The following is a 72,089-nucleotide window of genomic DNA, read 5'->3' as shown; positions in this document are numbered from 1 at the left end:
CAGAACCAGTCAGGACCAGGACCAGTCAGGACCAGGATCAGTCAGGACCAGGATCAGTCAGGACCAGAACCAGTCAGGACCAGGATCAGTCAGGACCAGGATCAGTCAGGACCAGAACCAGTCAGGACCAGGACCAGTCAGGACCTGGACTAGGTCAGACATCTTGGTTCTGCTTTAAAAGCAAAACAAACTTTTCCTTTCTTGTTCTCCAACTTTTTGCAGCACAGAAAATCCTTCGTCCAATCATCAGTCAACCCCCCCCCCCCCCCCCCCCCCCCCCCCCCCCCCCCTCCACACACACACACGCACACACACCGTGCACGCGAACCCCCCCCCCCCCCCCCCCGTTTACACACCTCAGACTGAAATATTTCCCTTCCGGATCTGCAAACCTGTTTACATTTCCACTGGAGGGAAAATAAACAGAGGAGTCCGGAGGCCACGGACACGGACAGGACACGCGGCTGGGGGGGTCGTGGAGGGGGGGTCACGTCGCAGCAGACCAAACATCACAGTGTTTTCTAAAACAGAAATATAAATAAATAAAAACGTTCATCTGGTTGGAAATGTGCAGAAATACAGCAGAGAGGCGCAAACACACTTTCCTGCGTGGAAAGTTCCCTTTCTGCGTGTGTGTGTCAACCCCCCCTCCATCCGTCCAGCATCACTTCCATTCCTCTGATAACAACATTATGAACACATCTGCAGCTGTTTGTTTATTTGCAGCTTTTCCAGCAGAAATCCCGCAGTCAGTTTGCGCTGCGGATGCTGCGCGCGCGGCTCTTTCTGCGGCCTCAAGTTGCTCTTAAAAACTCCACCGACTCAGAAAGAAGCCCACGGGTCCCCACGCAGCGCCGCCGGGGACACTTCCACTGCGGCCTCTGCTCACGCAGGTTTGCGGGTTGCGGCTCAAGTTGCGCCAAGTGGGAAGAACTGCATAAAAATAATGTTTGTTAAAAGTCATCAAAATGTTCATATTTTACTGAACTGATGTTTTTATTTTTACATGGAAATATGTTGTTCTTAAAACATACAAACTGCTACAATGATGATAATAATAATAATAATAATAATAATAATAATAATAATAATAATGACACTTATTATTAATATTATTATTATTATTATTATTATTATTATTATTATTATTATTATTATTATTATTATTATCTGTGAGTAAGGCAGCAGATGATTTTCCACTCTGTAAGAACATTACTAGAAGAAGGCTTGGAGACTGATCGAAGCGTGCACGCGCACGCTGATTGATTCCACACGTTGTGTTTTGAGGAGAAAGTTTTTATTTTTTATATTAATCTGGACAGAAGAGATATTTTCATCTGATGCGAAACAAACCGTTTTTAATTTCTCTGTTACACAAAATGAGGAATTTTTGAACAAAAATTAATTCATAAAATTGACTCATAGAAGAACCACTTGTTTTTTTACTTTGTATGTAATAAAAACTTGAAAGGTTTATAATTTATTTTCAGCGAGATGCACACTGAGGATTTATTTCTTTACCTTCTGAAAACCAGAATCCTCTTGTCATCAGACTGGAACTAAAATCCCGAGAAGCTGCAGCCGCAACGACGCGGCGCGAACATGTTGAGCCGCGCAGGAATGACATGTTGCTACTAATACTACTATTAATATTACTACTACTACTAATAATAATAATAATAATAATGATGATGATAATAATAATAATAATAATAATAATAATAATAATAATAATAATAATGAAATGAAATAATTTTTAAATGATAAAAATAATTTCAAAACATTTTACATTATAATATATACAGTATCTATCTATATATAATATATATAATCTATAATCTATATATATATATATATATATATATATATATATATATATATATATATATATATATATATATATATATATATATATATATATATATATATATATATATATAGTATATAATATATTATGATGTAAAATGATTTGAAATTATGTTTCTTGTGTGACATCTGCCTGTAAATCACATGTACCTTCTCTGTTCTGTGCAGCGGAAATTTTTCGCTTCTCCTTCAGTTTGATCGCCTGTTTTTACTTATTATGGTCTGTTTTCAGACTGTGTGTCCTCGCGCAAACTAAACGTAGGGCTGGTTGGCTTGTTTATTATTGTTGCGGTTTTGCGCACGGAAGACGGAGAAGTGTGTGCGGGACGCAGACTTCGGAGCCGCAAATGCCCGCTGTGTTGCAGGAAACTCCTGCTTGTCGGTCGGACTGCGACAACATCCACACAGAGCTGAGGAGGCGGAGGGTGGAGGAGGGGCTGCAGAGAGGAAGAGAAAAACCTCTTCAAAGAATAAAGAGTTTAATTACAACCTATGCATGTTATCTTGATTTATTCCTGATCAGAGAAAAGTTCACACACACACCCGGTTGCTGCACGAGGAAGGCCGTGAGCTTACCTGGTCAGGTAGCCTAGACTCAGTTCAACTCAAGCGTTTATTCAATGTTTTTCTACACATGATGGGAAAACAGAAGTAATTAAAACTAAGTAAACAGCCCCGGAACAGTGACATTTACAGGAAGGAGTGTGTATCACCTGAAACACCACAACAAAACATTGATTCCTCTCATTTCCAGCCTCATGTGAAATATGATTTATTAAATATGTTTATTCTGAACACTATGTATTCTTTCTTTGCAAGCAGATGTAAAGTTTTTATTCATGCAGAAAACATTTGAAGCGTTAACCCATAAAAAGCCAACCCATGAAGAAATGACAGGAAAAGTCTTTTTTACGTGAAGATTTGTTTTGTCCCCTTTACTAACTTATAGATAAAAGAAAGAAGCAACATTTTTAGGGTTATCAACCATTTATTACCATATGATTTGTTAACATTTGATAGTGTTCCCTGCTTTCTGGTGTCCATGAAGCAGCAGAAGACAAACATCAGATTTCATTTTCAGCAGTTTGTACCTAAAGCGATGCTGAATGTCTCACAAACTGCATAGATCACAGACGTTCCCCTGGGTTCTCGTGGGTTAAATCAGACTCCATGTGTTTTTCCCATTCCCCAGAAACTCTCGTCCTTCTGTGCGCAGGTGATGTCCTGGTAGATCTTTGTCTTGGCAAAACAATATAATCTGTTAAATTGTTTTAACCTTTTAACCCCCGCAGCTCGGCCCATATAAAGTCATACCCAGAATAAATCCATTTCCACAATACTCAGGTTTATCTTCATGTTCTTAGTGAACCGCAGAGAACGTCTCCCCGCTGTCAGAAATGTTGCGTCTGTTACTCTGCCTGAATAAATTACAATAAAATAGATGTTTCTATCCTCACCTGCATTTCTCCCCTGATAGAGGAAAATGCCATGCTAACACCATGCTTACACCATACTACACCATGATAACACCATACTACACCATGCTAACACAATGCTAACACCATGGTTACACCATGCTAACACTATGCTAATACCATACTACACCATGCTTACACCATGGTTACACCATGCTAACACTATGCTAATACCATACTACACCATGCTAACACCATGCTTACACCATACTTACATCATGCTAATATCATACTAACATGATGTTAGCATGAAGTATGTCATGCTAACACCATACTTACACCATACTTACATCATGCTAACACCATACTTACACCATGCTAACATCATACTAACACCATACTTACATCATGCTAACACCATGAAAACACCAAACTTACAACATACTTACACCATGCTAACACCATACTTAACATACTTACATCATAGTTCATGTTAATAACATATTTACACCATATTACACCACACTAACACCACGCAAACAACATACTTACACCATGATAACAACATGTTTACACCATGCTAACACAATACATATAATGTGCAATCAACATGTTACCATGCTTACACCACACTAAGACCATACTAACAACATACATACACCATGCTAAAACCATGTTTACAACATGCCAGTAATATATTTACAACATGCCAAGAACATGCTTACACTACGGTAATAGCAAACTAACATCATGCGAACTACATACTTCACCATGCTTACACCAAACTAACACTACACTAACAACAAAATTTACACCATGCTAAGACCATGCTCACAACATGGTAACAAAATGATGACAACATGCTTACACCACACTAACAACATACCAACACCACACTAACAAGATACTTACACCATGCCGACAACATGGTTACACTATGCTAACACCATAGTTTTACTATGCTTAAAAGATGCTAATCAACATACTTACATCATGCTAACAATGTGCTTACACCCCACTAATGACATATCTACATCATGCTAAAACCATGCTTACAACATGCTAAAAACATCTTTACACTATGCCAACAACATACTTAAACCATGTTAACAACATACCTTCATCATGCTAATAACATGCTTACATCATGCTTACAACATGGTAACAATATGCTTACAATGTACTTACACCATACTTACACCACTCCAACACCACACTAACAACATACTTACACCAAATTAACACTATACTTCCACCAGGCTAACACCCTGCTAACAACATGCTTACACCATGCTAACAACAGGCTTACACCATACCAACACCACACTAACAACATATTTACTAGGGCTGTGATGATGTGCTTTAGTCCCAATTCCAATTTTTTTGGGTGCTGACTCTCACAACTCCTCTATATTGCTTAATTTTGTAGATTCAAACCAAAAAACAAAATGTACAAAACTAGTTTTTGCTTGTCTCTTTTTTTAAAAAAAAATTTCAATTAGGAGAATACAACACAGGAGCCAGACCATCATTCAGCTACTATATTGCCCAAGAAGACAAGTAAAAAGATAAATAAAACAATATAATTGACAAAAACTTTATGATGGATTTTTTTAAATTAATTTGTTTAACAAAAAAAAAAATCCATTTTAAAATCCTGATATTCAAATATTTGATTGGATTTTCATACCCCTAATATTTACACCATGCTAACAATATGCTCACCCCAAGCTAACACAATGTTAAATCATAGTTACACCGAAACAACAACATATTTACACCCTGCTCACACCGTGCTAATTAACATATTTACATCATGCTAACAACATACTTATATCGTGCTAATTAACATATTTACATCATGCCAAAAATAGGCTTACACATCACAAACACAACACTAACAACATACTTACATTGCGCTAATCGACATAATTACATCATGCTAACAACATGCTTACATGCTAATGACATATTTACACTATACTAACAACATACTTACATCATGCTAACAACATGCTTATATGCTAATGACATATTTACACCATGCTGACAACACACTTACATCATGCTAACATGCTTACATGCAAATGACATATTTACACTATGCTAACAACATACTTACATCATGCTAACAACATGTTTCCATCTTAATGACATATTTACACCATGCTAACAACATACTTACGTCATGCTAACAACATGCTTACATCTTAATGACATATTTACACCAGGCTAACAACATACTTACATGCTAACAACATACTTACACCACATTACCAGCTCGTTTCCTGTTCCAGTGTCAGAAAAAAACAGCTAAGTTTAGTGTTACTTTTAATAAAATGTATGGAGTGGATGAAACTTAATTTTAATATAGTTGTTGGTAAATACACACCTGAACATGAACGGTGGAGTGGAAACGTTTAAATAAATATACAGATGCTTGAGAAATGTTGGTGTCATGTTACCTTTCCCTTCTTCCTGCTCATCCCTGTGTTTAAAACTAGTTACCCAGCAGCTGCTACTTTTACCTGAAACCAGTCCCTGAAATGCCTTCAGTAACACCAGCTTCCTGATGCCTTCAGGAACATCAGTTCATCCCACGTCCACACCGGCTTCCTGATGCCTTCAGGGACACCAGCTTCCTGATGCCTTCAGGGACATTGGCTTCCTGATGCCTTCAGGGACACCAGCTTCCTGATGCCTCCAGGGACAGATGTAGCCTATCAAATTTCCGAGGAACTTAAGAAGTTTCACATCTTCCCAAACTTCCAGAAGTCAGATTTTTCAGCTTCATTTAACTTCTCATCCAGTTTAATAAACTTGTCATTGAAACTTCATATTTCAGAAGCAACCAGGTTTTAGTGACGACGCTTTGTTGGATGTAAAAATACCAGATGTAGGAGCTGCAGAGTGAAAATACTCATATCAAGTCACGCAGTGTCTCTAAGCTTTTCCTAGAACTAAAAGCAGATCTGAGAAGTGGAGGATCAGACACTTTACTTCTGTTAAGGGCATGAAACGTGAAGCTTCAGCCAATCAGGGCAGCAGTGTGGTGTCAGGTGGTTCCTTCACGTAGCAGGAACAGAGCAGTTGCAGAACACCATAACATCTAGATACAAAGTGACGTTTTCATGCATCGCTGAAAACCAGCAGACTTTGTGCGTTATATGGAGTCAGTCATGCACAGGACCAGTGCAGCAGATGCCTCAAGGATGCATTTAGCATCGACTGTTTCCAGTAAAAAACATATTTAATACCAGAAAAACAACCGGCGAGCACAAACCTCCGCCGAGGGCCACAGTTCTAAAAACATCCTGGATCCAAACGGTGATCCGGAGCGCCACCCAGTTCTTCCTCTTCACATTTCCAACAACTGCTGAAGATTTCATGACAACCCGTCCAGAACTTTTGGAGTTATCTCGAACACAAACAAACAGACAAATAAACAAACGGAGGAGTAAAAACAGGGAGTAAAACAGACTCGTGTAAAACTTGCCGTCTCAGACTTGCTGACTGTGTGTGTGTTTGTGTTTGTGTGTGTGTGTGTGTGTTTGTTCCTGTCAGTCACTGAACATGGAAACTTGTGACGTTAGGAAGTTAAAAATGAAGCCAATCTCCCGCCGACCCTGCGGGTAAATGGCATGACCCCCATTTCCCTTGGTCTGCGGAGAACCACGAAGCCTCAGAATGACACGGCCAAAGTACGTCGGTGAAATAGAGATGAGTCCAGCTTGAATCTCCAACGCTGAGGCCTGTTAAGCACCGTAAACAAGATGCGTCTCAGAGGACCAGTTGGGGATTGGACCTCAGCCGGTTCTCTCGAGAGACATCTGACAGGTTTGAGACATTTGGAGGAAGGTGCTCTTGGATGGACCTATGTTGCTTTATTTGGGTTCTTAACAAGGACAAAGTTCTGGATGGTTTATTTTAGGGTGACTAGGAAAAAACAAACTGTGCAGATACCTGGCGGCTGTCCTGGATGGCTGAATGCGCCGGACGTAATGGGACACAAGGACCAACTTTTGAAGGAAGTCTGACACTTCTTCCAAACAGAAGGTCTTTCCCACCAAACGCAGATCTTACATGAGGGATCCTCAATCCTGGTGGACCGCTGTCCTGCAGGTTTTCCCTGCTGCAACACACCGGATTCAAATCAATGTGCATTTAGCAGACATGAGCAGAGCTTGTCTGGGTCTGTGTTGGGTATTTTCCAACAGGAACAAATGGAAAACCAGCAGGAGACCAGCCGTCAAGGACCAGGACTGAGGTCTTACATGGTCCTGGTTCTAACATCATCACTCGACTGGATGGACGTGATTGGTAGTTCTCAGTCATTGGCGTGGGACGTGCTGCTGTCCCCGCAGATACGGGAATACTCCTGATGCAGTCTGAGAGTACGCCAGTCTGCCGGCAGGCCGCAAACCCGCAGAATTACGGCACGTTTCCAGGTAACATGATGTCACCGTGTGACGAGAAAAACTTTTTCCTGTAGACCTGAAAGAGATGAGTTCACACGCAGAAAAACTAAACTATCACTTTTATTTACCAGTATACTCAAAGGCCTCGCCAGACAGCCAGTTGCTATGGACACCTAACGCTACGTGGGGGTGGGGGGAACCGGAATACTCACTTCCCTACAGCGCTGAATCATTACTTATGCACAAGCACATATTCCATTTAACACTATTAGCTACAGTTGTCTTCTGTCAAAAGGTTTAAAATCCAGTTTCACGTCAACAAAACTTTCATTAGAAATGTTTTTGTGTTTTCTCTCATTGATTACTGAATTGGTAATATATGCATGTGTGCTTATTTTACAACCTGTAAGCTAACCCTGACACTAAATCCAGCATTTCAGGTCTCCTTTAAGCTTATATGAATGTCCTACGATGTCAATGACATTATCATTTTTAAAATGACTTGTTTGGAATAAAACTCCCCCAAAAAATCAATTAAAAGACAAAAAGTTAAAATTTTCTTTAACCTCGATCTCGCAAGTTCTCTCTGAAACTAAACCTCTGGAAGTCAATGCAAGAAATAAAAGCTCTTTGACTGAATCAAAAACCTGGCTGGAAAGGTCTCCATCTGGAGAAAAATGTCTGCATGAAGTCTCCACATCACTGGTTCCCACCCAGTTTTCCCAGTAGCCTCAAGTTGCTTTAATGCTTTCTTCAGCTGCTTCTCTCCGTAAACGGAGCTTTCTGACTCCTTTCCTCTCAGAAAACCAAAGTTAAGCCAATCCCAACATCTAACTTTGCTTTTTATCATAATGAGATCAATCACAAGTTTCATTCGTCACATGCTGCAAAATTCCCAAAGTTCCCAAAACTCTGAAGCGACTCCACCTCAACTCAACTTCCTTCAGATTTCCAGGGGAACCCCTCCAGGTTGGGAACCACAGCTCTACGTCTAATTTCCTTTTCAAACCTTGATCTCGATGCATATTTGAAGGTTTAATATTCATAACAAAATGGGGGAAGACGTGAAACAGCGTCCTAGTGAGCGCTGGACCTGAGCCGTCATGTAAAACTAACTCATGTCAGAAAGGGATAAGATACATCTAAACACACCTAATAATTAGATTATTAACATCTTTAAAGTTCATCGTCCCGTGACCTCAAATAACCTCAGCAGAAGTGGATAAACACTGATAATGTCCCTTTCATGGAGCATCATCTTCCGGTTGGGTGTCTGCGGCGCCTCAGTGTGACTCCTGGACGCTGGAGGAGGCTGACGCTGGGCTGAGTAACCTTCCCTTTGGGTGACTCCATCAGGTCGTAATCCCAGGTCTGGGGGATCCTTTAAGGCTTTGGGGGATTGTCCCCGGATTAATTAAAGCACCTCTGAAAACAGCTGTGTGTTTAGTTCCTGTTTAAACAGACAGAAAGGAGCTCGTTCCCGCCAGCAGCCATCCTCCTCCAAAACCAAACTTCACGGTCATTTTATGATTAATTCTAACTTAAAAAAGAAAACTTTCCGACAGCCACGTGTGAGCTCCATCCTTCCCAACCACACATCCTAGACTTGCATGTTTCCCTTCCAGAAGGAAATGTCACGTCCCTGTTGGTGAAGCTGCTTTCTGCTCATGTGGATAAATGTACCTGTTCCACCTGCAGGTTCTGCTCATCCTGTAAAACTTGGTCTCATTTATCTGAAGACCGTGTTTCTGTTACTCTTCAAGTTATCCAGATAAAAATTAGACTTGAAATGATCTCAACCCAAATAAAAACACCTTTTTTAAAATAGGTTTTTCTTTACAGGTGTTGCTTCAGACCTTTTTTCATCTCTTCAGTCCAACAAACAGCTTTTCTACATGCCGACGATTTTTAGCTTGGCTTCATTTTTAAATGAAAACCAATAACAAAAACAGCATCATCATAAAGATCCATTGATATTTTTCAAAAAAACAGAATTTAACATTTTTCTCTGTCAAAATCAGTCACAAACTCAGACTTTAAACAAATTAAAAATCCATAAATCCAAATAAAAAACATTTGTTGGTTTAACAAACAAAACCTGCATTTTCCATAGAAACATTGGTTTTGTTTCACAAACCCACAACATCACCTGGACGGCACCTGTTTATTATTCATCATGATCAATAACAATAACGTCTTGATGCCTTTCGATCAACTATTGATTAATGCTTTTATTAGATTGTCTTCCCCGGTTTTAAAAATGATTTTCTTTCTCCATTTTAATCTAAAACGCAATGTTTTGTCTCCATTTCTTCTTCGGCTTTGAAATGAAACATGCAGTTCTGTTTTTATCACAACATTTGATTCTTTCCCATAAATTGGGTTTGGTTTTTAACAACACGGATGATCCAGATGTGTGGCAAACTGAGCGACCTGTGGAGGATCACAGGACCTTTATTTATTCATTTTTTGTTGTTTTAAAACCTGAATAGATGCAGCCTGCGGAGCCGCCAAGTCGCCTCCTCTGCAGGGAAATCGATGTCAGCAGAAGAAGAGCGAGAAGGAGGACGAGGAGAAATACCTGCTGGCTGAAACAAGTCGGGAAATCATTAGTATTGTTGGCGCTGCAGGCTTAATGCTTCAATCAATGTCAAGCACTGAAAATAAACTTCTGGATCGGACAATCTGCCGGCGGGAAGCCGCAGAGGCGCGAGACGAGCAGTGGGCTGACGCGTGGAGCAACAGCGACACCGTGAGGCCAGGTGGTGAAACTACAGGACATGGTCCAGGATTCACGCAGATTTCCAGTTTTTCCCAACATGCAGCTCAGTTTGTCCAAACCCCACGCAGACAGAGTGGAAAGCTCCTGAATCTGTTCTGAAGTTGAGGCCAGAACTTCTGTTTCCCCAGCAGACTCCTTCCTGTCTGGCAGCATCAGAGCTTCATGCAGCTCTGGAACTTTCTTTTCTTTTCAGGATGGGGGGCAGACTTGGTCCCAGAAGACAGTTTCAATGAGACATTGTTGGCAAAAGAGGAACAAAAAGGTAATTTCATGAAAAAGTATAAAAGAAGTTTCATGAAAGTAAAGAGCTGAAGATGTTTTCAGTGATTTTTTTATTAACTCCTGTCTTTCACTGCTCATATATTTATAACTATCACATAAAACAGGGCTTGATGTTGGCAGCAAGAGGGAATTAAAGACATTTCAATATTCAGACTATGACCAACAGGATAATCAATATGAAAATGATCCAGATTATTTAAACTGACATTAACTGCTATTATTACATGTTGTTATGTGGGAGACATCCAGACGAGGAGGAGGACGGTTGCACGTGACTGGCGTGTGCATGCATGGAAGTGTAGAGTTAGGGTGGGGTAGTCACCATCATTTCGTTGGCCACTACTCATTCTTCATGTTTTGTCTGTTTATCTCGCTGCTTTCATCGATCCATTTATCCATCCTTGTTGTGCAGTTAAAGCTAGAGTGTGTAATAAATGTTTCGAAATTCATTCCTGGATCTCAGCGTATCACAGAACGTCCTTCCTGCAAACCCGAGGACCCATTCTGGACCCAATGTGGTTTCGGAAGACGTAATTCTTCCAATTTCTGGTACATCCAGCGGTATTTTGCACGGTTTTCATTTCCTGATTATTTATTTTATTGATAATAGGAAAGAAAAAAAAAAACAACATACGATAATAATAATAATTAGGTTTTTTAACGTTGGACCAAAGCTGGCAGGACAAATCAATGAAAGTGGTGAGTCTGAACGTAACGATAAAGAAACAATAGCAAGATATCTGCTCAATACTTTTACATAAAGCTGAAAATGAGAATAATATTATAAACAAATGCGAAAATAAGAAATTGAAATGAATTTACTCAAAAAACTTATTCAGGGAATTTCTAAACCTCGAACACAAATCTGCCACTTATCATTTCAAACACAATTCCAGGTAAAATGGCAAAAGTTATACCGCTGTTTAAAACAGGAGACCAGATTAAAGGTCAGTTTCGTGTTGCATTTCCAGTCCAGTTTGTTGTCCAGCTGAACTCCAAGATACTGGTATTCCTCCACCACCTCCACCTCCTCTCCCAGGATGGAAACAGTGCTTTGTTTATTCTTGTTCCTCCTGAAGTCAACAATCATCTCTTTTGTTTTGCTGGTATTTAATATAAGAAGATTGTCACCGCACCATTTAACAAACTGACTGACCAGTTCTCTGTACTCTGCTTCTTGTCCATCCCTGATACACCCCACAACTGCAGAGTCATCAGAGTATTTCTGCAGATGACAGGACTCAGAGTTGTACTGGAAGTCTGAGGTGTACAGTGTGAAGAGGAATGGCCAGAGTACAGTTCCTTGTGGTGCACCAGTGCTGCTGACCTCCATCTCAGACACACAACCTTTCAGTCTCACAAACTGGGGTCTGTTTGTGAGGTAGTCATTGATCCAGGTGGTTGTGGAGGTATCCACCTGGAATTTATGGAGCTTCTCACATAACAAAGCAGCTGAATGGTATTAAAAGCACTTGAGAAATCAAAGAACATGACCCTCAGAGTGCTGCCTGAATGGTCCAGATGAGAGTGTGCTCTCTGGAGCAGGTATATGATGGCATCTTCAAGCCCCAGTCCATTACGATATGCAAACTGTAATGGGTCCTGAAAGGTGTTTACTTGCTTGTTGAGGTGAGCCAGTAAGAGTCTCTCCAGGACTTTCATGATGTGAGATATCAGGGCAACTGGTCTGTAGTCACTTGGTTCAGCTGGTTGTGTTTTTTAGGCACTGGAACAAGGCAGGAGGTTTTCCACAGCACTGGGACTCTATTTTGTCTCAGACTGGTGTTGAAAAGGTGCTGGAGAATCGGACATAGTTGTTCTGAGCAGGTCTTGACAACACTGGGACTGACACCATCTGGACCTGCAGCCTTGTTCTGGTTCAGTTTCTCAAGTTGCTTCTTAACCTGATTGCAGGAGACAAACAAGGTGGAGGTCTCAGGATGTCCTGATGTGGAGGGAGATGAAGCTGTGTTCTGGTCCATGACTGAGCTGCAGGGTGACAGATTGGAGGTGTAACAGGAAAGCAGTGGGCTTATGGAGGGTGTGTGGTCTGTTGGGCTGGAGGTGATGACTGGTTGCTGCTGAACGATGGGCCTGTAGGTGGAGGTGAGAAGAACCAGATTATGGTCAGATCTTCCTAAAGGAGGCAGGGCAGAACAACTGTATCCATTATTCATATTTGCATAAAATAAGTCCAACATCTTATTTTCTCTGGTGGAGCAGCTGACAAACTGCTGGAATGTTGGTAGAGTTGCAGAGAGGGAGACGTTGTTGAAGTCTCCAGAGATCGCCATGAATGAGTTTGGATGCTGTGTTTGTAGCCGAGCAACGACAGAGCTGATGACCTCACAGGCTGTGTCTGGTGTGGTACCAGGTATTATATAAACCGCTACCAGAATAACACAGGTAAACTCTCTGGGTAAATAATATGGACGGAAGCTCACAGCTAACAGTTCCATGTCCCTTGTGCATATCTTCTCCTTGACTAGATTATTTATCAGTTAGTTCTGTGACTGCTCACAAGTATAAAAGCATAACTGCTCCTTCATTTCTCCTTCATTTATCTTGGGATTGAGGAGACATGCACCTCTGGTGCAAGTTCCTGGAGGACCATAAGAAGTTCACTGCATCCAGTCCTGACTCCTCCAATGTCCACTACACCAGTCCCAAAGAGGAGCTTGAACACTTTGGGGTCACCTCATTAATTTTTATCTCTTATTTTTTTAAGCACCCTTTACTGCGGCTTGGAGGCAAGAACTAATTTGCACAAATTGCAGGTTGCACAAAATAGACCGGCACCAATGGTTTTGGGTTGTCCAGGAATAATTTAAATAAGTAGCAATAGAATATTAATAACTCCTGAAATTATTTACCACAAATTGACTGTTTTGCTGATCAACATAACTGCTTTACAAGACAAACCAGAGGAACAAGGTGTGTTCTAAGCGAGCAGTTTTCTATCAAGCCATGGCTTCATGGAATGAACTGCCAGAATTTCTGTTACTGGAAAACAATAAAAAATGTTATTCATAAGAAACAAACTTATAATTAACAGATGTGATAATGAGAGAGGATAGATCATATGGGTCATTTTGCACGAGAGATTTAATTCTGCTTTCATTCAGAATGAAAGTTCAATCCGCTGTAAAGAGATTAAAAACTACCATGTAAACACCTAATTTTGGATGAAAATGACTATTCTGAATGTAGAATGAGTTGACAGTTTCCATGATCACGGTCACAGCGGGATGACATTGCGGCTGTTACGTGACATTCAGTTCGGAGAGTGTTCATGGCAAATAAAAGCTAACGGGTGTTGTACCCTCACGACTTGTTATCTCCTTCCTTTATACACATTTACATGTGTCAGCAGTGGGATAGGTTTAACCTAAGATGGCACAAGGACTTGGCCAGATCGACGCACTCGTCTTTAATGAGGATATCGCTCACAACTCGAAGTTTAAGCGAGAATGGCACATCTATAGATACGCTGGGCTATCAACAGCTAGTAAGAAAGTGCAAGCTTATACATTCCTCAAACTCGCTGGTCTGGAGGTGCTGGACAAATTCAACACGTTTGATTTTGCTGATGCCGAAGATCATGAGGACCCCACCGTCCTAATAAATAAAGTTGATTACCTATGCTTGCCAGTAAAGAACATGATCATGGATAGACATGAATTCCACACAACTAACCAGAAGCAACACAAGTCAGTCCAGTCTTACATGTCCATGCTGAAAGTCTTGGCCAAGAATTGTGAGTTTGGCGGGCTGTATGAACAGTTTAGAGACCTTTTGGTCTGTGGCATCCATAGCGACACTGTCCGTGCACAGCTCTTAAAAGAAAAGAAGCAGACGCTAACCTTCAAAAGCCTTCAGCTGATCCAGGATTCTGCAGCCAGAGTCCTGACCGGAACCAGCAGGAGAGATCATATTTCTCCAGTTTTAGCCTCTCTTCATTGGCTGCCTGTTGAATCTAGAATAGAATTTAAAATCCTTCTCCTTACATATAAAGCCCTCCACAACCAGGCACCACTATATATCAAAGACCTCATAGTTCCTTATATACCAAGCAGAGTACTTCATTCGCAGACTGCAGGCTTACTTGTGGTTCCTAGAGTGTCAAAGAGCTGAGCAGGAGGCAGAGCCTTTGGTTATCAGGCCCCTCTCTTATGGAATAAGCTCCCAGTTAGTGTTAGAGAAGCAGACACCCTCCCCACCTTTAAGACTAGGCTGAAGACTTATCTTTTTGATAAGTCCTATAGCTAGGGATGGTTAGCATCCCTTAGTTATGCTGCTATAGGTTTAGACTGCTGAGGGACATTTTCTGATACACTGAGCTTCTTTCTTTTTCTCTTTATCTCTCTCTTTTATCCCCCCCCCATAACAGTGTTGCATCATTAACATGTATGTCTCCTGTCTCAGCAGGTCTCCCTGGCCGGGAGTAGCAGTTCCTGTTGTCTGTTGTCTTTCTGTCCTCTTCCCCCAACACAGCAGAGGCAGATGGCTGCCTGTCTTGAGCCGGGTTCTGCCGGAGGTTTCCTTCCTGTTAAAAGGGAGTTTTTTCCTTCCCACTGTCGCCAGTGTGCTTGCTCAGGATGGGAGATTGAGTTGGACTCAACTAAATCTGTTGGTTTCCTTATATAGGCTATTATGAATTGGCCTTCATTATGTTTTCCCCTCTGTCTGTAAAGCGTCTTGAGATGGCATTGCCGTGACTTGACGCTATATAAATAAAGTTGAATTGAATTAACCTCTGCCATTAAGATTTGTTTGCTACTTGAACAGTCTGAGAAGGGCAACAGATAAGATAAGATAAGATAAGATAAGATAAGCTTGGTTTGATCAAGTATTACCCCTAGATTTCTCAACTTAAAGTGGAACTATTCTGTGCATTTCAGGCTAATTTATTTTTATTTCTGAGCCCAGAAGGGCTGGGATTGATCGAGTTATTGTCACAAATCGCTTTATTTACCTCAGGCCGACCCTCTCCGTAGGCTGTCAGATCAGCCTGCGGGCAAAACAAGTGGATTGAGACTCTTCCGCATTAAGCCCCGCCTCCCGCCACCTCGCTACATCGGGAGCGCGCACCACACCTGCTTTCACCGTCATTGTAACATCTTATAAACAGAAGGATTAGGCTAATATGAACTCAATAAAAAAAACAAAATACAATGTCAACACATAGCATACAGCCCTACATGTTGGAACCTGAATCAGACCCTGAAAACGAAGTGGAAAACAGCAACCCACAGCAACGAATGCAGCAGGATGTCTCTCTTTGGTAAACTCACCAGCCATCGTTGGAAATAACTTTATCCCACGTTTTCCACCCGCCTGATGTATTTGTACATGCCCTTGTTAACAAGTAGAAGGTAACCAATCACCGAACCTTATCCCCCGGGACGTCACAAGGATTTCCAAGTAGAAAAAACTCTCTAAAACGATGCGTTTTTCGTCGCCATGGAAACCGAACAGAGAGCGTGCTGGAACTCAAACTCAAACTCAAACTCAAACATGCGTTTAGGTGATAAAAAACATTGCCGTTCACTTGTCTGATGAGGATTCAACACTGTAACACTGTAGAAAGCTCAGAAAACTCGAAATACCATCATAGCACCCCTTGGCTGAGGAGCTCAGGTTGCCTAAATGTTGATTTGTTGGGGATTTCACTGTCTGGGGCAATAATGAGTGTCTGAGTCTTATCAGAGTTAAGTTGGAGACTTGTTATCACTTAACCACTGCATTACTGTTATAGAGCTCAATTTGTGAGTTTCAGATGCTTTAAATGAACAGTACAATTGGAGATCATCAGCAAATAAGTGATCGGAAACATCCTTACACTGCTGGATAATCTTACCAAGAGGAAGGATGAACAATAAGAAATGGAGCGGTCCCAACACAGAGGGTCTCAGAGACAAAGTCCCTTTTAGACTGGAGGTGTATGCTGTTGTCTGGCAGGAGGCACCAGAGCTAACATAGTAAAAAAAACCTCTTTGACACTAGCACCATTGGCAAGTTGCCAGTGGTGTACCACACACGCCTGGATGACAATGTGCTGCTCACTGTGTGTGCTCCAACACAAGTGCCACAGGGCATGAAGGACAGAATTGTAGAAGAACTGCAAAGAGTGACTGAGCTGGGAGTCATCACAGGGGCCTACTGAATGGGCCACGAGCAAAAAATATTCATCGACCCCGTCAATATCAACAAAGCCCTCCTCAGACCCCGCTACCCACTTAAATCTATGGAGGAGGTTATTGCTGACATGCCAGATGCCGAGAGGTTCATCATCCTGGATGCCAAGTGTGACTTATGGCAGGTGCCGCTCAGCAAAAAGTCCTCAAAACTCACCAGCTTCATGACTCCTGTGGACTTCCTGCAAATGCCCTATGCATCGCTACAGGAAGTGAAGTTTTCCAGAGATGTATGGAGTGGCTTTTTGAGGATCTGTGGTCATGATTGATGACATCATGGTATGGGGCCTCAAGAGAGAGGAACATCACCTGCATCTCCATCAGGTCATGGAAAAGATACAAGCTGTCAATCTCAAACTGAACCCTATAAAGTGCTGTTTTAGAGTTGCAAAGGTTTCTTATGTTGGTCATCTGCTCACCCACCAGAGTGTCAAACCTGATCGTGCCAAAACTACTGGTGTGCATGAAATTCCATCACTACATACTGCATATGGCTATGCGTTGTAGGGGATTCCTTTGCCTGAAAGTTTATGACAGTATTCCCAATGTGTTTCTTCACTAAGGGAGACGTGTAAGCTTATGAGGGGGGATGTAGACTGTGTTGACTGTTCTCCATGATGTTCAATTTGGAGAGTGTTCGGGGTGAATAAAAACTAAGGAGTGTAGCACTATCATGGCTTGTTATCTCCTTCCTTCATACACATTTACAGAATTAAACTTGATTCCTAATTAAGTGGCTGGTTTTTTCCCATCAAAACCCATACCAATTAACCCCTCTACCACAGCGCTGGGCAACTTCAGTCCTTGAGGGTCGCATTCCTGCAAGTGTTTGGAGTTTCACTGCTCCAATCCACCTGACAAACACAGATTTAATTAGCAGACTTATGCAGAGCTTCACATCAAATTTTGCTAAATCAATCAATCAAAGATACTTTATTCACTACCGAGGGGAAATTCAAGGTTCAAGCCAGCTCATCCAAGGTTAGACATACACACATTCAACATTTATGACAAGTTTACAGAACCGAACTGAAGCTTAGGCCCCACAGCCAGTTTTACTGGCGCCGCCTCATAACAGATAAGAACAGAGAAACATTAGGATCATAGGGGGTCGAGGGTAAAAAACATGTAACTCCAGACCGAACCTCTAGGTGGCGCAGCCTGGAGCGACAGGAAGAAAATCTCATACACTTAAGCAAAAACTCAGACAAGACACACACACAGTCCAGGGAGGCGGTGAGTCAGGTGGGAAGGGGCGGCGGATGGTTGAGGAGGGGACAGTGCATCGATGAACATCTCTTCTTCTGTTCTCAAGGGGGTTGCACCGGCCCAAGGCTGCTGGAAAGCCAAATCCAGATATGATTGTTGTTTGGGTCTAGGTGAGGAAAACAATTTGCCATAGACCTTGAGTCCATAGCCGGTCTCAGACAACCTCCACATCCTCAGAGGACAAAACCGCCAGACACATCGGTCTCCACCTGGCCCATGAGTCCTGAACATATCCAGCCGGAAGCGTCCCCTCAGGACATGCGGGCTCCCCTGTACCGATCTCCGGGTTGAGAAAATTTGATCGATTGCATAGAGAGACCAGCCGATCAGATCCATGATGTAAAAATTTGAGGTAAGAGATGTAAAAAAAGGCTCTGAGTCAGACAGGAAAACTCTAATGAGAGTTAGCGAGTTACCCATCGGAGTAGCTCTACTGAGAGTGCTACCTTCTTCAGTTGTGGCTGTCTTTGGTCAGTCAGGACAGAATCTTCTCTTTTGTACACGGCAGTCATAGCAACTTCAAGCTACTGCAGCAGAGATGGCAGAATAAAAGCCTGGCCCTTCACTGAGGGAGTGTTTGTGAAAAAGTACATGATGGAAGTTTCTAAGCTTGTTTACCCAAAGAACACACAAGCATTTTCAAATAAGAGCAGAACATGATTTTTGCCAGCAATCTATGAGGTTCACTGTGAACAAATATCAATTTTGGCAAGGGAGTTTGTCCAAATTTAAATTTAGCCATTTGAGTTTGACACTCCTGATCTAGAATGTGGACCTGTAAGATCACTATCTGGTTTGAACTAACTTGCACTCTCCTTTTACTCGTCCATCAACCTGTGTCGGGAAAATTCCAGTATACAGCTGCTGAGCTCCTAAGGCTCCCCACTCATCTGTCTGGATGTCTGCTGGCTGAACTGCACCTCCACCACTTTTGTTGCCCTCCCAGATCTTTAAATAGGACTGCTGACCACAGTGTTTTAGCTGGTCTAACTAGGTCAGCTAACCGATGTCAACCAGGATAACACCGTTCTCAACTTCGGTTTACTTAACATCCGGTCACAACTCATCCAGGATCTCCTTGTAGGTTCAGTCCGGTCTACTGGTAAATCTCCCATACTTTGGTTTTCCATTTTCGTTCTGTACTTGTGACATGTGACACATTTAAATATGTATGATGAAACTGCACAACTGCTTCCAAGAATCCACCAACCATTGGCTCGCAGTTCATTTGCTGTCATTTTCTGGCCTTGGTGTTGAACCTTGGAGTGAAAATGTCTAATAAGCAGAGTTGAAATATGACCGATTTTGGGGAGTATCGATGGATGCTTCACATGTGGATGAAGCGCAACTTGAGTCAAATGGCCGCCAACTCTGAGGATTCCTTCTTCATCCATGCTTTTATCAATCTGCACGATTCTGAGAACTTCTCAAATCTGCCAAGAATACTTTGCTCTTCTTTTGGTGGTGGTGCACACAAAAGCTTTGCGAAGTTTTGGGTCATTTTCTTTTACCTCTCCCACCTTGACATCTCTATCAGGTAAGTCGCTTTTCCAGAGGAATAAGGGTCCTTTAAACCAATTGGAGGACTTGAGTTGTTCTGCAGTCAAGCCTTGAGAAATGTAGTCCACTGGGTTTTGCTCTGACCTGACATATGGCCATTGTTCTGGCCTTGTGCTTGACTTGATCTTTTGTATGCAATGAGCTATGAAAACATGAAATCTTCTGGCGTCATTACTTATGTAGCCAAGAACGACGGTGGAGTCTGTCCAGAAAAACTATGACTAATGACTAATGTCTGGGATTTCTAGCTCTGCTTTCAGTAGATTGTTCACTCTGACGAACAACTGCTGCTGAGAGCTTGAGTCTAGGAATAGTAGTTACACTAGTGGGTGTGGGCAGCTCGGACATAGAGGGGCAGAGCATTCCAGAGTCTAGGACCGACTATGGAGAACACCCTGTCCCCTCTAGTCTTAAGTCTCCAGTCTTAGGCGCCACAAGCTGGGACTGGCCCTGAAACTTCGAAGTGCGCACTGAGGTGTAAATTTGCAAGCATTTGGTAATGTATTGAGGGGCCAGTCCATTTTAAGCTGTAAAAACAAATAATAAGATCTTAAAATCAATTCTAAAACGTACAGACAGCCAGTTCAAAGAAGCTAAAATCGGGGTGATGTGATCATGTTTTCTGGTACCAGTTTAAAGTCATGCAACAGAATTCTGGACTAACTGCAAGCGTGAAAGAGCATGTTGGCCGATACCTACATAGAGACTGTTGTGCTGACGTCAGGTAAGTAGAATTCATATGCGGACTCTGCTCAAGAGTTCGAATTTATTCTCCCTCTCTGGGTCCAGATGATCTCCGAGACGAATGCGGAAAACAGGTTAGCAGGCAGGCAGGCAGGCAGACAAGCAAGGAGGTGAACCGACAGGCTGGGAAGTGAGCAGGCTGGCTGGCTGGCTGGCTGGCTGGCTGGCTGGTGGGCAGGCTGGCAGGCAAACAAACAGAATCTCTGATGGGGAAAAACAAACAGATATCTACAGGTAAACAACACTGAGAAGACTTTCTCAAGGCCGAGAGTTGTACCGCAGGGCATTCAACAATCTGGCGATGAACAGCTGGCTGAGCTGGTCTTAAGTATTGCTGTCGCTGATTGCTGAAATGAAGATCAGGTGCTGATCCAGGTGCCAAGATGCCAGCCAAGCCCACCAGGGAATGGGATCACAACAGACACCTTTGCAGTCGTCCAGTCGAGCATAACTAAGAGTGTGCACAACTTGTTCCATAACATGAAAAGATAAAAAAGCTTACACTTTTGCAAAAAGACGAAGGTGATAAAAGCTTCATTTTAAAATGGCATTGACCTGTTTATCAAGCTTAAAATCATGATCCATTGTGACGCCAAGGCTGGTGACCTTAGGTCGCACAAAATTTTGAAGCGGTCCCAAGTCAACGGGGGAGTTTCCCAACAGCGGGATCTCAGTCTTTTCATTTAATTTAACATTTAATTTAAAAAAGTTTCAAGCTAACCAAGCCTTGATGTCACCAAGACAATTGAGTAAAGGTGTCAGGAGGCAGCAATCGAGGTTGGAGATTGGCATGTGCATTTGGAGGTCATCAGCATAAAAGCGATCTGACAAACGATGCGTTTTTCTATTCTATTCTACAGTCATTTAGCAGATGCTTTTATCCAAAGCGACTTACATATGAGTGAGAACAACACAAGGATGAAATCAAACAGTAGAGGACATCGTGGGAAGGTGCTGGTGGACTGTCCAGTTGGACGCAGGTCCTTCCATGAAGAGCAACAGGCCTTTTTTTTTGTTGTTTGTTTACTCCCTTCCCACCCCATAATACCACCTATGTTATAATACAAAGAATTAATACCCTAAGGTTTGTTGCAAAGAGCTGGGCTAAGTTCTCCAACTTTCTGACAAATATAGCTATACTAAGTGTTGAAGTGCTCCTTGAAGAGCTGAGTCCTCAGCTTGCTCTTAAAAGTAGACAGGGACTCTGCAGAGCGGACAGAGTTTGGGAGATCATTCCACCATCGTGGAACAACAGAGGAAAAGAGTCTGGCTGGTGATTTAGTCCCACGTATTGGAGGTAACACGAGGCGTCTTTCACTGGTGGAACGTAGCTGTGGAGAGGGAGTGTAGGTCTGAATTAGGGAGTGAAGGTACACGGGAGCTGTTTGAGTTATTGTTTTGTAAGCCAGAAGCAAAGCTTTAAATTTGATGCGTGCGGAAACCGGAAGCCAACAAAGTGTGATTAGCAGCAGAGAGACATGAGCCTGTTTGGGTTGGTTGAAAACCATATGTGCTGCGGTGTTCTGGAGAGGTTTAATAGAGCATGCAGGCAGATGTCATAAGATGTAAGAATAGAAGCGACAAACTCATAAAAGTCTTTGATAAAATCTTTGTGATGTTTTTGGCGGTCTATAAATGACAGCACACATAAGGCGATCAGTCCATTGCATTCGCAGCTTAAAATAGCTTAGTTCAAAGGAGGAGAAAGACCACTTCGAGACCACTTTGTGCTGCACGCAGTTCTTAAGGACAGTAGCTATACCTCCAACATGACCAGTTTCCTTTGGTGTGTTGATAAACGTACACTCAGGAGGTAACAGCTCTGAGAATGCAGTGGACTCACCGGTGCTTATCCAGGTTTCAGTTAAGAATAATACATCCAAAGGTCACGATGTAAAAAAGTTTCGAAGAAAAAAAGTCTTGTTCAAAATGAATCTCGCATTCACATCTCATGTGCACATCTCATCAAAGCCACCTTCATCATTTTAGCCGCTTGAGCTGCCCGGCTCAGCAGCCTGAGGCTACCCAGGGAAATGCCTCCTGAAATCCGGTGAGGAGAATGATGAGGGCGCAAAACATGGAGATCCATTCGTCATCCAATCAAGGGGACCAGCCAAGCGCTGAGGGGAGCAAGAAAGCATCTGGAGACATAGTGATGACGACAGTCTTTAAGATCCGGTGAAACATCAAATCACATCTGGGGATTGGGCCAGCAGGGCCTTCAACTTCAAAAGCCGGCCGGCCCGCACTCCAGGGCCACTAAAGGGGCGTTTTACCCAAAAAAGATACTCAGCCAGGTAAAAATAACCTTATTTGTTAGCCTCATAAATGGCACCATTTCTTTGATTTCCAACATATCCTGAGTGTTGTACACCAGCAGGGAGTCAATGGTCCTCGTGACAAGCGTTAAAATTAAGATAAAACCAATAAAACAAGGCAAAGCCAAACGGCAACACAGACACTGTTTCACCATCATACTTCCACCACCCTATTTAGTTAGACCTTTTTAGTCTTGGCCAGAGATTAAGCAAGCAGAATCATTATCTGAATGCTGTATTCTGCTGAGCAAATTAACTTTGCCAAGAGAAACATTATACATATAATGCACAGAAAGAAACATATAAATAGGAGCATTATACATATTATGCTTCTCTTGATGTGCTGGATTCTTATTTTATTTTTCTATTTATTTTGCATAATTGTTTGTATTACAAAGTTTGTATTGCTGGACCGGACCGGAGAGGACAGAAGAGGGACAGAAAGAGAATCGAAAAGAAGAGAAAACAGAAACACCTTGTAGAGAAAAAAAGAGAGAGAAGGAAAAAAAGAAAGAATGAGAGACAGAACAACCTACATACACATGCATATGCATAAGCACACATACACACCTGCCTATACACATATACATAAACCTATACACAGACACATTGGAGTCACGTTCCCCCTGCAGGAGGACAAAACTATCAACTGTCAGGAGAACCAGAAATTAACAAGCTAAATCAGACACACAGAAAATAAACTAGCTTTTGCTAGTAAATAAACCTGCAGACGACTCAGTGACTGTGTCACATGCAGAACATACAGAGTGGAACGTGTTCAGAGAAGAGGGGTCATGACAATGTGGCCCCGCCCACACAAAGATATGAACAAGGTCAGGAAATCCCTGGCACCCACCCACAAGCACAGACCTCAACCGCCACGCTCTGGAGCCAGCTATGCACCCACCCAGAAGGTGGCAGAGGGGGGCCCCCAGCCAGAGTCCCACACAGTCAGGGGGAACAGGCCCCAGCGGGCCTGGACTGGGAAAGCCTGGGCGGCCGGTGCCCGATGGGGCAAGAATAATATATGTGTATATATATATATATATATATATATATATATATATATATATATATATATATATATATATATATATATATAAATATAAATAATTATATACATACATATATATTACACGCAATGAATTGTACTTTAAAGAATTAGTGATTATGTAATTATATATTTATGCATTTAATTCTAATTTTAATGAATTAATGACACATTTAATTATTTAATGATGAATTTAATTCCCATTTTAACCAATTAATGAAACATTCTAATTTGAATTAATCATTCACATTTAATGAATCAATTAATTTTTATATTCAAGTGTTTAATAATTTAATAACACATTCATAAATGAATTTTATATTTAAATAATACATTGTGGCACTTTTGCTCCTCCATTGTAAATAGCTGCAGTTTATGCGTAATCAAAGTATTGTAATACAAATCAAACATTGTAAAACATTTTTCATGCCAAAGGCAACACAAAGTGTTTTGCATACTTTTAAAAAATCATATTAAATAAAATAGGCCTTCACACACTAAAATATTCAACATTGAATGATCAAAACAAAAAAAAAAGAAAAAACACAACATCTGTGGCCTCATAGAAATAAAATATTTGCATTCTGGTTCGGTGAATAAAGCAGATCATTGAAACTAAGAGGCAGTTGATTGTCTCTTCAAAAAAAAAAAAATCAAATACATCTCCTCCCTGATGAAATGATGCATGTATCAGACTACATGATGGTCACCTAGTTAAATGATCACACCTGCCATGTCATGGTGGGAAAAACAAAGCTACAAAAATCCCTGTGACCACACTTCCATCATGAATACCATACTGTGTGGAAACAGGTATGAAAAATAAGAAATAGAGAAGTCATTTAAAAACATTTATGTGACATAAAAATAGAATAGAAAAATGCATCAGGTTAAGTTATGTCTCAGTCACTGCATAAAATAACTTTATATCAGTAGCGAAACTTACCGACTGCATTTTTGGTGAGCTGCTTAAAACTTACAAATCCCCCTCTTTCCAACCACAGTGGGGTTGATGCCGTCTTCACCTGTTTTTTCCCAAATGTTTGTAAAATGCACAAGCAGGCCGCAGCCAGCAGAGATGCAGGCAGATTATCAGCAAAAAATAATGTAATCCATCTGTCCCTGGTGTTGAATATTACAGGTGTCCCTGAATGCCACAGTATCACCCCTGCCCACAGAGGGCACATGTACTGATGACACAAAATGACGGCATCTGACATAATAAAGAGCACCACAGTACATGGTTAAAGACTGGCTACGTGCATTTATCAAACTCGCAGGGCACATATAACATTGCATAGTGTCAGAAATCTAATGAACCTGCAGCAGTTCTGATCGTTTCCAAGATGGATTTGCCAAGCATGCCGATGCCGCACATGGAATGAGACTCTTCTAATCTTCCTGATACATGGCGCAGATTTATACAGCATGTGAAGCTAGTGTTGTCAGGGCCGCTGCGCGACAAGAACAAGGAGACCTACTGTAGCTACCTTCTTTTGTGGGGAATCGAGGCAAAGATGTTTATAACACAAGGCAAAGAAGCTGCAGACATACTACGACCAGTTTCAACAATCTCATGCCAAAGACAAATACCATCTTAGCAAGGTACAAATTTAATAAGAGACTGCAGGAGAATCCTTAACTCAAAAAAACTGAACAAAGGCACTTGTTTGATTAATTAGATAGACATGTGTTCATGTAATATGAACATATTATGTTTATGTTTTTAAATTATATCGTGTTGGCTGAACGTGTAAGAATGAAAAGTCGAATGGACTAGATTAGCATTCCCCAGTCCAATGAAGGGTAACTTTTTTATACCAATGAGTTCAAAACGTATGTGTAATGTGCATGCTCGCAGTCACCGGAAGTAGTTAGAAGCAGGACGAAGAACGATTGTTTGCCATCGTTCTGTCTGCTATCTGTAACATCTTCAACATTACGGGTAAGTACTGAATACGTGAAAACGTCTAATTAAAGTCATGCACATTGTCTTTGTTATGGTGCATATATGCAAAGTGGTACATAATTTGCTCGAGTTTTTCTACTTTTTCTGTCTCTACCACGCAGTCAATTGTTTAGTCTCTTTGGCTTGCACGTTTTTGCCAGACATAAACGGGTACATTTGTTTGGGTTATGTATTCATCAATGTGTGCTAAAACTAAATCAAAAGACAAATGCTAAAATAGCAGGACATTGGTGTTCCTTGCTTATGAAATAGAAAGTTTTGCTGACATTTATCTCACAAGCATATGGATTTAGCATTTTGCTACTCATTGCCACACGTCCTAAAATAAGCCAACTAATGTAACTGTTGTGTCTTTAACAATCTTGCGTGGTAGCTAAAATGAGAACAAAATAAATTGCTGTTGTGAGGAAGACGTTGAGAAAAAATTATGAGCATTGCATGAATAAGCCATAGTTCAAACACATAAGGAGAACGTACGTATAAATAAATACATATAAAAACATTTTAAGTTAATCAGCCTATGTGCTGAACAATGAAGTATTATGCAACATACTATTTCATTCTTTCTTAATTTGTTTATTCACTATCACAATTATGATTACTTTTAGTAGAATAAAGTGATAGAAATTTAAGAATGTTTCCATTGAACTGTATTGAGTGCATTTGCCTCGGGTCTCGTAAAATCCCATTCCTCTTGCGAGAAGACAAAAATTGTGGCTTGTGCAAGGTAGCCACGTGGTGTTATACTGGGGTTTTCTACTTGCTGTGGAAAATCTGCTACGGCTTTTCAAAACTTCTCCTTCATCTTATTTTCAAAAACTCTGAAATTCACTGTTCCACACCGCGCCACCTTTACCGGAAATTAAGTGATCATGACGCCTCACATCACGTCTGGGGACACGTAAATGCAAAAGAAGTGTTTCCATGACACTTTTGCTATATGTTTTTATATTGAAACATCTGAAAAACCATCTCATGAGAGCATAAAAACTTTTGAGCAATATTTGTCAGTGTTTTTTTTTTTTGTCGCAATATAGTTTTTGCACAATTCTTGGTGTAATGGAAACACGCATACACACACACGCACACACACACACACACACACATATATATATATATATATATATATATATATATATATATATATAGTTATTAAAGTGACATTGCAGCTGCTATTGAGCAAAGACAACCAAATGAAGGTGATGTTCAAATTGCAAAAGAATGTGTCATACCATTGTATGAACTACAGCAAAGGAATGATAGTGATGCATGGAGAGTCATTTGGTCTGCCTGAGTTTGCTGAAATTTTACAGCTATGTATTTAAAAGATGGTGGGGGTTGAAGCCGGTCAGATCTGGCAGGCCAAAACGTGTTGTGAGGGTCTGCTGGGAACATCTACCTGAGTCCCCTGTCAGAGCGAGCTTCAACTCCCACCTTCAGCAGAGCTTCAACCATGTCCCGAGTGAGGCGGGGGACATGGAGTCCGAATGGGCTGTGTTCCATGCCTCTATTGTTTAGGCGGCCAGTCGGAGCTGTGGCTGTAAGGTCGTTGGTGCCTGTCGTGGTGGAAATCCCAGGACTCGTTGGTGGACACCAGCAGTGAGGGATGCCGTCAAGCTGAAGAAGGAGTCCTATCGGGCCTTCTTGGCCTGTGGGACTCTGGAGGCAGCTGATGGGTACAGACAGGCTAAGCGGCATACGGCTTCGGGTGTGGCCAAGGCAAAAACTCGGGCATGGGAGGAGTTTGGCGAGGTCATTGAGAAAGACTTCCGGACGGCTTCGAGGAGATTCTGGTCCACCATCCGGCGGCTCAGGAGGGGGAAGCAGTGCTCCGTCAACACTGTGTACAGTGGAGATGGGGAGCTGCTGACCTCAACTCTGGGTCGGTGAAGGGAATACTTCAAAGACCTCCTCAATCCTACCAACACGTCTTCCGATGAGGAAGCAGAGCTGGGGGACTCATGGGTGGACTCTCCTATCTGTGGGGCTGAAGTCGCTGAGGTGGTTAAAAAGCTCCTTGGCGGCAAGGCCCCGGGGGTGGATGAGATCCGCCCAGAGTTCCTTAAGGCTCTGGATGCTGTGGGGCTGTCCTGGCTGACACGCCTCTGCAGCATCACGTGGACATCGGGGACAGTGCTGCTGGACCGGCAGACTTGGGTGGTGGTTCCCCTTTTTAAGAAGGGGGACCGGAGGGTGTGTTCCAATTACAGGGGAATCACACTCCTCAGCCTTCCTGGTAAGGTCTATTCAGGGGTCCTGGAGAGGAGGGTCCGTCGGATAGTCAAATCCCGGATTGAGGAGGAGCAGTGCAGTTTTCGTCCTGGTCGCGGAACAGTGGACCAGCTCTATACCCTCTTTGGGGTCCTGGAGGGGGCATGGGAGTTTGCCCAACCAGTCTACATGTGTTTTGTGGACCTGGAGAAGGCGTTCAACTGTGTCCCCCAGGGGCTCCAGTGGGGGGTACTCCGGGAGTATGGGGTACCGGACCCCCTTGTGCGAGCTGTCCGGTCCCTGTACAACAGGTGTCAGAGCTTGGTTCCCATTGCCGGTTGTAAGTCGGATTCGTTTCCGGTGAGGGTTGGACTCCGCCAAGGCTGCCCTTTATCACCGATTCTGTTCAGAACTTATATGGACAGAATTTCTAGGCGCAGCCGAGGTGTTGAGGGGATCTGTCTTGGTGACCTCAGGATTGGGTCTATGCTTTTTGCAGATGACGTAGTCCTGTTGGCTTCATCTGGTCGTGATCTCCAGCTCTCACTTGAGCGATTCGCGGCCGAGTGTGAAGCGGCTGGGATGAGAATCAGCACCTCCAAATCTGAGACCATGGTCCTCAGCCAGAATAGGGTGGATTGCCCTCTCTGGGTCGGGAGTCAGGTCCTGCCTCAAGTGGAGGAGTTTAAATATCTCGGGGTCTTGTTCACGAGTGAGGGAAGGATGGAGCATGAGATCGACAGATGGATCGGTGCGGCGTCTGCAGTAATGTGGACTCTGTGCCGATCTGTCGTGGTGAAGAAGGAGCTGAGCCAGAAGGCAAAGCTCTCAATTTACCAGCCGATCTACGTTCCTACCCTCACCTATGGTCATGAGCTGTGGGTCGGGACCGAAAGAACGAGATCTCGTATACAGGCGGCTGAAATGAGTTTCCTCAGGGTGGCTGAGCTCTCCCTTAGAGATAGGGTGAGGAGCTCGGTCATCCAGGAGGAGATCAGAGTAAAGCCGCTGCTCCTCCGCATCGAGAGGAACCAGTTGAGGTGGCTCGGGCATCTGGTCAGGATGCCTCCTGGACCTCCCTGGTGAGGTGTTCCAGGCACATCCCTCTGGGAGGAGACCCCGGGGAAGACCCAGGACACGCTGGAGGAATTATATCTCTCGGCTGGCCTGGGAACGCCTTCGGACCCCCACCCCCGTAGAGTTGGCAAATGTGGCTGGGGAACGGGAAGTCTGGGCTTCCTTGCTTAGGCTGCTGCCCCCGTGACCCGACCCTGGATAAGCGGCAGAAGATGAAGTTGAAGATGAAGTATTTAAAAGACAAGTTACATGTCTTTGATAGGAAGTTGTCTGCCTGGCCTGGTATAGGGAACACCTTAGAGCTATTGCATTGAGCACATCACATGTGAGAGAGGTGGCTTTTGTTGCACATTAGGAACTACATATTGTCATGGTGTGAAGATATTGGACCCACATGCACGATAAAGCAATCTGGAGAATGTGAAAATAGTTTATTTGGTGAACTGAGGGGATGGTTCCGGAAAGACCCGAAGGCGGGGTTTTCTGCAAAGATAGATTTATGAGTAATGGAAATGATGGAATAATTCTCAGGGAAGTGAAGGTGTCCTACTTGTTTCGGAGTTGCCGTGAATTCGGGTGGTGTCAGGAGGTCCGAGAGGATGGATGTTGGCAGTGGGTGCCAGTGAGGGTCCTTTCGGTGGAGGGCGGATAGGCAGCGACAAGCTGATCGGATCCGGAGGATAGCCAGTGGAGAGAATGCCAGGTTATTGGTAGGGAGTGGTTGCTGGAGATGATTGGCTGCTGGGAGGGAAATCACAGGTAGCTCGGGAGAGTCCACAAAGGAGTGTCTCTGGGAAAAAACAAGAATTTGTAAAGTTTCTCAAAGGTTAGAGGATACAGGAATTCGCTGGAGGGCTTAGGTTTTACCACAGAGGCTCAACGCTCAAGCGATGAAGGACTGGCAACCAGCTGCAGATATAGTGCTGGTAGATGATCTCTAATTCTCCACAGGTGCACACCTGTGGTGAAAACACCCTCCAGAAAATGGTTCCTCTGGCTCCCTCTGGTGGAACCTGAAAAATGTCCCAAAGAACCCACACCCCCTGACACATATATATTAATATATATATATATATATATATATATATATATATATATATATATATATATATATATATATATATATATATATATAGCGATCGAGATTAAAACTGAAACGTTAACATGAATAAGTAACACTAAAAAGCTTAATCTTTTTAGTGTTACTGTCTTTAATCTCAATGTCAGTGGTCGAATCACCTGCATTATTTACTCAAGTCCTCTCTCTCCTACCTGAACTTTTGTTCAGCTGCATGTTGCAGGGAGAGCTATTCCTGTAAGCTGTTTCTGCTTATAGAGATGGAGGACAATGTTTCAGCATTAAATGGTTTACTTGGTTTATTATATTAGTGTATCATCAAACTATATAAATTTTACACATAGTATGCATTTTCTCTCATTTATACTTTTCTGCAAGATAGTGATTATTCAAAGCGGGTCCAAATATGTGCTATCTTTTCTTTTTTTTTTTTTTTTATAATAACCATATTTATATAATATTTACTGTACTGCATCAAAACAATTATTTAAAAAAACATTACAACATTAAACTTTATTTCTGGGATCATTTAATTTAAACTGAATTTAGTAACTTTAGGGCTGTGTAGAATAGGTGGTTGTGTTGTGTTTTCTAGTCAGAACTCATTTGCTTCTATTGCTGTGTGTTTTCAAGGTTCACTAAAATGTACATGGGTGTTTAGTTTTTATCTGTTAAAAGTTCCTTTTTGTGAAAGAGTTCCTTAATGTTTTCAGGTCTTCACAATCAGGAGGATAATCCTGGATGAGGATGATGCCAGGAAGTGGATTTTGCCAGCAGGGACACCAGCCTCAGTAGAAGAATTGTGCCACACAATAAAGACAAGATTTGGATTGCAGCAAGATATTAGACTTCAGTATCAAGATGAAGACTTTGGAAACAAGTCAAAAATCTTTGACGTAAAGGATGAAGCCTCCCTAAAACTGGTCTTCATGCAAAGCCTAGAGGAGCGAGGACCAAGAATACTTCAAACTCCAGCAATCTGGAGCCAAACAGACTCCACTGACACAGATGATACAGACTCCATTTCCTCTTCAAGTTCATTGCATCCTCAGGGCACTGCATCCAGCCAAGTGTCTTCACAGTGCCACAATTTAGCTACGATGCTGAATTTGAACTTGAGAAAGCCAATTTTGCCTGCATCAGTCAGGGAACTCTATTAAACCCGTCACCAAAGCTGAAATCCCAAATTCGGGAACGACTAGCTGAGGAAAGCCTAACCAACAGGCAATGATCTGATGGATGTTGCAGAAGCTCTTGTAAAAAAAGCATCCATGCCTTAGAGAGCAGGGGTCTTTTAATGGTTGTTATGGTTGGAAGATAAGTCTCAAGTATAAAATGGCTAACCTGCGCACCAAACTAAGACACCTTGGATGTGCTGAGGAAGCCATAAACTCTCTGAAAAGCAAGTCTAGTGACAAACTGCAGTCAGCTTTCAATGTGAAAAAACCCAAGATAGCTGAAGTTAATTACTGTCCACAGCATCCAAAGGGAGAAACAACAGAGAGTCTGGAACAGGACAGGGTTGTAATTCTGCCGGAAATGACTAAAAGCAACAACTCCATCGTGAGTGAAACAATGGAGAAAACGTTCTTATTCAGAAAGCAAGAAGTTCTTCAAGGTCAGCCGATGATGGCACACTTCTAAAGCAGGTGGCCAGCTCTGTTCACTGAAAAAAAGGTACATGTGGTTAAAATGCATTTGGGTCTTGTGTCTGTTGTTTCCCTTTTCAAACATTATAATCCTTAATTTCTTTGATTTTATGTTTAAAGGCATAAAATCCTGAAATGCTGATCTAAATGCATCTTGAGATGCATTTAGATCAGCAACTTTACCAAACCTCTGCTTTTTTAGAAGTACTTCTGTCTATTAACTAAGGGATGCTAACCATCCCTAGCTATAGGACTTATCAAAAAGATAAGTCTTCAGCCTAGTTTTAAAGGTGGGGAGGGTGTCTGCTTCCCTAACACTAACTGGGAGCTTATTCCATAAGAGAGGGGCCTGATAACCAAAGGCTCTGCCTCCTGCTCGGCTCTTTGAGACTCTAGGAACCACAAGTAAGCCTGCAGTCTGGGAACGAAGTACTCTGTTTGGTATATAAGGAACTATGAGGTCTTTGATATATAGTGGTGTCTGGCTGTGGAGAGCTTTATATGTGAGGAGAAGGATTTTAAATTCTATTCTAGATTCAACAGGCAGCCAATGAAGAGAGGCTAAAACTGGAGAAATATGATCTCTCCTGCTGGGTCTGGTCAGGACTCTGGCTGCAGAATTCTGGATCAGCTGAAGGCTTTTCTGGGCATATTTAGGACAGTACAGTAATAGAGAGTTACAGTGGTCTATGAGACAATTTTGTGGCCTTTCGGGCTGATTTGTTTCATCTGGTTAAAAGGATAAGTATATATGAGTATCATCTGCATAACAATGAAAGTTTATGCCATGTTGTCTAATGATTTTGCCTTAAGGGAGCAAATATAGTGTGAAGAGTATTGGTCCAAGTACAGAACCTTGAGGAACACCATGACTTACTGTAGTTTGTGAGGAGGACTTGTCATTTACATGAACAAACTGAAGTCTATCAGATAAATATGATTTAAACTAGCTTAACGCTGTACCTGTAATTCCAACCACCTGTTCTAGTCTCTGTAACAGAATGTTATGATCGACTGCATCAAATGCAGCACTAAGATCAAGCAAGATAAGTACGGACAGAAGTCCTTTGTCTGAGGCCATAAGAAGGTCATTAGTAACCTTCACCAATGCCGTCTCAGTGCTATGATGAGCTCTAAATCCTGACTGAAACTCTTCAAATAAATTATTTCTGCTCAGGTGGGCATGTAGCTGAGCTGAAACTATTTTCTCCAGAATTTTGGACATAAACGGGAGATTAGATATAGGTCTATAATTTTCTATCACCTCTGGATCCAGAGATAGCTTTTTAAGTAAAGGCTTGATGACAGCAGTTTTAAATGATTGTGGTACATATCCTGTCACTAAAGACATATTGATAAGATTTAATAGTGATGTATTAATTAAAGGGAAAATGTCCTTAAAGAGGCTCGTTGGGAGAGGGTCTAAGATACAGGTGGATGGTTTAGATGAAGCTATTATTTTAGTTAATTCATAGGGTTGAACAGGACAGAAACTATTTAGACACAAGTCAGATCCTGGTTCTAAGGATGCTTCGGAGACCACAACAGGCTCAACATTATCAGTAGAAGGAAGAATATTGTGGATTTGATCTCTAATAGTATCAATTTTATTCCTGAAAAAAATACATGAAATCATCGCAGCTAAGTGAGAAAGGAATACATGGCTCCACAGCGCTCCGGCTCCTAGTAAGCCTAGCTACAGTGCTGAAAAGAAACCGAGGGTTGTTTTTGTTTTCCTCTATCAATGATGAATAATAAGCTGTTCTTGCCGTACGTAAGGCTTTTTTGTATACAATTAAACTTTCTTTCCAGGTTAAGTGAGACTCCTCTAGTCCTGATAATCGCCATTTGTTTTCCAAACGCCTTGACGCCTGTTTTAGAGCTCAAAGCTGGGAATTAAACCAGGGAGCCTTCATAATCTTACCCAATTTCTTCTTCTTTTGGGGAGCAACATTATCCAAGGTTGTACGCATTGAAGCTGTTATAGTATCAGCATGTTGATCAATCTGAGCAGGAGTAAGGCTTAAAGGGGGACTCTCAGTCATGCTAACACATGGTAGAGAGGAAAAAATTGATTTAAATGATTGTTTAAATTTGTAAGAATATTGTCTGATAAACATCTACTATATTAGAATTTATTTTTGGTCAGTGAGTAATCAAATAAAGTGAATTCAAAGGTTAATAAGAAGTGATCAGACAATACAGGGTTTTGAGGAAATACTTTGAGCTTATCAGTCTCAATACCATATGTTAGAACCAGATCAAGAGTATGACCATGAGAGTGAGTGGCTCCATTGACATTTTGTGAAAACCCAATTGAGTTTAGAATAAAGCTAAAGGAAATGTTTAAACTATCATTTTTATTGTCAACATGAATATTAAAATCACCAAGTACAATGACTTTATCAGTAGTCAGCACTAACTCAGACAAGAGATCAGAGAATTCGGTCAGAAACTCGGAGTAAGGTCCAGATGGGCGATACACTAATGCTCTCTCTCTCTCTCTCTTTCCCTCTCTCTCTCTCTCTCTCTCTCTCTCTCTCTCTCTCTCTCTATATATATATATATATATATATATATAGAGAGAGAGAGAGAGAGAGAGAGAGAGAGAGAGATATGTACACACACACACACACACACACACACACACACACACACACACATATATATATATATATATATATATATATATATATATATATATATATATATATATATATATATATATATATATATATATATATATATATATGTGTGTGTGTGTGTGTGTGTGTGTGTGTGTGTGTGCTGACAACAAAATCACACCAAAATTATCAACAAAATTCAATCGTATCAACCCATGGAGGTCTGGATTTGGAGTTATACTCAAAATGAAAGTGACCCTGCTGATCGGTACGTTGCTGCCAGTGTCTGACTGGAGTGTTAATGTGGGGCTCCATTGTTTAAATTGTGCTGTAGCTTCTAGACACAGAGGACCAAGGCAGATGGCTGTTCTGGCACCACTGGAGATTGGCCCAGGCGCACTGCTTCTCCGTAATTGCTCCCCTGTCCAGGAGTTTGCGGATGCTTTAGTCCAGGCCTGGGAGGAGATCCCAGGTGCCCAGCATGCCCAGGTGTTGTAAGGAGGTTATACAGGCACGCGGAGGCCACACACACTGCTGAGCCTCATTTTGACTTGTTTAAAGGACATTACATCAAAGTTGAATCAGCCTTTAGTGTGTTTTTCCACTTTCATTCTGAGCAGAACACCAAATCCAGACCTCCATTGTTTGATACATTTGATTTTCATTTATCATTTTTATGTGATTTTGTTGTCAGCACATTCAACTATGGAAAGAACAAAGTATTCCATAAAAATATTTCATTCATTCAGATCTACAACGTGTTATTTTAGTGCTCCCTTTTGTGTTACTTTCAGTTTTGTGTGCAGTGTAGATTATTGTTTGAGAAACACAGCCAACTGCAGTGTATAAAGTCAAAAGCCTGTGCAACCTACTCGTCCAGCCAGTGTTTCAGGACATTTAAACAGCAAAGGTTCCTCTTGGGCTGAGTGAGCCAGGATTCTGTTTTTTCTGTCCAACTGCAGCCGCTGCATATATTCTGAGAGCACTTCCACCATCTGAAGGCCTATGCAATCAGCTCACCTAAATGCAATCCGGTGCGCTGATTACATTGACCTTCAGACGGTGGAGCCATTCCACTGTCCTCAGGTGTCCTGTCCAAACTATGTAGAAGAAATGGAAAACTGATTTAAAACCTTTAAAAGTCACGTAAAGCCGGGTGTGGTGAGTAAACTGTAAAACTACCACAAGGACTGAAAGTTATTTCAGTTCTGGAGGCAGACTGATGTTTTAATTCAGTTTCTGTTCGCCCTCCTCACCGGTAGGTGGCGGTAACACTGCGAGTTGTTGCGTAGCAACCAGTCCATGTCAGCAACAGCCTCAGGAAGCAGAAGAAGAAGAAGCCACGGCAGAAGCAGGCTTCGAGACCATCATCTCACCTGTTTACACCTGTTACCTGAGACAAACGGGTAAAATGAGCAAGCTCAGTGAATCTCAGCAGCTTGACTCGTATGAGCTGGATGAGCCCAGCGACGAGGAGCGAGCTGCCAGCAGGTAGGAAGCACGAGCAGTCTGAAGCTAACACGGTTAGCGTGCTAACATGTAAACAAACCGGAACCAGCAGGGCGACCAGATCCACGCAGCGGCTGGTCACGTTGGAATCTCGGATGCTGTTCAGTCCTGTTTCACTGGAAATCATTCCCAGTTAAACCAGCCGTGTCCCCAGTTGAACCAGTTGTTGAACCAGTTGTCTCCCCAGTTGAACCAGCCAGAGTAAACCCACTGGCAAAAGGTTACTGGGAGTTCTGGGATCACCGACATGTTTCCTGCTGCAGGTTTTAAGAGGAAATCAGCAGAAATCAGGAAAAGTGTGAAGATGTAAAAGTCTGGGTCAGTAAAGCTGTTATTTCTACTGGTTTCTACTGCTTCTACTGGTTTCTGCTGCATCTCTTCATACGTTCATTTAGCTGAGGCTGGAACCCCCCCCCCCAGTTGCACCAGACTGGGGGTAAATCCTGCAGCTTCTTATCTACAGGAGGATTCAAACCCATCGGCTGATGAAAATATTTAAAAGGGAGAAAAAACAAACATTCAACATGGTGGTTTTAGTCTGAGGTCAAACTTTCCTTCTGGGACGGAAACATTTCTAAGTGTGAAACAAGTAAAACCAGTAAGCAGAAAGTTTCTGTTCCAGTTCAGAGGACGAGTTGGACGTGCTGCTGAACGGGACGCCGGAGCAGAAGAAGAAGCTGATCAGAGAGTATCTGACGGGAGAGAGCGAGTCCTCCAGTGGCGACGACTTCCAGAAGGAGATGGAGGCGGAGCTTAGCTCTACCATGCGGGCCATGGAGGGGTCCTGGGCCCCCGCAGCAGGTAGCTCTCTCTCTGGCCCCTCATGGGGCCGACCTTGTCTCTGCTGCAGTATAAAGCTTCCTTCTTCTGAAGGTGTTCAGGAAATAAGCTGGGGGGGGTCTCACCCGTCCCTCCAGGAGGAGACGGCGGCAGTCCCTCCAGGAGGTGGTGTTACAGGATGGCAGTGTGACGTCATGAAGCTGTTTCTCCTCCTCCTGTTTCTCCGGCAGAAGTCTCTACTGGGGGAGGAAGCTGTGACGGCGAGGGGACCTCCAGGCTTCCCAAACCTCAGCTGTACGATGACGTTTACTTTGACTCGGACTCGGACCCGGAGGACACGGCGGGTAAAGAACTGCTCAGACATTTGATCAGTTGTTGATAAATGTGCTTTAATCAGAACCGTTTAGCTTTTCGTTGTTCTGTGTTTTCTGCAGGCAGCTCCGCAGGACGGAGACTGAAACAACGCCTTATTCTGTCCAACGATGAGCTGTTTTATGACCCGGACGGGGACGACAGGGATCAGGCCTGGGTGGACGCCCACAGGTGGACAAGTTTAGTCGAGGCTGACCAGATCAGGCCAACGGCAGCAGTTTTGCTTCCTGTCTCTGTGTGAAGGTGATGCAGCCTGTGGTCTTCTTGTGCAGGTACGGCAGCAGGAGACGACCAGCTGCAGCATTGCAGCCTCAGCAGCCTCAGAGTTTAGCCCACAGTGACGCCATTCTCAACTGTCCAGCCTGCATGACGACGCTCTGCTTGGACTGCCAGAGGTCAGCCGCCGTGTTGTCATGGTGCAGCCTTGTGTGTGTGAAACGTAAACCCTCTGAGTGTCGCATGCAGCCAACATCCGGCCATGTGCGTTTCATGGCTTCATTGTGTTGCTGACAGATTCAGTTGCACCCTGGTGGCTGTGATAATTAGCCCACCATGTTGCCCCAAGCCCACCTCTGCACTGTGCTGCAGGCTGCCTGGTGGCCACCTGGTGAACCTCTTGTCTGGTAGAGCCTAACAACTTGCTGTGTCCTCAGGCACGAGACGTTCCGCACACAGTATCGCGCCATGTTTGTCATGAACTGCACGGTGAAGACGGAGGAGGTGCTGCGCTACAGAAGTCAGCCGGAGAAGCCGGAGAAGAGGAGGAGGAAGAGGAGAAGGGGACAGAAGGCGGAAGCACCAGCAGGGATGGAGGCAGATGAGGTTTACCACCCAGTTCAGTGTTCAGAGTGCTCCACCAAGGTGGCCGTGTTCGATAAGGACGAAGTCTACCACTTCTTCAACATCCTGGCCAGCCACTGCTGAGTCTGTCTCACCAGAGCTGCTTTTATCTGCTTTTTACAATAAATACTGTAAATAAATCCCACATTGTGTCTTTTTTGAGATGTGTGAATACGCAGAATTTTTGCCTAATTGTTCAGCATATTTAATGTGATGTTTAGTTGGTTCTGTGTCGGGCTGAGATGGAGAGCCTGGGGGCCAGTTGGAGCCAAGCTGCACAGTTCTGTTGCTGGTGTTCATGGCTGGGAGAGGTAGATGCATTACTGGTGTATGGCTGAAAAGTGGGATCTAAAAACTGATAGGACCAAGCTTGTCTCCAACCACTGCCTGTTATCTCCACTCCCTTCTGGAGAGTTGCCATGGACATTGTTGGACCTCTGGTGAGCAGCAGCCAGGGACATCAATACATGCTTGTTGTTGGGATTCCCCTTGATCCCTCTGCATCTGTTGATTGGAATGAGATCAGAAACAAGTTTTTCATTTCATGCCATCCACACACTGCTTTCTGTACTCCTGCTGGACTCTTTCAGTTTACAGTTGTGCTGTTTGGCCTTCATGGAGCCCCAGCAACTTTTCAAAGGCGGATAGATCGGGTCCTACAGGGATGTAAAGACTTTAGCGCTGCTTATTTCTGAAATGAGAATCTGAGAAAAGTCCTTGGAGCCATTCAGCAGGCAGGACTCTAAATAAGTGTGAGTGGGCAAAAGGCTTGAAACTTAGAAAAGTATTAAAACCCAGAAATATCACGTAGTACATGCAGTAAAAGCATAGATGGTCTGCTGTTTCAATCTCATTCTCACAAAAGTATTCAGCTGTTATTATCTGAGCTGAATCTTTGTAAGTAACAAGTAGTTTGACTGAAGGAGGGGTAGATTTTATTACATTGTTAAATTGTGCATGTGAAATTTAAATTGTATTTAATTCAGAAGCAAGTAAAATTATTTATCCGTTATAAATGGTTTAAAAACAATAAGAATTTTATTTTACTATATACTTCTCTGTTGTTTTTATTTATCTGTCGTGGTTTGTTTCATTTTGCAAAACACTTTGTTTTAAAGAGCTTTTCCAATAAAGTTCAGTTGAACTGCCAGGTAATCATTGAATAAATGTCTTGTCGATCATGTATTTTCCCGCCAGTGCACGAGCATCAACATGGAATCCGGAAGTAGAACTCCTGGTAGTTTACGTCAGAGGCGCGCGCCCGCAAAGGGACTTGTGATTGGCTGAGAGCAACCACCTGACTCACCGTGACGAACTACCGGAAAAGAAGAAGGTGTCGGTGGAACATGGCGCTGTCGGACTGCGGGAAGCAGCTCTGCTGGTTCTACTACCAGTATTTACTGGTGACGGCGCTGTACATGCTGGAGCCCTGGGAGAGGACGCTGTTCAGTATCCTTCACCGCGGCGTGGCGGAGCCTGGAACATGCTAATGCTAAGCTAACCTAGCTCTTATCAGGCAACACTGCTAATGCTAAAATATCTGTAAAGCTTTGTTTTAGCTGGAATATGGTGTGTTTATAAAGGTATGGTGTAAATGAACAAGATGGTCCGGGTTAAAATAGATCAGAACTAAATCTGATGACGAGGAAATGTTTTATTTATTCTCAGTATATGTTGCAAAAAGATCCAGGAGATTCATGAATGATTGTTTTCTTGTTCCACTGGAGTTACAGACCAGTAAGTCCACTGGATAGATCTGCCAGAACCCCCAGTTACAGACCAGTAAGTCCACTGGATAGATCTGCCAGAACCCCCAGTTACAGACCAGTAAGTCCACTGGAGAGATCTGCCAGAACCCCCAGTTACAGACCAGTAAGTCCACTGGAGAGATCTGCCAGAACCCCCAGTTACAGACCAGTAAGTCCACTGGATAGATCTGCCATCTATAGCAGTTCCATTATTAATAGTTGCTTAATGCTTTTTAAACTTCAGAGGATGAACTGGTTTTTCTGGAGGGGGAAGGCGCTGGCAGCGAGGATGAACTGGTACGGTTCTGTCCTATACTGGAGCTGAAGAAGCCTCTGGCTGAACACAACCTGCTGTCTCTGGACTGTGTCCTGGAGCCGATGCGAGCATTTTTCTCTGGACAGTAAGCTCCACATCAGTCCCCAGAACAGGAGCAGAACATCTGGATCCGTTTCTTCAGTTTCTTAAAGCCTCTGGTCCTGGTTCTTATACTGGATCTGGTTCTGGTCCTGGTTCTGATACTGGATCTGGTCCTGGTTTTGCATGTGGTCCTGGATTGGGTTCTGTATGTGGTCTTGGTTTGGGTTCTGGTTCTGGTCCAGTATTTCCAGTTCAGGAGTCTGTCCTTAACGTTTGCTTCCAGATTCGCTGCTGATCTCCGTGGCTGGCATGGCGGTTTACACCGGCTACGTCTTCATGCCGCAGCACATCATGGCCATCTTGCACTATTTCGAAGTCGTCCAGTGAAAAGTGACGCCCCCTCCACACCAGCCCCCGAAGCTGGGGGAGGGGGCGGGGGGGGGTCGCCGTATAACTGAACTTATGTCCTTTCCAAAGATGAAAGCTGTGAATGTTTTTCTTTTACACTCTAAACTGTGTGATGGACAAACTGTCTGAAGGTCCAGGTGGCGTCGTTTCAGTCCTGTCACTCCGATTAGAGAGCCGGATATGGATATGTCATGGCTCCCAGTGTGGCTCCCAGTATAGCTCTATTTTACAGCAATTTGTCAACCACTGTTGCAACATTCTTCTCTCCATCATCACTTCTAAGTACTGTTGAATATTTACAAAGCACTGCAGATTTATATATATATATATATATATATATATATATATATATATATATATATATACATTAAGCATTAAGCAACTATTAATAAAATAACTATTAATAAAAAATGGAATAAATATATATATATATATATATGTGTATATGTATGTATGTATGTATGTACTCTAAATAAAGACGGTACCAGTCACAGTTCTGGACTCCCACTGGGTTGAATGCTACGTGTGTCCACACTGGACTGGTAATGTGTGTATTATATATTCTGATATGAGGCACATACAGGGTCAGTTCAACCTGGAAACAACTGTTTATTGAAACTGGAAGCTTCTTTCAGACTTCCATGATGTCTCAAAACAAATCCCAGTACCGGTAGTTTAAACAGAGAGAAAACAGGAAATGAAAGTTCTGCTGACTGGCTGAAAAGTCCTCTGGGACGGTGCTGAAGCAGCATCGAAGCCACACAAACGCTTCTTCTGTTCACCTTCCCAGGTTTCTTTATCAGAAAATGGTGCCGGTTCTGGTCCCAAACCAGTTAAAGGGCCTAACTGCGAAGATGAAGCAGAAGTAAACCATCGGCGTTGTTACCGAGCGCGTTCACAGTCACTGGTTGCAGCTCAACGGTGTCCGTACAACCAGTAAACTTCCTTGAGACTGGTTTTCTGAAGCTGGAAACTGCAGATTGTTCTTCTAAATTGGGTCGAAAACAGTTAATAGGTTGGGGTTTCGTTAGTTTTTTTTTTTTATATTGGTGGAACAGTGTCATCGAAGAGTCTTTCTTTTGTAATGAAATGTTAAAGAATTTCACTGCAGATGTGCATCTCATGAGTTTTTTCTTTGAAGTTTTTCTCTTGTGTGTCTATATATATAGATATAGATATATATATATATATAGATATAGATATAGATATATATAGATATAGATATATATATATATAGATATATATATATAGATATATATAGATATCTATATATATATCATTTTTTATAAATCTGCATCAACAAATGTCATTGCAAGATGATTGTAAAACTGACCAGCTGGAACCAATAAACTGATACGACTGTGCCTTTATTTGGAGCCAGTATTATTCAGAACGGCAGACTCATCAGCTTTGTTATTAAATATCGTTGACAGTTGAAATCAAATTTTTATCATGTACTGTGGTTAAAGTGTAAATGTAAGATACTGTTGTCATGGAAACCAGACTGCACTGTGGCAATACAGTAAGCTGTTGAATAGTGTTGACATTTTATTCCTACGAGAAGATGGGGATGGCAGAGGAGAAAGAAGACAGGTTACTGTGTCAGTCAGTATCCAACAAAACCGCATGAAATATGTTTAACAGTCTGCATATTGTAAACTGTAAACAGCAATCTCAGAAAAACTTTATAAGCCCCTAAAACTAAACAAATTCTGAACAAATTCCCTCCATTTTGCTAATGGTCACACAACACATCTGTAAGATAGCTGACCCACCGAACTTGGTGAACCACTGATTCTGTCGAGTCAGGATGTGGATGTAGAAAAATGGAATCCTATCAAGCTATAGCTGCAAACGATTACCAGGGTCCAGCCTTGTCCCATGCATTCAGAGATTCCTTCTGATTCTATTCATCTGTGGATGATGGTGGGTCTTTTTAGAAACTTTAGGAACATTTTTCTCAATGTTTAGATCCATTAGAATCCATTCCCATATTGGTGAAGCTCTGTTTCTTTTCATCTTAAAGAATCTGAAATGATCCTGTTATACTAGTCATGTTACCGACGTGTTCCCAGTTAAACCAGTCACGTTACCGATCTGTTCCCAGTTAAACCAGTCACGTTATCGACCTGTTCCCAGTTAAACCAGTCATGTTACCGACCTGTTCCCAGTTATACCAGTCATATTACCGACCTGTTCCCAATTAAACTGGTCGTTTTACCAACCTGTTCCCAGTTAAATTGGTCGTCTTACCAACCTATTCCCAGTTAAACCAGTCATGTTACTGACCTGTTCCCAATTAAACCATTCATGTTACTGACATGTTCCCAGTTAAACCAGTCATGTTACCGACCTGTTCCCAGTCAGTAGGGGAACACTGCTTTCACACAATTAACCCCGTTATTTAATATTTAACAAGCAACTTCAATCGTTGCAGGGCGGGGCGTGAACATTGCAGGCTGGGGCGTGCACGTGGCTTGGCGGGGCGTGCACATTGCAGGCTGGGGCGTGCACGTGGCTTGGCGGGGCGTGGACGTGGCTCAGCTGGGCGTGCACATTGCACACCTCGATCAGCTGTTTTATCAAAACAATGTTTTTTCTGGAACAGGAAGCAGCAACTCAATTTTCATGTTAACTCCACCCACCTCAAATGTCTGACCAATCACATGATAGGAGCCCTGCAAGAACTCCTGCCAGCCTGACGTGTTGAGGACGGTCTTTAAATATGTCCGTGAGAACAAAATGACGTCATTTTCTTCTTGGGAAGAAAAAAGTTGTCGCCTCTCGTGGAGGACAGAACAAGCTTTAATCGCCGGAGGTTATCGTGTTGCCTGCTTCCACTTCTTTAAACCGTTAACAGCAACAGACTCGAAAACTATTGTTTTCCAAAATGCCACGCAAGTACGTTATGGGCGTATTGACCTTTTAACTGGTTCAGAGTCCTGCTGCTGTGTACTGCCCTCTACTGGTGACCTCCAGTACTGAAAGTTTTATCTTGCTTGTATAGTTTGTATAAATATAAATACAGACGTAGCTGTGAAACACTGCCTGTTCAGCAGTAAATGCTTTAGCAATGAATACAACACAGCTCATCTAGTTCCAGCAGGGTCCTGTGTCTCCCTCACCGCACTGGAGCTAGACGCAGCTAGCTGCTGCTGGGTAAAGAGAAGAGAGTTTACCACGTAGCTAGACGCAGCTAGGTACTGCTGGGTAAAGAGAAGAGAGTTTACCGCGGAGCTAGACGCCGCTAGCTGCAGCTGGGTTAAGAGAAGAGAGTTTACGGCGGAGCTAGATGCAGCTAGCTGCTGCTGGTTGAAGTGAAGGGACTTTAACACGGAGCTGGACGCAGCTAGCTGCTGCTGGGTTAACAGAAGAGAGTTTACTGGGGAGCTAGACGCAGCTAGCTGCTGCTGGGTTAAGAGAAGAGAGTTTACTGCGGAGCTAGACGCAGCTAGCTGCTGCTGGGTTAATAGAAGAGAGTTTACCGCGGAGCTAGATGCAGCTTGCTGCTACTGGTTGAAGTGAAGGGACTTTAACGCGGCGCTAGACGCAGCGACTCTTCAGCCTGTTACATACTCCACGAGACACAAGAACTGAGTTCTTGTTCTCGAGGCTGCAAGAACAAGAAAACGTCTTGTTCGTCAGGTCCATACATACTCCACGAGAAGCACATCTGCAGCGGGGAGGGATCACTGCGGGGGGCGATGTCTGCTTTTATGCGTGATGAACCCGGTTGTTACCTCTGCCGAGGAGGTTGTTTTCCCCGGCGTCTTTTTGCTCAAGATAACTTAAAAGGTTACGGATGGATTTTTATAAATATTTCAAGAGTTGTTGCAAATGTAAAAATGAAGAACTGATTAAATTTTGGTGGTGATCCGGATCACCGTTTGGATCCAGTATTTTTTTAAAAGGATTCTTTAACATTGTGCTTGGCGGAGGTTTCCGCTCTCTGCTCTGTTTTTCTAGTTTCATATTTAACGAGCAATTTCGTCGCGGCAGGGCGGGTCGTGCACGCAGCAGGGGGGTCGTGCACGCGGCTGGGTCCGAGTGTTTTAATGCTACATGTAAAAATGTTTGTACTTTCTCACCACCTCGATCAGCTGTTTTATCAAAACAATCCGTTTTACCGGCAACAGTAAAAACGCGGAAGCAGCAACTCTGCTTCATGCTTTCTCCGTGTTAACGACGCCCACCTCCAATGTCCGACCAATCACACGATACTTCCCGCAGCCCTTCAAGAAAAAAGTTCTGCCAGCCCGGTGTGTCAAGAACTGTCCTCAAACACGTCCGCGAGAACAAAATGACGTCATTTTCTTCTCGGAGCCTCGAGAACAAGAAAAAAGTTCTTGCTTCTCGTGGAGTATGTAACAGGCTTTCCTCTCAGCCTGCTTTGTTCTGTTTGGAGGTGGAAGGTTTAATCACTGCTTCTGTCTGAGTCTGCAGACAGCCGAGGCAACACAGTAGAGCAGCAGGTTACTAAACTGGTAAATAAAGTCACACTTCAGGACCAAAAGAAAGAGGAGGTAAATAAGGAAAAGGGTTTTTTTTGGAGCTGAATGCTCGCGTGGATGTTTAGTTCACCTGGTAAGCTGCTGCTCATTACAAGCAGCTAGGTTCAATTCCCACGTCTCCCTGAACCACTTTCTCGTCTGCTGATGGACAGTAAAGGACAGTAGAGCCCCCACGATGGTAAAATACAACCCAATAACTATACAAATTACTTGTTTTAGCTTGCAGCTTCTATTTGGATATATTTTATAAATAAATGTGTTGATATAATTAAATCAAATAGAAATTAGTAGAAAAAACTGGTTTTATCTGTAAAGAGGCTATTTATGGTGACATACGTGACTTAGGCAAAGCTTAGAAAAGCTGATGTATGTATGTATGTTGGATAGATGGATGGATGGATGGATGGACAGACGGATGGATGCATGGATGAATGGATGCATGGATGGATGCATGGATGGATGGATGGACGGACGGACGGACGGACGGACGGACGGACGGATGAATGGATGGATGGATGGATGGATGGATGGATGGATGGATGGATGGATGGATGGACGGACGGATGAATGGACAGACGAATGTATGTATGTATGTTGGTTGGATGGATGGATGGATGGATGGACGGACGGATGGATGGATGTATTATGGATGGATGGATGTATGTTGGACGGACGGACGAATGGATGGATTTATGTATGTATGTATGTATGTATGTTGGATGGACGGATGGATGCATGCATGAATGTTGGATGGACAGACGGACGGATGGATGGATGGATGGCTGTTGGATGGACAGATGAATGGATGGATGGATGGCTTTTGGATGGACGGACGGATGGATGGATGGATGGATGGACGGATGGTTGGGTGGATGGATGTTGGATGGATGGATGGATGGATGAATGGATGTTGGATGGATGGATAGATGGGTGGATGTTGGATGGATGAATGGATGGATGGATGGATAGATGGATGGATGTTGGATGGATGGATGGATGGATGTTGGATGGATGGATGGATGGATTTTGGATGGATGGATGGATGGATAGATGGATGGATGTTGGATGGATGGATTTTGGATGGATGGATGGCTTTTGGATGGATGGATGGATGTTGGATGGATGGATGGATGGATGGATGGATGGATGGATGGATGTTGGATGGATGAATGGATGGATGGATGGATGTTGGATGGATGGATGGATGGATTTTGGATGGATGGATTTTGGATGGATGGATGGATGGATTTTGGATGGATGGATGGATGAATGGATGGATTTTGGATGGATGGATGGATGTTGGATGGATGGATGGATGGATGAATGGATGGATTTTGGATGGATGGATGGATGTTGGATGGATGGATGGATGGATGGATGGATGGATGGATGGATGGATGTTGGATGGATGGATGGATGGATGGATGGATGGATTTTGGATGGATGGCTGGATGGATGGATTTTGGATGGATGGATGGATGGATGAATGGATGGATTTTGGATGGATGGATGGATGTTGGATGGATGGATGGATGGATTTTGGATGGATGGATGGATGTTGGATGGATGGATGGATGAATGGATGGATGTTGGATGGATGGATGGATGGATTGATGGATGAATGGATGGAGGAGGTTAAATGAACATGTGAATTCACCACAACACTAAACTCAGTTGTAGATTTTTTTTGCAATCGATCAGTTTTGTTTTGTAGGTTTTTATCAGTTGATATTGATTTCTTTCTGCTTTATTAAAAAAAAAAACACTAACTCAACTGTATTCCACATAATTATGCTGTGTGTGTGTGCATGTGTGTGTGTGTGCTTGGGTGTGTGTGTGTGTGTAAGAACAAAGTTTTTAAACCTGATTTCGGATGTTTAGTTGCTTTACATGTCATCACATGATCAGCCTGATGCCTTCACCGTTTCCAGTCTGACTCGTGTCCTCCTCCCCGTCGTCCCAGAAAACCCTTCCCCTGCATGGACTGGAGTGTTGAGAAACAAAATGGCTTCCCACATTTTCAAGCTGAAGAAGGCGTTCTTCCAGCGCTCTGCCTGCAGCCACAGCAACAGGCAGCCTGAAGGCTTTTATTTTCTAACGGGGCACGTTAAAGCCTCCATGTTGTACTAAAAGGCAGCAAAGTCAGTCAGCAGTACTACAGAACCTTTACACGAGCACAATAAGATGGAATGCTGTGGAAAAGAAATGCAACAATTTGCAAATTTCATCAACCATTTTTTTATTTTAGTTTTTAAAAAGGCAAATTCGCTGAAAAATGGAACCATTTCATGTGCATCAATATAAAACGTACACTGAAACATTTTAATAATGATCTAAATTGAGCTAAACTTTGAAAATGATTTAACTCAAGTTTTTGTGTAATTATTTCATTTGGTAAATTGTGTCATTGATCATACCAAAGTTTTTTTTTTTTCTAAAAAATGATTGAATCGTTTCAGAAAAACACGTTTTGTGTGAATTTATCTCACTGAATACGATTTTTTATAATGATTTATTCAGTTCAGACAAATATTCACAGTAACGACGTCATCCAGTAATCAAACCAACTAAGACACACAAACTGTGTGTGTGTGTGTGTGTGTGTGCGCGTTCTGTTCAGCGTCTCCCCTGCTGCGCGTGAGGAAGTACACGTACACTGTTCACCTCAGCTGGGAAGGAACAGAGAGAACGTGGGAGGGAGATACGCGACCCACGGACTCGCCCAGTGCGCGAACACGTACAGCTCGTCACCGTGTTTTAAAGTTTGGACAAAATGGCGAAGAGAGCGAAACATCCAGCCAGTGACGTGAGGAGAAGCATGACGTCAGCAGTCATGTTTTCCTGGGATAAAAAGCTGAAAAGTCTCAGTTTGTTTCATCAGAGACCCCCCTCCCCCGCTCCGCCCCCCTCTGCCACCCCTCACTATGTGAACATCACATTCAGCACGTCGCACACCTCTCGCATGCGCGCAGCCTCCTGGCAAGTAGCTGTGCGTGTAACCGGAAGTACGTACCCATCCTTTTAAAATAAAACCCATTCAGAGGCGTCTAATCAGCGATGACATGTTTAGCTGCATGTCATCTTTCAACCGCTGGCTGTTTAGGTGGTGTCCCGATAACAACGTGGTTTTTATAGATAATTGGAGCGCTTTGGGGAAAGCCTGGTCTTATTAGGAGAGATGGCATCCATCCCACGTTGGATGGAGCCGCTCTCTTATCTAGCAATATAGACTCTTTTATTAGTCAGCTAAATTGACAACTCAGGGTTGGGACCAGGAGGCAGAATTGTAGTCCTACACACTTTTCTGCAGCTTCCCACCTGCCGCCGCCCACCCAAAACCCCATTCCGACCTTATACAACTCCCCAGCAGTAAGAATTAAACAACACATAAACACTTTTGGGGTTAATCGTGAAAACCTCATAAAATAAAAACAATAGATCGAATAAAATCTGAAAATAAGACAAAGTGTGGCCTACTGGATATCAGATCCCTCCCAAATAAGTCTTTATTAGTCAATGACTTGATAGGTGATCACCACATTGATTTATTCTGTCTTACGGACCCCTGGTTACAGCAAGAGGATTATGTTAGTATTAATGAAGCTACGCCAGCTAACTATTTAAACTTTCACATTCCTAGAACTACAGGCAGAGGAGGAGGTGTTGCAGCTATTTTTCAGTCAGAATTATTAATTAGTCCTAAGCTCAAAACTAACTATAACTCCTTTGAATTCCTGACATTAAATTTATCTCATCCAAAATGGAATTCTGAGTAGCCGCTCCTTTTAGCATTAGTGTATCGCCCACCTGGACCTTACTCCGAGTTTCTGACCGAATTCTCTGATCTCTTGTCTGAGTTAGTGCTGATAACTGATAAAGTCATTGTACTAGGTGATTTTAATATTCATGTTGACAATGAAAATGACAGTTTAAACATTTCCTTTAGCTCTATTCTAAACTCAATTGGGTTTTCACAAAATGTCCATGGAGCCACTCACTCTCATGGTCACACTCTTGATCTGGTTCTAACATATGGTATTGAGACTGATAAGCTCAAAGTTTTTCCTCAAAACCCGGTCTCTTCTGATCACTTCTTATTAACCTTTGAATTCACTTTATTTGATTACTCACTGACCAAAAATTCTACTATAGTAGATGTTTATCAGACAATAATATTACAAAATTTAAACAACCAATTGAATCAATTTTTCCCCTCTACCATGTGTTAGCATGACTGAGAGTCCCCCTTTAAGCTTTACTCCTGCTCAGATTGATCAACATGCTGATACTATATAACAGCTTCAATGCGTACAACCTTGGATAATGTTGCTCCCCTAAAGAAGAAGAAATTGGGTAAGATTATGAAGGCTCCCCGGTTTAATTCCCAGCTTCGAGCTCTAAAACAGGCGTCAAGGCGTTTGGAAAACAGATGGCAATTATCAGGATTAGAGGAGTCTTGCTTAACCTGGAAAGAAAGTTTAATTGTATACAAAAAAGCCTTACGTATGGCTAGAACAGCTTATTATTCATCATTGATAGAGGAAAACAAAAACAACCCTCGGTTTCTTTTCAGCACTGTAGCCAGGCTTACTAGGAGTCGGAGCGCTGTTGAGTCATGTATTCCTTTCTCACTTAGCTGTGATGATTTCATGTATTTTTTAACATACCTGCTGCAGCTTTCTGCTTTAGACCGGAAGCAGCGCGTGAGCACGTCAGCTGACTTGACGGCCTTGCGGTCTGATAAACCGGCTGATAGCAAGGAGGGAATCAGACCACAGCTGTTGGAAACCAGTCCAGGTCCTGTAGTTGCTCTGGAGCAGTGGCCCACCGGTATCTGGCCCAGAACACAGACTGGACCGAACCTTTTCTGCTGAAATCACCACCTTTCCTCTCAGAGCTTTGAGCTGAACGTCACCATTAAAATGCCTTTTATTGAGCACGTTTCTTACGCAGACGTGGAACGGATGGCTTTGGACCGGGTGGTCCCGGCCCTGCGGAGCCACGGGTTCTTCTACGTGGACGGGTTCCTCGGGGATCTGGTCGGGAGCACCGTGTTGGACCAGGTGAAGGACATGCACCTGTCTGAGAAGCTGCAGAACGGCCGGCTGGTCGGGTCCGTCCCGGCCGCCAGCGGGACGCGGATCCGCGGGGACAAGATCGCCTGGGTGAGCGGGTCGGAACGGGGCTGCGAGGCCATCGGCTACCTGCTCAGTCTGGTGGACAGGCTGGTCTCTGCGTGCGCGAGCCAGCTGGACAACAAAGCGATCCGGGAGAGGTCCCAGGTAAGAGGGAGCACCTGCACGCGCTCGGCCACTTCGTTTCTGATCATCTAAATGTGTGCACGCGGGATCTTTTTCACGTTTAATGTCACGAGAAACTTTCTTCACGCGCACGCAGACATTTTCACTACGAAGTCCGTGGAAAGAGACACGCAGCCACGCGCACAAATTTCACACGTGTTTTTTTTATTTCATGTAAAGAATTAATCTGATGCAGAAACACGCCTGCAAACAGCTGGAGGAGCTTCCACTGGTTTAACTGATTACAGGTCAGCAGTGTGACTGGTTTAACTGGTTACAGGTCAGCAGCGTGACTGACTGGTTTAACTGGTTACAGGTCAGCAGCGTGACTGGTTTAACTGTTTACAGGTCAGCAGCGTGACTGGTTTAACTGGTTACAGGTCAGCCGAGTGACTGGTTTAACTGGTTACAGGTCAGCAACATGACTGGTTTAACTGGTTACAGGTCAGAAATTGGGCATTCACTATGGGCTCAGGGCTGAACTGGGACAAAACCTGGCCAAGACCGGTCCACCAGGTATTGGTGGAAAGGCAATAAAAACTATGAATAAAAACAAACTTTTCTAATGAGAGTGCTTCTGCACTGCCTTGTTGATGTACTTGTCTAATAAAATACAACTAAGATCCCATTATTCTGACATATAGGTGTCATATTCTATAACTTAGCGGAAACCAAAAGTGGGACGTTCCCTGGCATTACCATCCATCATATCATCTACTGTATGTATGTCTTCAAATCCCAGTTAAAATGATTTTGTTGAGATCCATTCAGATAACTGACAATAATTTAGAAAATTCATCAATAAAACTCCCACAATTTCCAGCATGTTTGTAGATTATTAAAAATATAACTTTAAAGTCACCATCTAAAATAAACCAATAATAAGATTAGGAAACTTTTAAAAGTCCATTGTGGAGAAAAGTGCAGGTGTAGAAGTAGAGGCATGCAGGTGACATCAAAAAGATGATACACAGTAAAATAAGTAATCAAAATATGTAAAGTATATGATCTGACAGGTATTTAAAAGAATTCCCAGGATCAATATGCTAGTTGATATACGAAGCAGGATCCAATGTGCGTCTACATGTATGTTTATGACAGAAACCAGTCATGCTAACTAGCATGCGTAGCTAGCTAACTTGTTAAACTCGTGACCTGACTGTTTTAAGAGTTCGCAACCAAATCAGAATAAACTACACACATATGTATCTGACCCAGTGTACTACAGTTCATCACTTTATACCAGATGTTCAGATTCTCCATTACTGGCACCAGTGGGCGCCACTGGTCTCTGCTCCTGCCTCCCCGTACCCTCCTCCTCCACCCTCCACCTCCATCACCTGCGGCTGCTGAGGAAACGGCACCATTGCTACCAGCAAACGTTTGTGGTGTTTGAACACATTTTGCTGCATCTGCCTGAAGGACTTTTCCCTTCTTTGTTCTGCATCTTGAGTTCTTGTCTCCATCTGACGGGCCATCGCCCGTTAGATGGAGACAGCCCCTGGCAGCTGCCTGGTTTGGCTTGTTGCGATGAGCTGTTCCAGAATGTGAAGCGGGCATAAAGCGGGCAGAAGGCTCAGAACAGTAGACTGGCATCATGGTGCCTGCTGGGCTCACCGATCCGTCACCACCTAGCCGGGTTCCGACACATACTGGCTTTGGCCCAATAAGTGTCACCGACATGAGGATTTAATGGATTTCCTTCCATTATTGATTATGATCATTAATGAAACATTTACAATGATTTCTATCAAAGAAAAGATTTCATAGCGTTCTGAATGACAGACCTGAGAAATTTACGTTAAAGGGTTCCTATGATGGTATTTGGAGTTTTCTGAGCTTTCTACAGTGTTGAATCCTCATCAGACATGTGAACGACACTTTTTTTTTTCACCTCAACACATGTTTGAGTTTGAGTTCCAGCATGCTCTCCGTTCGGTTTCCATGGCGACGAAAAACGCCTCATTTTAGAGAGTTTTTTCTACTTGGAAATCCTTGTGACGTCCCGGGGGATACAGTTCGGTTATTGGTTACCTTCTACTGGTTAACAAGGGCATGTACAAATACATCAGGCGGGTGGAAAACGTGGGATAAAGTTATTTCCAGCTATCGCTGGTGAGTTTACCAAAGAGAGACATCCTGCTGCATTCGTTACTGTGGGTTGCTGTTTTCCACTTCGTTTTCAGGGTCTGATTCAGGTTCCAACATGTAGGGCTGTATGCTATGTGTTGACATGGTATTTTGTTTTTTTTATTGAGTTCATATTAGCCTAATCCTTCTGTTTATAAGATGTTACAATGACGGCGAAAGCAGGTGCGGTGCGCGCTCCCCATGTAGTGCAGTGGCGGAAGGCGGGGCTTAATATGGAAGAGTCTCAATCTGCCCTTCTGGTCTCAGAAATAAAAATAAATTAGCCTGAAATGCACAAAATAGTTCCACTTTAATGCAACAAAAAGTCTCCCGTTTCTCCATTTTATCACATCACAATAAAAGCTACACCTGCTGTGGAGGGACTCATTCACATTCCTCAGCAGTCTGACCCCAAAGCAAGGAAAATGTCCATGTCCTCGCGCTCGTATCAGTTGATGCACACGAATTCTTGGTATCAACGGCATCCGTATCTGGACCGATCTGACCGGCCAGTTTGTGTTGAAGCGGTTCAAGCTGTCAGCAGAGTAAACCAGAAGCCTTGTTCTGGTCTAGCGTCCGAGAATGGAGGAGAGCCATGATGTCTGCACGGAGACGGGAGGAAGACAAATCTGAGCACCTCGTTCATTTTATTGTTTAATGTGAAAATAGTTAAAAGTTAATGAGCTCACTGGACACACACACACACACACACACACACAGAAAACCTTTGGATACAGTTGTGTATGTGCAGTTTAAGTCAGGGACACGACCACAGCGGCCGTCTGATGTGCACAGGAAACGCCTCTGCATGCCGCATGGCGGCAGAGAGCGTGCAGCCCGCGGTGGCCCCCGCGGGATCCGGTTCCAGAAAGAATTAGTTTGTTTACATGGCGACGCTCTCCAAGCAGCTTCCTGTTCCTGACCGTTGTCTCTGTCTGGGTTTGTAGGCCATGGTGGCGTGTTACCCAGGAAACGGGGCGGGTTACGTCAAACACGTGGACAACCCCAACAGAGACGGACGCTGCATCACCTGCATTTACTACCTCAACAAGCAGTGGAACCCCAAGGTGTGTTGAGGGAAATGGCGCCGCGTCAGGTCAGATGCTCGGCCGCCCCGCGACATATAATCTGTGTGTTCCTGGTAGGAACATGGTGGTGTCCTCCGGATCTTCCCAGAAGGAAAACCCTACGTGGCCGACGTCAGTCCCGTATTCGACAGGCTGCTGGTCTTCTGGTCTGACCGAAGGAACCCACACGAGGTGCAGCCCTCCTTCGCCACCAGGTGGGTTCCGCTCCAACGGTTCTACAGGTGTCTCTTCCGCTCTTCTACTCCCGAACACACACGCTGATCCAGGGATCCACAACCCTGCAGGCTTCAGATCAGGGGTGGGCAGCGAGGGCTGCAGTCTTGCAGATGTTCAGAGTTTCCCTGCTTCAACACACCTGACACTGAACCTTAGCTCAGCAGCAGACTGGTGCAGCGTTTAATGTCAAGCTCTGGACAGATCTCTGGTTACGGCTGATGTGTTGCAGCAGGGAAACTCCTAACATGAAGAGTCATTGCTGCACCTGCAGTAGATGTTTCCCTGCTGCAACGCACCTGACTCAAATAAAACAGCAGCAGCAAAAGGCTGGAAAAGTAGCTGGAAAGTTAATTAGCAGCAGGTGACTGGTTTAACTGGGAACATGTCATTAATCGGACTGGTTTAACTGGGAACATGTCATAAATCGGACTGGTTTAACTGGGAACAGAACGGTAAGGTGACCTAGCAGAGTCTCTTCACCAAGCTTCACCAGCATGGCAACGTTTGTTTCCAATATGCCTGACTTCACAGCTGATTGTTATCCAGCTTTATTTAAATAATCAAAAACATAAGTTTAAATTAATTTTTGTTCTACAGGCAACGTTTATAACTACTGTTCATGTTTCAGGTATGCCATCACAGTCTGGTATTTTGACTCCAAGGAACGAGCCGAGGCCAAAAGACGCTTCAGAGACCTGACAGGTACGTTTCTTCATGTAGTCCAGTTGTTGTTTCCATGACAACAGATGGGTTTTCTGTGATTAGAATGAAAACTACTCAGTAAAATGCATTTTGTTTGGTATTTTATGTTATGTTTTATAACGTGATAAATTTTAGAATATTTTTTTAAATTTCATCAAGTTTTCCTCTTGAGCTGCTACTTATCCTCATCACAACGTTTAGTGCGACCAAACATGGGTTCAGCCCCTTCAGAAAGGTGAAATGCTGCCGTTCACTTTCACACAAACCCATGGTGGATGGAAATAATCCGTCCAAACAACCACTAGTTATATTTTAGTGATAATTGTGGAAATAACAGTTGACACCAAACATTATTGATATTTATTCTCTATCTCAGTTCATCCATCAGTCCACCTGCTTGCTCGGGCCTGCAGATGGGAATAACGGTGTCATCAGCTTAAATTGACTGGTTTGTTACCTTTAATGTGTTTCAGCATCCAGTGGTCAGCAGAGCAGCAGCTCCGGCTGATCGCCGGGAAACATCGCCATCTGCTGGCCAGCAGAGATGACAGCAGGATTCAGAGCTGCTGCAACAGAAAGAAAAGTGGAAAAGGACGACTTGGATTCTTCAAGCTCAGAAAGACCAGAATGGATTTCCACTCTCCATAAAACAATTTCCCAGTCCTTCATGGGACGACCTGTTTATGTCCTTGAGAAGCAGACTGGTTCAGGATCTTTGTGGAACTCACATCTTCTGAGGCAGGTGTCTCTTAGCTTTGCCTTGAACTGGCTCCTGATGAACGGCAAACTAAAAACAAAACAGGATCAGTGGCAAAAGCCTCAGAAGTTCTCCCAGAGACATGATGCTGACAAATGTGACGGTTGCACAGCGTATCCACCAGGGGGCAGAAGACGCCGCGTCCACTATGTGAGCAAAGTCTTCACTGCAGACATGAAATGTTCTCGCGCTGTTTCTAAGCTGATAAAGATGCTTCAGCTGCAGACAACGGAAACATTAAATACTGGAAAGTAAAGAATTATTTTAACTTTCATCTTTATTGAGCCTTTGTAATTCTAAATGTGCTTTAATAAATGTATACTGTTTAAGTTAACAGTGATGCTTCCTGATCCTGCCCTCCGGCTGGGCAGGATTAGCCGGAACAGCCAGGTGGAGAGAAGTTTCTGAGGAAAACACTCGGCCTGCTCGTTGGGTAAAGAGCGTTACGTGGCGCCTGGGTTGCCGTTTTTAACTGAAGATGTTGCCGGTTGTTCTGTTTCCTCGGCATTCTGTCATTTTCACACAGAAGGACGCTTTCGACTGTCTGACTGAGGTCAAACCTGTTTTTAAGAACAACTAACATTTCAGTGCTGGGCCACAGCAGGTCAGACTTTTTGCAGCGTGGCCCCTGTAGCTGCAAGGACGTGGCGTCCTTTAGAGCCCAGTTCAACCAGGCTAAAGCTGGTTTTTGTTGCTGGGTTTAGAGAAGTTTACGTGACCTAAGTTTTCTGGAAGAAGTTGATCAGAAACACCTGTTAGTCGCTCTCCACTCTAGTCGGTAAATAATCTGCACTTTCAGTTTGTGAATCTGAGTTGATTGTATCAGTTATGGAAAATTAAAATCCATAATGATTTGAGATTTTCTGTCCTTTTTTCAATACAAGCTGATATTAAAACCAGTTTTTCATTCTTGCCACTGTACGTTTAACAGCTCATATAAATCTGATCCAGTCAATGGAGGTCGGCTTGAGCAGGAGGATGAAGCACATCCAACTATGTATGTATGTGCGTAGGCCGTCGCAATAAGTCAATTAATCACGCAATAAGTTTGCCGGAAAAAAGATCTTAACAAACAGGCTCCATCTTCCCAACAGTCCACCGTCACTGAGGTGTTAAACAGATTAACTACCAACAGGACAACATGGTGCGCACTCTGGTTGCTAAAGCTGTCCTTTAATATTGTTAAAAAGGCGACATTTTGGTAAAAGTTGCGAACATTTCACAGCCAGTATGAATCGCCTGGATGAACATTCATGTTACAAACGGCTATTCCACAACTTTACAACATGAAAAATGACGATCAAAGACGATCAGTTTTACCATTCCACCTGTGGTCCAGTCCAAACGTACGACTTATACGACCACAGACTGTGTAAGTGTGTTACCTGGTGTTTAGAGACTGTATGTTCCAGATAACCACGTTGCCAAAACCCCAGGAGATCCTGATGTGTTTCAGCCGACTGGGGACTGGATGGGTCCAGTCTGCACATCCAGATAAATGTTCTGTAGAAACTAAAGTATGTTGATCTTTGGAAAGGTGAACTTGCTTTATTATTGTTATTTTAGTTGAAAATAGTCTGTGACAACAATATCCGCTTCGTGCCTCATTATCATTTATCGCAATAATTTCTGAGACCATTAATCTTATGGTAAAATTTGTTACTGTGAGGCGTGCGTGTGTGTGTAAAAATGTGACATGTACAGCATGTTAAAGTTGGCGTTGTGCTGGGTGGCAGTTGGAAGTGGAACCACTGGGGGGCTCTGTGGCTCCATGCATGCTGGTTGTAGAGCATCAGCTCAGGAACGGTGTGTGTGACTCTGATGAAGTTTAGCCTGAGCGACTGGGGTCAACACAGCTGCCGCCATTGTTTCACTCTGTTGCTATGGAAACAAGGTGTGCTTTAGTATTTCCTGGAACTTTAACTGATATTAATATTTCAGGAGGGAGATGTGATGACACAGCACCCTGTATGCTCAGCGTGTGGCGATCCCCAGTAGAAGCCATCTGACTGGAAGGGCAGCAGCTTTGCTTTGAGATGTCTGGATGTGTGAAACACACTGCAAAACGTGGCAGGTCAAGGTGCGGACTTCCAGACCTCCTTCCAGTCTGATTCTGCCGGGACTCTTCCTACACAACATCACCGAGCCTGTGTGGCCACGGACAGGAGAAAGTCCAGAAAAGAGACTGAAAATTTGGTGAAAACTGAGACAGGTGAAGAGAAATTCCTTCAGTTGTCTGGAAGGAAGCTCTTCCTGCCCTGATCTGCTCCGTTCCAACAGGAACCGACTGATGAGCTGGTTAGAAAGTCACAGAGTCCACCAGGGTCGGTTTCTTTCCGCCTGCATGCAGTCCACCTCCCTCTGACGTTATCTTCATTTCCTTCCAGCCTGTAACACCTCCTCTTCCTTCTCATCATCCTCTGTGCAGTAATAAGAGCAGAGAGGTCAGTCATTTGACCCTCTGAGAGCTGACCAGCTAAGTTTAAATAATTCACACTATTTTAAATGAGTGCATATGAATCATAGATCACAGGCAGCCCTGGTCTGTGTGTGTGTGTGTGTGTGTGGACCTGAAGCTCCCTTTAATAACCTCTGGCTGCCCGTCTCAGTATGAAGGCCTGATGCTGAGTCTGACAGCGCCGGTGGTTCCCCAGCGGCGTAATGAGAAGCCTTTCATCATCGGGGATGGAGAGATGATAAAACAAAACTCTTCTTCTCTTTCACGGTGGATCTTCTCTCAGTTCAACCCGCAGTGGAGGTCAAACACCAGAAAACAGTCTGGAGACACACCTTCACGACGTGATGCCAGGTTTCGTTCCCGCGGTCACAATCTGTCCCTTAATGTTTAAAACTGAATTTAGATTTTATTTGGAATTTTCATCCATGTTGAGATGTGCTCTCCTCCTGACATTTCTCTTTCTTTGCCATGGAAACCATGATCACGTGACATGCCTGATGCCAGGTGTACCAAGTGAAAGCGCTGTGTTCCTGCAGACGGAGTAGATTGACAGGAACAGAGTACATGTGTGTTGTGCTTCATAAGGACCTCAGGGTGCTCTCGGAGCCGTCGGCTGGGCTGAGCGTAGCGGCGCCAAGTGTCATCATGAAGTTCCAACGAAGCTGGGACGTTGTGTAAAACATGAACAGTGACTGGAAATCCTTTTATCCGTCATTCCACTGACAAGATATTTCTTGTTGAAACGTAAGAACTTTATAGTCTGCTGATGCGGAGTCATTGTGGATGTGACTTGGCTGCCCTTGCAGTTTCCTGTTTCCTGGGAACCTGTGGAATGATCCAAACAGGAGGTTTTTTTTAGCCTTCCCAGTCTGTTGCTAACCCCGTCCCAGCTTTACTGGAATGTCTTGCAGAAATGTCGTCATTTCTGACGAATGAAAAAGAAAATTTGCAAAAAAAAAAAACCCCAATAAAGGTTATCAATCAATTATCAATATTTAATGTGTTCAAACACATTAAATATTGTGTGTATGAATACATGTTGGAATGATTTGCAAATCATTGTGCTCTACTTTTCCTAATGTTTTACACAACATCCCAACTTTGGGGTTGTATGTGCTTTAAAATAGACATTATTACAGACTATGCAGATAATCGGAGCAAAGAATAAGATGAAGAGAAATGTGGGGAATTTCGCGGCAGTGAAAATGAAATGGATGAAATGGATGAAAGTTTTGATGAAAGTTTTGACATGAGAAAATGATGGATTGATAAAGATAATGAAGATCATTTCAAACTTAGAGGAAAGTTACCCATCAAGTTTATTTAGATTGAAGCAGTAAAGCTTGTGTCATCAGCTGATGATCCTCAGTGTTCCCAGGTCACCTTCTTCATCTGGCGGTCCAAGCTTCAGTTTGAATGAGGTTCAGATTCACCCTGAACTTGTTGGAAATGTTCCTTGGTGTTTTTGCAGAAAAGAGTTTGGCTTCCTTTGTCTGATCAGTGCTCCAGGATGCATCTCATCCATGCTGATGCAGGTCAAGTTGGACAGAAAAAAACCAGTGACTGTTCTGTCTGAGAAGTTGGTCTAGCGAAACTGATGGCTGCTGGCAGGAATGATCTTCTGTATCTTTCAGTCTTACATCGGACTTGAAGAAGCCTCTCACTGAACACACTTTGTTGTTTCCTCACTGTGTTGTGGAGAGGGTGTGAAGAATCCTCCATCATCTTCATCAGCTTGTGCAGCATTCTTCTTTGGACAATCAGCTCCAGCGCCTCCAGAGTTACTCCAAGCACAGAAGCAGCTTTCTGGATCAGTTTGTTGATTCTCTTCAAGTCTCTGGTTCTGATGCTACTACCCCAGCAGATGCTGCAAAGCTGACTGCACTCTCCACAACAGACTTATAGAAGATATGCAACATCTTGGTGCAGACGTTAAACCATCTCAGCTTCCTTAAGAAGTACAGTCTGCTCTGACCTTTCTTGTAGATGTAGTCAGTGTTGCATTTCCAGTCCAGTTTGTCGTCCAGCTGAACTCCAAGATACTGGTATTCCTCCACCACCTCCACCTCCTCTCCCAGGATGGAAACAGTGCTTTGTTTATTCTTGTTCCTCCTGAAGTCAACAATCATCTCTTTTGTTTTGCTGCTATTTAATATGAGATGATTGTCACCGCACCATTTAACAAACTGACTGACCAGTTCTCTGTACTCTGCTTCTTGTCCATCCCTGATACACCCCACAACTGCAGAGTCATCAGAGTATTTCTGCAGATGACAGGACTCAGAGTTGTACTGGAAGTCTGAGGTGTACAGAGTGAAGAGGAATGGCCAGAGTACAGTTCCTTGTGGTGCACCAGTGCTGCTGACCTCCATCTGAGACACACAACCTTTCAGTCTCACAAACTGGGGTCTGTTTGTGAGGTAGTCATAGATCCAGGTGGTTGTGGAGGTATCCACCTGGAATTTATGGAGTTTCTCACATAACAAAGCAGGCTGAATGGTATTAAAAGCACTTGAGAAATCAAAGAACATGACCCTCAGAGTGCTGCCTGAATGGTCCAGATGAGAATGGGAAGAACCTCACTGTTCTTGTTGGGACGATGCTGTCCACACAGAAGTTTATGTAATCTGTCTCACACTCAGTCATGGTGTTGATGTCGTCTCCATGAGGTTCACAGAGGACATTCCAGTCTGTAGCCTCAAAGCCTCCTCTAAGACCATCTTCAGCTTCAGCAGACAAGATTTTGATAGTCTTTGTGATGAGTGGTTGCTGCTGAACGATGGGCTTGTAGGTGGAGGTGAGAAGAACCAGATTATGGTCAGATCTTCCTAAAGGAGGCAGGGCAGAACAACTGTATCCATTATTCATATTTGCATAAAATAAGTCCCAGATCTTATTTTCTCTGGTGGAGCAGCTGACAAACTGCTGGAATGTTGGTAGAGTTGCAGAGAGGGAGACGTTGTTGAAGTCTCCAGAGATCGCCATGAATGAGTTTGGATGCTGTGTTTGTAGCCGAGCAACGACGGAGCTGATGACGTCACAGGCTGTGTCTGGTGCGGTACCAGGTATTATATAAACCGCTACCAGAATAACACAGGTAAACTCTCTGGGTAAATGATATGGATGGAAGCTCACAGCTAACAGTTGATGTCCCTTGTGCATATCTTCTCCTTGACAGTAACATGTCCAGGATGACACCAACGCTGGTTAACCAGCACTGCAATTCCACCACCCTTTAGCTTTCCGCTGTGTTGTCTACTGCGGTCTGCACGGACCGTTTTAAAGCCCGGTACAGACACATTACCGTCAGGGATGTGTTCATGCAGCCATGTCTCAGTGAAGCACATAATACTGCACTCTCTGTATTCTATCCAAGACCTTGTTAGCATCTCGAGCTCGTCCGTTTTGTTAGTTAGCGATCTCACATTTGCCATGACGACAGAGATTGGTAGATATGGTTTAAATCTCCATCGCTTTCTTCGCTCTCTGACTCCCGCTTGGCATCCTCTTCTCTTTCTTTTCAACTCCATCAGGATTTGATGTGTTGTTTTGCTGATAATCCTGATTTGGTAGAGGTTAATTAGTTGATCCCGATTGTAAACAAATATTTTGTTGCCATGGAGACTCATTATAACAAGTCTTGAGAGAGCAAAGGCTCAAAGTGGTAACCTTTTGTTGGGTTGGTCAATGCAAACTATGGTTCCTAGTGCAAGTTAGTGTTTCTGTCAGGTTCTTAGAAGCAGCTAATTAAAAAAACAGCTGCCCAGTCAACAAATGTTCTGGACTTAATCATGGCCACTGTCTGCAATCAAGAGGAACCAATCCAAGGCGATGGTGAAGGATGAGGAACGCAGGCAGCCACAGGAAGAAAGTCCATAATGTGGGACTCCTTCCTGTCAGACCCATCATCAGAACATTGCAAACCACCTTCCCTCCATCTTAGCGCCACTGGAAAAAAAATCTCTAATAAAGAGGATGTGAAAACAACTCCAGGTGAAACCATCACCTGACTTTTTACATCTATAATAATATTGCAGCCCATGGAGACGGTCAGGAAACGCTGCAGCAGGATGCCTCCAAACTCAACAGGACTACGTCACTTCTGATCCATCTGTGCTCCATTACCTTCATTCCAGCAGGTCCTGGATCATCATGAATCTAGGGCAACATTTCAACTTGGCCCTTGAAAGATAATTTAGGCTCCCCTTATGTACACGTGCCAAATGTCACACATCTTTGCTAACACACTTCCATGTATCATTTTCACTGGCATGGTTTTCAGGTCATACATCCACTCGAGGACAGTGTGGAGTTCACAGTTCACCTGGTGGAGGAGGTCAGGATGAAAGAGGCAGCGTGGAGGACAGTGGTGGTCTGTATGTCCATTCTAATTGGACGTGAGTGATACTGCACAGTACTGCCCTAGTTCCACTTCTCTGTGTGCTTCTCTGGGCAATGCATCTGCAAGCTGACTGAAAATGGACCAACTGGTAATGAATGGAGAGCACAGATAGAAAGCTTTGGATTGCATAAGCATATTTAACATAGATCATAAATGAGCTTTTTGCCATCCATCTGTTATCTACACCAGCTTAATCCAGTTTAGGGTCACTGGAGCGTGTTCCAGCTGCTGCTGGGAAAAGGCAGGGTTCACCTGAGACAGGCTGGCAGTTCACACACAGTCACACTCACCATGTTCTAAACTTCATGCAGAGTTCGGCTTCTGTCTGACCATGGGTGGAGTTGAGTTTGCCCAGCCCCATGACTCATCCAGTACTGTCCCATCTTCTCATGGGTCAGAGAGGAATTCCAAAACAGCTGTTGGCAGCAGTATCCTGCGCTCAGTATCCTGCGCTCAGTGTCCTGCGCTCAGTGTCCTGCGCTCAGTGTCCTGCGCTCAGTGTCCTGCGCTCAGTGTCCTGCGCTCAGTGTCCTGCGCTCAGTGTCCTGCGCTCAGTGTCCTGCGCTCAGTATCCTGCGCTCAGTATCCTGCGCTCAGTATCCTGCTTAAGGACACCTAGCATGGTCGGAGGAAGGTGGGAAACAGCTGGCCAATAAAAACACAGACGGGAACCAATAAGAAGAGCAAATGACGGAAAAGTGTGCGTTCTTGAGATGTGAAAACATATCGTGCTTCGGATGGGTGAATGTGTCAAACAGAAGAAACGATGCATCTGGTAATAAATGTGAAAGAACTTTTTATTATGAATATGGCCAAAACTGGGTTACAGAAAGGCAACTGTGTAAATGACATGTTCCTCTGGATGGATGAGTTCCAAGTAAACTTATGAAAGAAAATAGCTATAAACATGATGTATGTATATTTCTGAGTTTGCAGCATCATTAATGGTAAATGAATTAAAATGCTGTTTGAACATAATAAAAAACCAGGCAATAAATGTTATTCAGCATCAAGGGAGGAAAAACCAAGCATAAAAAAAGAAGAAAAAAAATTGAAATGTACCATCTTTTTCTTTTTTTAAATATTTTAATTTGTTTGGATTTAGAATTTTATAACACTGTTAACATCAATAATAAGAGATTCCCTCTCTCCCATATTTCAGCTACTTGGCACCAAGTTCCTCATAAAAGAATCTGTTTAATTGTACAAGAAATAGTTAAAAACACAGACACAGTTTCTTCACAGGTAAATGATATTTCAATATTTGTAATTCTTAAACACTATGTATTTGACAGCAGCTGTGATTAGGGTTTTTTAAATTTTTAAAATCACCAGCAAAGTTTTTCATTTTGACATAAAACACAGAAAAAACATTGAAACAGCTTGAACCGGCTGTTTGGTTTTAGTAACATGTGGGTGTATTTCCTGGTTACCCCCCCACCCAGCCCCCCCATTTAGCGGACTCGCCCGCGGCTCATTTGCTTTCCAGCAGAAACCATCAAACGTAGGTAGAAAATGCTGAAACCTGGAGGAGCAAAATGCTCCTGAAATGACAAATTTAACATTCAATCACAGGTAATCCACCAGACTGAGAACCTGAACCCCCCCACCCCACCCCACACCACACCCCCCACCTCCCCTATTTTTTCTTTTTATAGATGAATTCTTTGCAGTAACAAGACACTGATTCTTCACAGAAAGCACAGACGTTACGGATGGTTTTTCCTGATGAGAAGGGAAGATTAGAGGCCTGGACGGCTGGCGACCCCGTCATCCCTCCATAAGCGCCCCCCTCCCCGGTTTGCTGGACAGACCTTAAAAAAAAACACAGCTGGACAGAAAATACAACAGAATAGAACGGAGGGATCAATCACATGAAACACATCAGACAAACTTACTAAACATGCAGTTCAGTTTTCCAAAACACCTAGAAAAATAGATTTATAGTGAGAAATATTTTTTCTTCTTTTAATTTCTTTACAAACTGTTAAAATTGTTTTTATTATGTATCCTGAAAGACTACAGTGATTTCTTTCTCTCCCTTGAGCCACTTGTTTAACTTTTTTGAGAGAAATTTGCGCAGGAAGTCAACAAGTATTGGTGGGAACCATCGAAATACACCCAATGCACACAAGAAGCCCAAAGGAACTCTGGGAAAACGTTTCACAAGCGAGGCTTTCCTGGTTTTTTTTCCAAGACGGAGGATTACATCTAAAAGCTTCATGAGACTTCATCATTTATTTCTACATAGAGTCACTTGTTATTTAATATTTTCTATGCAAGAGCTGGAAACTCCAAGTCCCAGAATTCCTTAGTGGGAAAAACATGGCTCCATAAGCTTTGAGCTAGTTAAATAATCTTTTCATCTCTGAGAGAAAAGACAGCAAGATAACAAAGTCTGGAATAAAACTACACAACAGCGAAAAGCAACAGCAGAGTGAAGGAGAGACAGAGAGGGAAAGAAAAAAGCCGTTTTACAGGACAAAAAGGAAGCAGCGAAAAACTGGTGGACTCTACAAACACTTTTCTCTTTTTCTCTTCTTTTTTTGTTTGCAAAGGCCACCGAACACGTAACTCCACAACCTCCACTGGTTTCACTAAGACTGCAGATAGAGGGCGACAAAGAAGGAGAAGGAGAGGCAAAGAGTTATCATTTTTCTGGGATGTCAATCATCTAATATACTCCACCCCTTCCTCTAACTCCACTTCCTCTTCTTCCCCACACTAGAGAGACCACAGAGAAGACAAAGGACAAAAACAGCTACAGTAGCTCAGTATATACTGCATATAGTCAACACACACACACACACAGAAGTTGCCATGAAAGACTTATTGACAGCCATTGACACTAAACACATCGGTAATACGTTTTTACGGCTTAATCACGCTGGGTAATAAGGAGGATGTGATGGCAGAGATGGGGCTGTCAGATTTCAAAAGATGGGTGTTTTGATAGTTTCATACAGTTCTGATTATTTCTAATTATCTTTTTCTGAAAAATAGAAAAAAAGCATAAAAAAAGAGTGAAATCACAGTGCTTTTAAAACTGAGAAGATTACCACAGTTTTTTGGCAAAGGAGACAATTGAAAACAAAAAACAAAGGACGATGCAGTTTTCAGGAAAGGATTTCCCCTTTTTTGTTCCTTAGAAAAGTCACACATTTTTCCTTGTAGGCATTTGATTGATTGATTGATTGATTGATTGAAAATGCATGTCTTTATTACAATCTCCTTGTTGATATGTGGTTCGTATGGCAGGGTCTGGTGATGAGACAGAAGAGTTGTGGAGGAAAGTTTCAGATTCTGGTTTCAGGATGAACGAAGGAGGAGAAGGAAGAAAAAGAAAGCAGGACAGGTGAGGTACAGTGATCTGGTGAGGTTCCCATCATTGATTTGTCAAGTTAGCAACACTAGTTGTTCCGACTCAGTCTTACTGAGAATCATTCATTAATAATTAGGAAAACCAGTAAAAACAACAAAGAAAATATAACCCAACAACAAAACCAAGGCGTCGTCTCCATGCTCCAATCAGATTGGTCCACACAGAAATGACAGCGGTGATTTAGAGGTTTGGCCGTCTTCTGGTCAGAAAATCACCAGAAAATATCAATAAACAAACAAAATTTCTCCTCCCAGAAAGCAACACTGCAGAGTGAATGGGAAAGCTGGGGGCTCGGTTTACAGCACCCGCGTCAGCCAGCTGAGTCAGGGTTACTGGAAAGTCGCTAGCACCATGAATCTGTCCAACTGACGGAAATGTGGCCTGAAAGATTACAAGTCAGTTAAACAGCATGAACGATAAGAGCAATCGATGGACAAGATGGGAAAGATGCACAAGAGGTTATGTTGGTGTGAGACCTGTATGTAAACCCCTCCGATAAAAGAGGAAACTTGTAGTAACATTCGATTATTCACAGGTCATTACCCGGCTGGAATTGCTTTTTTTCTTCTTCTTCTTAATGCTTGATTTGGAAGTTAAATCTGAGCTACATTATTTTATATAAAAGAGAAGACATTGAAAAAAAAAGAACACTAATTCTCTTTACAATTCCCTCAATCAAGAAACATTCTCAAAAACCTTTTTTTTTTTTTTCGTCCCAAAAGATTATCTCTGAGACCACAGTGAGACGTAGCAGCCCCCTCCTCTCCACTTAGAGATGTTCTTTTCAAGCTGTGATTGCATCCAGACGGATGAAGCTGAGTGGCAAACAGAATTTTCTTTTAGATAGAAATCCCAGTACCGTCCTCCTTGAATAGACACAATCAGCGTCTTCCCAAAGATGCAACAGAAACAAGTCGTACAATAAAAATGATCCCTTCAGGCTCCGGTGGAATCCGTAGGCAATATGAATTCTCTGTAGGCAAAAAGCAATTCTTTACAGTAAAGTTTGTTTTTTTCATCTGTTCAAGTGAAAAAAGTTGCTGATCACAAGAAATGGAAGCAAAGAGGGAGACTGGGAGAGGAGGAGCGGATAAAAAGGAAAACAGATAGAAAAGAGGGGCATGTTTGAGGGTCATTCATGTAACACAAGCTCAGTTGCTCAAATTCAAAGTGCTAGAGTACCTCTGTCATCAGTTCCTGTCCGTCCTCCATTCCTGTAAACACAGCGCTACACCGTGTCGACAAACAACCTACACAGTTCTTTACATTTACTAAGGAGTCTGACTGGTGCAGTTGATTCTTGAAACACAGTAAGGCGGTCTGAGACGCGTCGCGCTAGTCTTCCTTCCGCTCCAGAGCCGCCTGCGAGGTGTGGATCCCGTTGCTGTACACTGGGAACGGCAGCGTCGAGAAAAGTCCCTCTGCCGTGGTGAAGACGTTGGCTGTGGCTGGCATCTGGCCTCCCAAGGCGGTGGTCCCACCCGCTGGTGCTGCCGAGCCCACAAACGGCCCGGCAGCTGCTGCGGCGGACATGTTGAGCCTGTGGACGTGATGGTACAGCATCTCCATGGGCGTTTTGGGGTCCAGACCAAAACCCGGGCCATCCACAAAGTTCATGGCAGCGCTGGGGAGGAGATTACCTTGTGCCATGGCCAAGGTGACGTCTGCTGGGGCGTACCTGATGGTCCCCGTGGTGTAGACACGCGGAGCAGTGGTGTTGGTGGAGGTTAAAGTCCCTGTGACACGGTGCACCAGCGGGAGGACCACGTTGCCAGCCTGCAAACGCTGAAGTGCTTCAATGTCACCAGAATACAGCAGCGAGGAGGAAGAGCTTGATGAGGAGGAAGAGGAGGTGGTGGGAGTGCCTTGTTGTTTGTCCCGCGGGGATGCAGAGAGAGGAGGAGACAGGGGGTCAGCAGAGGAGGTGTTGGAAGGAGGAGCCAAACTGGGAGCGCTGGACGCAGACGACGGGGCGGAGCCTCCGTTGTAAGGGGCCTTCCTCACCCCGACTCCTCCCTCCGTTCCAGGAGGGGTGAGGACAGAGTCAGGAATGACAACCTGGAGGGAGCCCCCCTGCGGCGACGGGAAGGCCTCGTGACTCCCCGGAGCCGCCGGCTTGGAGGTCATGCTGTACGGAGACTCGTTCCTGGAGATCTCTCTGTTGGGAGGGTAGTTCCAGATGCTGCTGTCGTTGTCAAAGTTGATGGGTTCCGCCATCTCCGTCTTGATCTTAAGAACCGAGGATGATGCACTTGTGCTGTTCGGGGAGCCGGCGGCGGTCAGGAGGTGGGGGGGCGTGACTGAGGTGGTCCCTGACGGATCACCGTGGGGGGTGGACTCTCCTGGCGCGGCGGGACTGGGCGGACTGGTGGACACACACAGCCTCCTGCTTCTGGACGCGTCCCATTTCTGCACTTTCCTCCTTTTCCGCCTCTTCTGGAACCTGCTGCCGACAGCAGAACCGGTCGGCACTCCTTCCTCCTCTTCCTCACCCTCCACCTCCTCCTCCTCCTCCTCCTCCTCGGACGAGGAAGTCTGGGAGTTGTGCAGCTGCACTTCTTCTCCTTCACCGTAGTGCTCGACTTTTATTTGGAGTCCGCCTAAATGAGCCAGTCCACTGATGCTGCTCAGACCCTCCAACCCCCCCAGTGCAGCTAACCTCCCCCCCTCCCCTGGCCCTCCCCCGCCCTCTGTCTCCGGATCACGTTCCTGCTCCCCGTCTGATGGGTCCAGGCTGTCGTCGCTGTCCTGACTCTCCGGGTTACTGGAACTGTCCTCCTCCTCCTGGCGCTTCATTTCCTGTTTGGAGGAGCAATGCGATTGGCCCGGTTGCTGCTGACGTTTGCTTTCTTTCTCCGGGTTCTCGCTATGTTCTGCTTGGTGACCCGGCTTTCCCTCAGACATGGCGTTCTCATTGTCTGCAAGGAGAAAGAGTTCAGCTGGTTAAAAAGCAAACAAGAAAAGTTCGCTGGAAAGTCGTTTTGTTTCCCTTTAGAAGGAGGAAGACGCCGTCGGCGTCCCCCTGTCCACTGGGACACTTGGACTGGACGACCATCCTCTCTGCTACCAGATCATGGATCTGACAAACCTGCCCTTGTGGAAGTGGTCCAGCAGTGCGGTGCTGGAGGACAGAGTGCAGTCCCAGACTGGGAGAAATGGGAGCACCACTGGTTACAGGATCTCAGCTGCACGTCTGGGAGTTCCTTGTTTGTCCAGCGAGGGAGGAGCTGTGGCTCCGTTTAAAAGGGAAACGAAGCGACTTTCCAGCAGTTTCAGCATGTTACAATGCCACACCACACTCTAACTTTCTTTCTGTTTCTGCTCATTTATGTAACATTTGCTCTGAAACACAAAGATCTTCTTGACTTTTGGAGAAGCACAGACAGAATCCTGCAGGCCAGACATGGCTTTTCCTCCCACATCACGGCAGCACATTTTATTAAATCGCATCTAACAAGATAAACAATACAAAATGCAAGAAACAGGAACAAATAAACACAACCAAAGCTCAACAGAAGCAAGTATAAGATGATGCTTTTAGCTGTAAAACTAATAAAACATGTTAAAACGAGCCAGTTTCCAAAGAGGCTCCTGAGAACCTTTTCTCTCTGCACGCATCTCCTGGTTGATGGATGCCATCAGAGACAGTCATCTCATCGTAGAGCATGTGGGGGAAGCTGGTTGCACTCGCAGAGGCTGGCAGGAGTTTACAACCAGCACTGTGCCAGGATAACCGTCCTCCAGCAGCTGGCAGGGATTCTCATCCTGCCAACAGAGGCTGCAGGATTTCTAGATTGTACTGAACGCGAATGTGGAAGTTAGAATCATTTTTCAGCTTCTGGTAATGGTTCTGATAATCTGTAACATCAGCGATGTTGGGAAAGCAAAGCACGTTTGGTAAAGGCATGTTTCCAGCATAGTGTCAGACCGGCACAAGACCAATGCTTTTCTCAACAAATTGACCAATCACACGGAGGTTTGGTGTTTCGTTTGTAAACTGGAAAAACACTCGGAGAGCGCAAACCTTTAAAAAGTTCCTGGATCCAAACGGTGATCCGGATCAGCACCAAAATAAAATCAGTTCTTCTTTTTCACATTTCAAACAAGTCCTGAAAATTTCATTAAAATCCGTCCAGACCTTTTTGAGTTATGTTAAAAACAAATAGATAAACAGATAAACAAACAAACAGATAAACAAACAAATAAATAAACAGATAAACAAAGAAACAAACAAATAAATAAACAGACAAACAGATACACAAAGAAACAAACAAACAAACAGACAAACAGACAGACAAACTGATAAAAAGACAACCTCCTTGGCAGAGGTAATTAATGACGAGTCTGGAGGACTTCTGCCATCTTGTGGCTACAACACAATACAGCCTCTAATGATTTTTCTGGAAAATTGACTGTTTTAATGAGAATTACGATTAAAGTTAAGTATAAAATCTAGTAAACAGTCCTGAACGCTTTGCTGGGATTACACTGTAAAAATAAATACTTTGCATGTTTTCTATTTTAAACAACAATCTGACGTAGAAATGATGAAAATATTCATGTTTCCAACATTCTTCACAATCTGCAGCAGAGCAACACGTCGCGCCACATTTAGCTTCTCTTCCTACTGTTTTGGTGCATTTTTAACACACTGAGTGTAAATTTGTTTACTTGCTTACTTTTGACAAATATACACTGCAGAAGTCCGTTTTGTGAGGTTTAGAGGTATTTTGGGGTCTTTTTGTGGCGTTGTGTTGTTCTACCACATTTGATCATTTTGTCGCTTCCTGGCAGCCGGCGGCTCTGCCAGCGAACGCCTCGTCCTGCAGCTGTTGGCATTCATGACCATCCTGGCACAGACCGCACTCTGGCACCAGTCGATAAAACGTCTTTTATCTGCTGCCAGTATTTCACAACAACATCAGAGCCGGTACTTGCAAAGAATCCTGCAGATTTTATAACCACAACTCCAAAAAACGTTTGGACTGCATAATAGGTAAATAAAAACAGAATGTCATAATTCCCTATCTCATGAATCCACCAGTTCTTCCCAGTACAGGATAAACAAGACATGGGAAGATGAGAGACGTTTTCCTGTTTGATGGAGATGACCCGATTGTGAATCTGATGCAGCAACACATTGGTAAAAACATGGAACAGGAGCAACAAAAGCTGGAAAAGCCACTGGTACAAATCAGAAATAACTGGAGCAGAATCAGACATCTAATTAGGTTCATTAGCATCGGATCAGTAATGTCACTGGTTTAACTGGGAACAGATCAGTAAAGTAACTGGGTATAAAATTTCTGAGAGGCAGAGTCTCTCACATGGAAAGATGGACAGAACTTTCCCAATCTGAGACAAACTGGGTCTAAAAGATCAGAAAATGTTATCCTCCACCTGCAGTGATGAAGAGAATGGAGGGGAATCTCTGTATGCCAGGGCAAGGCTGGATGCTGGTGATCTTCTGCTCTAAAAACATGATTCTCTACTATATATATATATATATATATATATATATATATATATATATATATATATATATATATATATATATATATATATGGGGGGGTGGGGTCATGTGATCAGTTTTACACGTGCTACCAGCTGCTAAGGATGCCATCTTTGTTTCTTGCAAACGTCCTGATTCATTGTTTTCTGTTAGGGACATCCACCTACTCCTCCATCCTTCCTTCCAAACGTACCTGAGTTTTCCTTCGACTCCGACTCAGAGTCAGAGGTTTCTGAGGACTCTGAAGTTTTCTCTGGCAGATTTGGCAGCTGAGCGATGTCCATGGGGGTGTCTTTATACTCTGGATTACTGTGAAGTAACAAAATAGTTGGTGGTGAAACATGAAACAAGTAAAACAACATTGTCCAGAAAATGCTGAAATGTTGCTGTTCAGGTAAACATCTTGTTTATCTCTAACCTGAGAACGTAGTTGACCCAGATGATGTTCTTCTCACTGGAATTCTTGGCATTGATGGCGATGGTGGCGCTGGACTGGATCCAGATGTAGCCGGTGTTCTTCTGGATCCAGCGGTAATACTTAGTCACACACTGACCTTTGTTCATCACTGGAGGAGAAGCAGAAACAGGAAGAGGAGTGAGACGTATGCGTTCAGGTTCTGTTTTCGTCTCTTTCCGAACGGTGACGAGTAGATCTCGCCGAAACACTCAGTAGAGACGTTACCGAGGCAACGAGCCGACATGTAGACTGAGGAACGGAGAGCCAGAAGCATCGTCCCATGTCATGTGACATCTGGCCGAGTGTTCCTCTGCTGCCGCCATTATTAATCACACCCTCGGCCAGTGTGTGTGTGTGTCTCTGTGTGTGTGTGTGTGCTATATGTGTGCCATTCACACTGTGAAGTAATCAGGTCATGAATATGTTTCCTTGATTTGTGAAGCTAATGAATGCTAATGCATGTAAAATAATCGTTCCTTTCCATCCAAACAGCGGCCAAACATCTCCAACCTGGACGAGCAGCAGGACATGCTGGCGAAGACAGCAACATCGCTGAAACTGTTCCTTCCACGGTGGAGCAGAGCCAGACAGACCACACTCACATCTCGTGTTTGTGAGGACTGCAGGACCAGTCTGACTCAGCTGGAGT

The 72,089-nt window shown here is 43.5% G+C and overlaps 4 protein-coding genes across 4 annotated transcripts in view; 3 read left to right on the top strand and 1 right to left on the bottom strand.

The window, feature by feature from the left end:
- The first annotated feature begins 35,840 nt into the window (after nt 1-35,840).
- eapp (e2f-associated phosphoprotein) lies at nt 35,841-38,121 on the top strand. The gene is made up of 6 exons (XM_079262295.1): nt 35,841-36,001; nt 36,642-36,820; nt 37,030-37,143; nt 37,234-37,342; nt 37,444-37,566; nt 37,825-38,121. The coding sequence occupies exons 1-6, from the start codon at nt 35,922-35,924 to the stop codon at nt 38,093-38,095; spliced, it is 876 nt and encodes a 291-aa protein (XP_079118421.1). The 5' UTR covers nt 35,841-35,921; the 3' UTR covers nt 38,096-38,121.
- Nucleotides 38,122-39,307: 1,186 nt separating this feature from the next.
- sptssa (serine palmitoyltransferase, small subunit A) lies at nt 39,308-41,895 on the top strand. Its single transcript, XM_079261733.1, has 2 exons — nt 39,308-39,460; nt 40,401-41,895. Exons 1-2 carry the CDS (start codon nt 39,358-39,360, stop codon nt 40,502-40,504), a joined length of 207 nt encoding a protein of 68 aa, XP_079117859.1. The 5' UTR covers nt 39,308-39,357; the 3' UTR covers nt 40,505-41,895.
- Nucleotides 41,896-49,887: 7,992 nt separating this feature from the next.
- Nucleotides 49,888-55,075, top strand: egln3 (egl-9 family hypoxia-inducible factor 3). Its single transcript, XM_079261735.1, has 5 exons — nt 49,888-50,318; nt 53,414-53,533; nt 53,612-53,748; nt 54,399-54,472; nt 54,946-55,075. Exons 1-5 carry the CDS (start codon nt 49,959-49,961, stop codon nt 54,978-54,980), a joined length of 726 nt encoding a protein of 241 aa, XP_079117861.1. The 5' UTR covers nt 49,888-49,958; the 3' UTR covers nt 54,981-55,075.
- Nucleotides 55,076-66,806: 11,731 nt separating this feature from the next.
- npas3 (neuronal PAS domain protein 3) overlaps nt 66,807-72,089 on the bottom strand; it is a gene marked incomplete at both ends in the record, with an annotated part of 363,696 nt that continues 358,413 nt past the window's right edge. Inside the window, 3 exons of the mRNA XM_079262545.1 lie at nt 66,807-68,389; nt 71,177-71,292; nt 71,402-71,549. Of these exons, the coding sequence (XP_079118671.1) occupies nt 66,807-68,389; nt 71,177-71,292; nt 71,402-71,549 (1,847 nt within the window). The remainder of the gene's footprint in view (nt 68,390-71,176; nt 71,293-71,401; nt 71,550-72,089) is intronic.

Source organism: Telmatherina bonti (assembly GCF_933228915.1).
Source record: "Telmatherina bonti genome assembly, chromosome: 22".
NCBI classification, from domain to species: domain Eukaryota; kingdom Metazoa; phylum Chordata; class Actinopteri; order Atheriniformes; family Telmatherinidae; genus Telmatherina; species Telmatherina bonti.
Note: the sequence above shows the minus strand (reverse complement) of the source record. Positions and strands in the feature narration are given on the sequence as shown.

Bases quoted from the DNA above. Each gene is read 5' to 3' on its own strand.
- egln3 (XM_079261735.1), top strand. From the start codon at position 49,959: ATGCCTTTTATTGAGCACGTTTCTTACGCAGACGTGGAACGGATGGCT. The intron at 50,319-53,413 runs GTAAGAGGGAGC...CTGGGTTTGTAG, and splicing joins CGATCCGGGAGAGGTCCCAG to GCCATGGTGGCGTGTTACCC. The intron at 54,473-54,945 runs GTACGTTTCTTC...AATGTGTTTCAG, and splicing joins ACGCTTCAGAGACCTGACAG to CATCCAGTGGTCAGCAGAGC.
- eapp (XM_079262295.1), top strand. From the start codon at position 35,922: ATGAGCAAGCTCAGTGAATCTCAGCAGCTTGACTCGTATGAGCTGGAT. The intron at 36,821-37,029 runs GTAGCTCTCTCT...TTTCTCCGGCAG, and splicing joins GTCCTGGGCCCCCGCAGCAG to AAGTCTCTACTGGGGGAGGA. The intron at 37,567-37,824 runs GTCAGCCGCCGT...CTGTGTCCTCAG, and splicing joins CTCTGCTTGGACTGCCAGAG to GCACGAGACGTTCCGCACAC.
- sptssa (XM_079261733.1), top strand. From the start codon at position 39,358: ATGGCGCTGTCGGACTGCGGGAAGCAGCTCTGCTGGTTCTACTACCAG. The intron at 39,461-40,400 runs GTATCCTTCACC...GTTTGCTTCCAG, and splicing joins CTGGGAGAGGACGCTGTTCA to ATTCGCTGCTGATCTCCGTG.